The following is a 72,089-nucleotide window of genomic DNA, read 5'->3' on the forward strand; positions in this document are numbered from 1 at the left end:
TGAAATTTAAAATTTACTTGTCTAAATTACAATTAACTTATTAGAAGTTAGAAGAGTTTTAGCGAGATATAGTTCAAAGTTTTTGTCAAAATATTAAATATAATTGTGAAGTTTGATATTATTTTGCATGAGTTGGAGAAAAAACTATAAAATAACATAACTTATTCAATTTAGTAGTTAAAAAGTATTTTCATTATGATAGTAAAAAAAATATAAAGTTGACTTTTTTAGACTGAAATATTTCTTTTAAAAAATTTTTAAATAGAAGTTTAGATCGAGATGAAGAAGTATTTGTTATTTTAATTGAGAAATAAATATTGCATTTGCTACTTTTTGAAAAAATAATATTTATAAGCTCGCTTGGAAAGTAAACAAATAAATATTATATGTGGGATCGAGTGATGCTTAGATAGAATTATGATGCTTTGATATTTTATATGAAATAATTTTTTGTTTTGTCAAACTTTTTTATAATAGTTTTATATTTTATATCTATTCCTTCAATAGAATGTGTATGCATTCATATAAGCATTAAACCATGTAAGAAAATTGTAAAAAGTGACTTATGGTTAGAAGATCACTTAAGGATAAGTCAAATACATTGCCAATTTTTAATCAAATTCGTTAAATATTTATTATTATCTTTGAATTTAAAACTATCTCCTAATACAACATTTTAAATTTTACTAAATTATTTATGAAACATAAGATCATGAAACTTTATGTTCTTCTTTTTTTAACCAATTCCATTTAGATGGGTTGGTCAGGGGTATCTTCTAAATCCATTATGTGGGTCCTGGAGGTGAGTTTTTACCAAGATCTCGGGTTCGAATCTTGAGTTTCTCATCTCAAGGTATATTCCATGAGGAGGGGGTTGGAGGTCCAGCGATTTGTTGGTTAAAATTGCCTCCAGCACGTTTGAATCGAAACTAACTTAAAAAAAAGATGTTCTTTTTTTTTCTATATAGAGACTGTTGTAATTATAGTTTATATCTTAATTTTGATTATACATGCGTTAGTCTTCAATAAATTTTGTTTATTTGTCAATTAACCTATTTTAGCATGATATTATGAATTAACTTGATATATTTTTGCATCATAATGTAATTAACTTATTTTCAACATCTTTTATCTATGTATCAATTTACATTATCACGAAACAATAATATATCATAAACTATATATGTCACCCGCGTATTACGCGGGACAATAATCTAGTATCTATAATATATTTAATGAAATTATTAACCAGTTACATCCCTCAACTTTTTATATAGCTATTATTACAAATATCCGTACGATATATGGATTTTTTATATATTGTAAGATTAAGTGTTTAAATATATAAAATGAAATTTACACTTTATTACATGCATTTGTTATTCAGATGCTTTTGGTAAATATATAATATTTTTTTAATGTTAATGATATAATTAAAATAACTAAATAAAAAGAAAATTTACAAACAAGAAATACCATATTATATGGTAAGGTTCACATGAGAATTATTCATGTATGAACATAAAGTAATATTAAGTATAACTTGAACGGTTCATATTATCATTTATATATGAACATTGATGTGCAAAATCGAGCTTTAAATTTATAAACTAAAACTACCCAAAACCTCACTACTACGCACTCACGGGCAGTGGACCCGATCGTTTGTAATATAATTAAGACGCAAGTCTGAGTTCGTTCTCAGGGATTGAGAAATGATCAATTGCTTGTAAAATGGTTTGGAAAACGGGTGTTGCTTCGAAATTCCTTTTGACAAATAAAGCAAATTGGTTTGCAAAATGTTTTTGCATAAATTTAAAAGAACAGTTCAGACAATATAATTAAAAGCCATCCACCTTGACTTCCCTTGACTTCAAATGTGATTGCATTTAACGAAGAACAAATTCTCAAGAGTTTAAAAGTAGTCGTGACTAGATTAAGCTACTCACGTGGTACCACCAACCGTGAACAAATTATCGAATCACCTAACTACTAGTCGAATTACCCAAGCCGGTACCACCAAAACCAAGACAATTCTTCTAACAATTAGTTTTATTGACTATCAAATCATCAATTGAACCTATGTGACAATAACGTGGTACCACCAATCGATATCAATCACTTTGACAAAATTAATCTTTTCTTAAAACGATATTCACTATCATACCATGAACTAGTGATAATTACTTATAGACAAGTAACCGTTTTAAAATCACATACGCATTCAACTGGTACCACCAACGAAGAGTCATATGCAACCAATATCGAATTTAATTCATGAAAAGAATTAATATCATCAAGATCACAGACCAATGATAATTAAATAAACCCTTTTGAATTAAAAATATTGCAATCACATTATCCGTCTAGTTTCATCAAGGTGGATGATTAAACAGTTAGCCACTCATGATCAATTCACAATAATGAATAAAATAGAAGAGAAACATGATGTACCAATTGTTTGAAGAAAATAAAAATGCAAGACAATAAGTAGATACGATCTAGATGGGTGCCTGTGAATCTTCAACGAATCCGCCTAAGAAATAATATTGATTGGAACAAGAAGAACCCTTGTAGAATAGCTCCTAGAAAGATTTTTTGATAATGATTTTCGACCTAGGGTTTTTCTATTTATACTCCCCTCAAAATCTGATGCAGAAACAAGGCAGGTCTGATTCCCCCGTGCACCCACTGCGGCGCAGTGGGGTTAAGACTTCCCTCACTGCGGCGCAGTGGGGTATTGGTCGACCTTGACTTCGGTTGACTACGGCGCAGCGGTTCGTGTGATCACCACTGCGGCGCAGTCCTTCTGTTGCCATCCCCACTGCGGCGCAGTGGGGCAAATCCCAATAAACTCCGTGGATCTGGGCTGCGGCGCAGTGGGCTAGTGCATCCCCACTGCGGCGCAGTCAAGAGCTTGTACATAACCAACTTATTTCGGTCTCGATTACTTGCTAAGCTCTGCCGTCTCGTCCACTCAAATCAACTCTCATCAATATAACGTACTTCCTGGCCAATAATCACCCGAAAATGTACCAAATGGACGCGTAACCTGTTTAGAGCCTGTAAACACTAACAAACACCATAAACGCGCCAAATGCATACAAAAACGACTTAAAAAATATAGTAAAATGGCCAATAACGATGTGGGTAACGGGTATAAATTAGTCACATCAAACATCAAGTTGTAATTACTCCGTATATAAATATTCTCACTTATATATATATATGTATATATATTCAAATGTCCAGTGCTTACATGAACTTTTTCCCATCTATATATACATAATATATTGGGAAAAGAGAATATAAGGTTGGCCGACACCTAACTTTAAGTGTGGAACCCCTCACATACTAATATTTTATTATTTATTGTTTAATGAATAAATGTCTAGGCCCCCATGATTTTTATGGTTTAAAAAATTAATATGTGAGTGTACGACATCTAAACTTAGGTACCTATCAGCCTTATATATCCATCCCCTAATATATTCCCATATATGTATATATATATATAATATTACATACGCATACTATACCAATTAGAAAGATTATAACAACAAATATGATATAAAAAGGAAAAACTACATTAGCATGAAATTACTCCGAATATAAATAATTAGGGGATGGTAACATAAGGTTGTCGGGTACCTAAATTTAGGTTTGAAACACTAAATTTTTAATCCATAAAATTGATGGGGACATAAACATTTATTTATTAAACAAAAATTAATAAAAAAAAAATTAATGTGAGAAGTTCTAAATCTAAGTTTAGGTGTCAGACAACCTTAAACTAACTTTTCCCAAATAATAAGCTGTAAATTAATAAGAAATACATAAATAGACAACTAGTAAATTTTGGACTCGCATTGCGAGGCCCCAATTGTCTTGTTGAAATGGTTATGTTATTTTGTGTTTTTGGATTGAACCTTCAACAATTTATTAATTAAAAATCATTCTGTCATGAATATGTTTGTTTAAAAATGTGCAATAAATGAAATAGTAATTCGCAGTAGAAACAAGAATGGGATATAATATAGCAAAAACATCAATATATTAGATGAGAATTTAAGCGGATGCGATATAGCAAAATGAAAATAGTGGTACGGGGTGTGCCACAAAAAGTTCGAATGACTCGAAAGTAAAATAGTGTCGAAAAAACCCAAAAAGTAACTCGTAGTAAAAAATCTGAAAGGGATGCGATTTTGCAAAGTCTGAATAGTGGTAAATGAATAACAACTCACCACGTAGGCGAGTTATTATTCACAAAAATAGAAAAACTCAAACGGGATCCGATATTACAAATCTGAATAGTGATACGGGGTGTAAAATCAAACATTGATCCGGTAACACGTGGTAGGCATTGGTTGGTGACACGTGGCAGAAGAGTAAAGGGCATGACACTACTTCATAGCCATGCCCTTTAATATATATATATATATATATATATATATATAGTAATGCTTATAAGTAAGTGAAGAAAAAAAGTAAAGAATAAAGTTGATTGAAGAAAAAAATCAAATAATAAAAAGTTATCTAATTTATTCAAAATGTTTTATTTTAAAACTCGTACATTGTTAGACGAAAAAAATATGTATAGTCATAAAATTTCGTAATTTTTTTTAGATATGCGACTCGATAAATTTTTGACAACTTTCAGCTTTAAAAATATATAATGAAATAAAACACTTAAAATGTTAAGGTTCGAATGTATAAAATGAATAAAACAGATCGAAGATTAAAAAAAAAGCAAACAATGTAGATTTCCAAATATAATTTTTATATTAATACGGAAATAGATAAATATTAAATAATCAAACTAAAGATAAAACATTTAAATCGTCATGTTTCATTCCTAAAGATCAAAAAACCTCAAGAAAAGTCTTTTATAGAATGATAATGTTCCTGTTTAGTCCTTTGATTTATTGACCGTCATCTCAGCTCAGTTAATATCCCCACATGCTTCTCACTTGAGGGATATTTCCGTCTTTTTCATCTCTCTTTTACTCTATACCTTATTTCTTCCCTTTTTTTTCTAACACTACATAGCTCAATGGTTGAGCACCAGCTTTTCATGGTGGAGGTTTCGATTTCGAGACATGGGAAGGACATTTCACATATAAAGTCCTCCAGTGAAGCAGATTTGAGTCCTGCAAAGGGAGCAGGGTTTTACCCCAATTAAAAGTCGTGCATTTGCGCGGTTTAGTTGGGGGTTTCTGCTCCTACTAGGTATTGAGGGTGAAGAGACTCTCTAGCGCGAACCCGGTGATGTGACCAATTTAGACCCATCGCCCACATTATTATTGGCCATTTTATTGTGTATTTTAAGTCGAATTTATGTGTATTTGGCGCGTTTATGTGTTTGTTAGTGTTTTCAGGCTGTAAACAGGTTACACGTTCATTTGGTACATTTTCGAAAGATTTATTGGCCTAGAAGTTGATTTGTATTTCCGAGAGTTGTTTCAAGTGGAAGAGATGGCGAAGCTCGGCATGTACTCGATATCGAAAGGAGATTGTTCGACATAAGCCTTGACTGCGTCGCAGTGGGATATACCTTATCCACTGCGCCGCAGTCCATTCCCATGGAACGGTTGTGAACAAACCCCACTGCGAAGCAGTGGGGATGGCAAGAGAAAGACTGCGCCGCAGTCGTAAAAAGGAAAAGGAAGTCGAGGAAAAGGACTGCGCCGTAGTGTAGGTATCCATTGCCACTGCGCCGTAGTCACCCGGAAGTCAAAGTCAAAGGCCTTTCACTACGCCGCAGTGAGGGAAGGCACATCCCACTGCGCCGCAGTGGGAGCACGAGATCTGAAGTCCTGGGACGGTTTTCTGCATCAGATTTTGGCAGTATAAATAGAAAACCATGACCTAATTTCCAAATCATCAAAAATCTTTCTAGGAGCTGTTCTACAAGGGTTCTTCAATCTCCAAGCAAGTTTTTCTTAAGCGGATTTATTGAAGATTCACAAGCACCCATCTAGATCGTATCTACTTTTATTGTCTTGCAATTTCAATTTCTCAAACGATTGGTACATCATGTTTCTCTTTAATTTTAATTATTATTTTGAATTGATCATGAGAGGCTAAACGTTTAATCATCCACCTTGATGAAACTAGACGAATGATGTGATTGCTATATTTTTAATTCAAAAGAGTTTATTTAATTAACGTTGTTCCGTGATCTTGATGATTTATTTTTTTTATTAATTAATTTGATATTGGTTGCATATAAATTCTTCGTTGGTGGTACCAGTTGAATGTATGTGTGATTTTAAAACGGTTAATTGTCTATGAGTAATTATCACTAGTTCATGGTATGATAGTGAATATCATTTTAAGAAAAGAGTAATTTTGTCAACGTGATTCATAGCGGTTGGTGGTACCACATTATTGTCATATACATGCAATTGAAGGCACGGAGATAGTGATTCGATTTTCCCTGACATCCTTCGTAGTGCTTGCTATTCGATAGTCAATAAAACTAATTGTTGGAAAAGTTGTCTTAGCTTTGGTGGTACCGGCTTGGGTAATTTAACTAGCAACTTAGGTGATTCGGTAATTTGTTCACGATTGGTGGTACCACGTGAGCACCTTAATCTTGTCACGATTATCTTTAAACTCAAACGAATTTGGTCTTAATTAAATGCAATCACATTTGAAGTCAAGTGAATTCAAGGTGGATGACTTTAATCAATATTGTCTGAAGTTCTTCTTATTTTTATGCAATTTGTCTTTCAAATTCATTTTAACTTTATTGTCAAAAGGATTTTCGAAGCAACACCCGTTTTTCAAACTATTTCATGAAGCAACTAGTCAATCCAATCCCTGAGAACGAACACGGTCTTACCTTTTACCTTAGGTTAAGGGCGGAGAGGAAGAAGATAATAAGAAAGAAAGAAAAAAAAAATCAAATTTGGCCCTTTACGGATGGAATAGACTAGAATACCCTTTATGTGAAGGTGTTAAATGAGATGAGATGACGGTCAACAACTCAAAGGAGTAAACACGAACCATATCCTCTTATAAAGGACTGAACTTGATATTTTTGATTTTTAAAGATGAAACATGACTATTTGGGTAAACCACAAAGACGATTTGTGTCGATAACTCTTTATAAGTTAAAAAAGACACTTATCGCGTAAAATATATGTCAAGTGTTATTAGTTTAAACAATATTACAATTATGTTTTAGTTTATTGGTAGATATCACTCTCTTTTACATCAATCACTTTTACATTAATACCCACAACGCTACCACCATCACGCTGCCACCACCACTACATGTTGCCGCTATCGTCATACCGCCGTATCATATGGGCATGCATTTGTTTTGTATGAAAATATGAGTGGCAATACGTGACATATGTTGAGTGAATTAACTATCATCATTCGTCGCATTGGGTCACAAAATCATAGTGAATGAGACTTTCAAAATGTTCTTTAGAATATGATATCGTAGTATAATCTTTCACGATCAACTAAAGCACATTTTTTATATAACCATTGATTCTATAGTAAAACTCTATATAGACATGTTTTGGTTATTTATATGCATTTATTCTTTTTACATGTTTTATTTTTAAAGGGATAACTGCAAAAAAATAAAAAACATATTTCGACCAATTCACGAAAATAACAGTGACTTTTAAAAGTTTTAATATTTAGCAATGAACTTTCATTTATTCCCGAAAATAGTAATATTTTACACGTGTAAATGATAACGTCGACATTTATTAATTACGTGACATTTTTTAATGATATGGCATTATTTTTTATTTATTTATTACGTAAATTTATCAACCGTGTCATTTCCCCAAAAAAACTGACTTGGCTCCGTTTCAGTTTCGATTCCGGCAAGGTATTTCTTCTCGTCATTTTCTTCTGAAGCTAATTCAGCTTGATTTTATTAATTTCCGTTGAGTCTCTACCTATTTCAAACATTGAAAAGCTGAAAAGCTGTGTATGAAGATCTTAAAGGAGACATAGATCTAATTCTTCTTCGTCTATCTCGAGATTAAAAATCTCTAAAATTAGATGCAAAAACTTCGTCGTTTTAGCCGGAGGGAGATCCTGAGGATGTTCATGGTGAGACGAAAGTTTCATAGGCCGGATCTGGGCGTTTAAGAATAGTTCGTCTACAAATGACATAGATCCAGATAGCAGAGGTCTAGAGGTTAGCTTGAACTCGAACAGACCGCTGGCGATTTCTAAATTAGTTGAAGAAATCGATAAGAAACTACCTCCACCTCTACCTCCAACACCGCTGCCGTCGTGTTAGAGTAATCCGACATTAAATGCGAGTTTATTGCTAGAAAGTAAAAGTTTTAAATGTCATTGCTATTTTCTTAAATTGGTCGAAAGGTGTTTTCTACTTTATTCAGTTATAAAGTATGTTACGTCATTAAAAATGCCACGTAATCAAACAATGTTAATGTCATCATGTACGTGTGTTAAATTTTACTATTTTTTGGAATAAATGAAAGTTCATTTCTAAAAAGTGAAATTTTTAAAAGTCATTGCTATTTTCATGAATTGATCGAAAGGTCATTTCTTTTTTATGTAGTTATCCCTATTTTAAACTATATAATAGAGTGACAATAACAATATCCATTTATATATATGTTAAAGAGAATAGACAATCAAATCGATATATATTCGAAAGTAAAGATTGCCTTAAGAAAGACAGACATAAGTTTGAGGCTTAGTTTCGCAAATATCTGAAGGGGACAAAACAAGGGAAAGTGTATGTCGTTACATGTATAAAATTTGATGCTAGCAGGATTGTAGTTTATACTTCAGATTGTATTGCATGTTAAGTTCATATTTGTTAAGCCGGTCCTTATAGGAGTCCTTGAAGTGCGTCCTCTAGGTTTTGGACACCGGACACTATAGATAGCGGGAGTCTTCGGGGAGCCCGATCCTTGGCCAAGAGTCTTCACCAAGAAGCTCAAGGACGCAAGGAGGTAGGGTCGGCATGAGTTTTTTGTTTTATTTTATATACGTGTAGTGTATATATGTGTGTATTTGTGTGTGTGAGATAAGTTATAAAATAATTGATGATGTGGAAAGAAGTTCCAAGAAGCTTTTGTTTATACACATGGAAAGTCATGATGGGAGTCCTAAGTAATATATTGCTGATGTGGCAGGCAAGAAGCTGAAACCCCTTCCTTATATCACCGGCCTTATTTCCATCAAACACATTAAGTTATTTTAACGAATTAACAATAACTATGAGTAATTAAGAATGTCGTCGTTAGCGTAATTTGTTTGCTTTTCAGTTTGATCCAGGCATACAGCCGTATAACACAATGATTGAATAACAATGGCCGTACCACTTTCACATTATTTTAAATAGACATTAATGTTGCCAGTGCATAATGACTTCGATATAAATTGAACTTAACGAAAAGCAACAAGAATAAAAGCAACGAGCGTAAAAAGTTGACTAAGTCACTTAACTTTGTAAATCGGCTTTTTAACGTTTTCAAACTCGAGTTTACTAGTCTTAAACACGTTTTTGATTTAATTATAAGGATTAGAAGAAGCGAACTTTGCTTATGTGGATGACCACTAAAACCTTTTCCTTGAAGAATGAAAGATAACATTTTTTTATCACTAATAATGTTTTTTTTTTTTTTTTAACGTTCGTGTCACGGGACGGTTAGCCGTTACATCCATACAGACAGGCAGACGTTAGCGACTGATCCACGAAGTCGGAGAACTACGGGGGAGAAAAACCCTTAATTAAACCGCTACAAAAGGTATAACATTTAGTTAAAGTAAACCTTTGCCCCCTCTAGAATTCGAACCTTGATTGAATCCCTTCATGAGAGGACTTTGAAGATGTGGAAAGCACTGCGCTAGGCAGGGAACCACTATCGCTAATAATGTAAGGGGGGTGATTTATATATCATATCATTAGTTTAATTATAACAATACGAGAGAAAGGTACACGCACATTGTGGCGGTGATGAAAGTGATGGCGGGGTGGTGATGTAATGGCGGTGGCGGTGATGGGGTGATCTACTTGACGGACTCCGCCTTTAACCGTACGAGCTCCGCCCTCAGATTTAAAAATCCGTCGACAGTATATCGAATGACCTCTCTATTAAAAGAGCATGAACTTTTAAGAACACCCATATAATTTTTTATAATTTATCGATGTACGGTTTTTGAGATAAAATATTTTGAATGAATTAGAGGGATAAAATAATTTATGGAGGAAAAAGAAAAAATATGAGTCGTTGACATTTGAGGAGATAATATAGAATATATATCATCAACATGTTTTATACTCCCTCTGTCCCAATTTAAATGTCACGTTGACTAATTTTGACCGTAAATAACTTTGTTTGTACTATATAGTATTTGATGAAACTTATATGAACGAAAAGTACATTAAAAACTCAATCCATTCATATATTTTATATCAAGTGTTACATGACACAAACAAAGTTATTTACGGTCAAAGTTAGTCAACGTGACATTTAAATTGGGACGGAGGGAGTATTAATAAACCATACAACAATTTACAATATGTTTAGTGGTTAGTCTTATGGATCAGTTGAGAATCTAGATTGTGTATAGTCTTCTATTTTGACAATTGTTGTATCTCTTGGCCATTGGTATCTTATTAATGGTCACTTTTTTTTATATAAGGATTAGTTTCCTGGAATGTAAGAAACTTTGAACGAATGTCTATAGTAGGAAATAACTAAAGTTGTGTGTATTGTATGTAAACAACTCGAAAATAATGTTTATTGTATGTATGAATTTGGTTTCAACCAATTAAAATCTAACAAGTGACACATGTATATGGTTGCCACGTATGTTTTTTTACATACAATAAACATTTTTTCGAGTTGCTTACATACAATACACACAACTTTAGTTTTTTCCTATTATAGACATTTGGTCAAAGATAATTATATTTCTGGAAACTAATCCTTTTTTAGTATACATCTTTGCCGTTAAAAAAAAAAAGAAAAAGAAAAAATTGAGAAAGTATGTACGGATCATCACCAGGCCGACACCCAATGTGAACGTTACTTTCTGGATTTAATAATAAGAGGGAATAAGTATTCTGGAATGTAATAAACTTTGGACGAATGTCTATAGTAGGAAATAACTAAAGTTTTGTATATTGTATGTAAATAACTTTAAAAAATGTTTATTGTATGTAAGAAAACATACGTGGCAACCATATAGAGGTACCACTTGTCTTATTTTAATTGGTTGAATACATTTTCTTACCTACAATAAACATTATTTTTGAGTTGTTTACATACAATACACACAACTTTACTTATTTCCTACAATAGATATTCGTTCAAAGTTTATTACATTTTAAGATACTTATCCCTAATAAAAATTATCAATTCTTTTCACTGAGTACAATATATTAAAATATTATCGACTCACTTTAGAAGATATAAAGTAAGTAGTATAAAACCAATTAAGAAAAATATAAAAAACAAACTACTACGGATCACGAATGTGATACTAAACTAACAAATACGATCAATTCTTAACACTGTTTTTGGATTGCTGGTTGGAATGAAAAACTTAACTTAGCTTGATGATTGACATGTAACTTTTAAAATTTATTCACACTTTTAAATGTAACTATTCTACATGTTTTTATATGTGATTAAATTCATAAATTTTTTCACACTTTTATAACAAAGTATGAACAAATAAACTTTTTTTTGTGTGACAGATAGTCCACTTCATAATCGTATCTGTGTTTTCATTACTGGTGATATTTTTCAATCGTAGTAAAGAAAAGAACTAAATTCTTTGACGGGGCACAACAGGTCAACAGCCCTCCTACTCTCTTGAGAAGCTCCGTCCCTGCTTTAGAGGGGCTAAAGACACATCCATGGGGTGAATTTAGGATTTTAGTTGAAATGCTTACTATCTTTATAGCTAAACATAACACATTTCTCTCGAAAGTATGAAGCATGTCTTAGTAAAATGTGACTTTGACCGAAGATGTCAGCCGACTAATAACTGTGATCATGTTTTTTTTTCATAGTTGTGTATTATTTAACCTCAATATAAAAAGGATAAGTACCTGGTAATGTAATAAACTATGCACGAATGTTTATGTTATGTAATGAACTACTTATATGTGTATTGTATGTAATGAACTTTCAAATCTCGGTTATTGAATGTACCCGGGTATATGTGACAACTGTCTAAGCTACCACTTGTACGCTTTTGATTGGTCGAATACATTCAATAACCTAGATTTGAAAGTTCATTACATACAATAAACATCTATGTAGTTCATTACACAACATAAACATTTGTGCATAGTTCATTACATTCCTAGGTACTTACCCACTATAAAATGCATATATGTTAAAAAAAAAAAATGCCATAACATTATTACCATCGTTTTCTAATTAACGCATGAACGGTCATATATATTTTATATCGTTATGTTCTTATATTGAGTGTTTTATGTACTAAATTTGGTTGTCGGGTTAAGTACCTGGGTATGTAATGAAATGGGTTTAATACCTGAATATGTAAGTAACTTTTACATTTTTCCTATTGTGTGAATGTAACTTTCATTTGGTTCATTGTATGTAATCAACTCGTCAAATTGAACGATTAATGAAAAAGTGTATACGTGGCACACCATATGAGCTGCCACGTATGGGTTTTTGATTGTTCAACATTAAAATTTTTACATTAATTGTTCAAATTTAGCGGGTTAGTTGCATACAATGAACCAAATGAAAGTTACATTCACATAATAGAAAAAATGTAAAAGTTACTTATACTTCAAGATACTTAACCCTAATGAAATATCCACGAATGTTTATGTTGTGTAAAAAACTACTTGGATGTTTATTGTATTTAATGAACTTTCAAATCCTGATTATTGGATGTATCCGGGTATATGTGGCAACCATATAAGTTGTCACTTGTAAGTTTTTGATTGGTCGGGTACATTCAATAACCTGGATTTCAAAGTTCATTACATACAATAAACATCCAAGTAGTTCATTACACAACATAAACATTTATGCATAGTTCATTACATTCTCAAATCCTTATCCCTCTATAAAATAAAGATATATCGACATGGTATAGTAAACTTTTAACATGATTTTGATAGTGTTTAAATAAATATATTTGGTATGTCAAAATTGTGAGCAAATAAATCTGTCATGAAGTGGTTTTCCATTAAGCAATTGTGGATTAACTTGTGTAAACTAGTATTAAGCAATCGTGGATTCAACTTATGTAAATCATATCAATAATTGTTTATTTTTTATTTGTTATTATTACTTTTTCAGTGCTTTCATAAAAATATTTGTTTGTGTTAGATTTTTTGTTCTTTTATACAAAATTAGATTTTTTACCCGCACGATGTGCGGATTTTTTTTAAAGCTATATAATAAACTATATAATTAAACATGAAAAAAATAGTGATCTCCATACACAATGTTCTTTCGATGATAGAATTTGTAATGTGAACTCCATAACATAGAAATTAACCTAAATTCATATTGAAATTTGACATTGAAGACTTTGGCTATACTTTAGAGCATTGTTATAGTTGGTCAAATACCCGCAACATAGAATTAGGCCAACAAAATAAAACAATGAAGTGTCGACCTACATGTCAAGTTGAAAGACGTGAATTCGATGTATTGGAGCGCCAAAAAATATTATCAAGAATTAATATTTGGACTCTGGACCAACATGTTTTGCTACCTCTATTATCGTCTATTTCTTCATATAAAGTACATTATTTTCAATTCATGAAGATTGAAACTTCTGACTACATATAAATTGACGAATGGTTAACCATTTGGTAAATATCTATTATATATAATACCCTATATAAAAGGTAAAAATTAGATCTCCAGAAAAAATTAATTCATAACTAAACTATTAATTTATAATTGACCAAACCTATTTTAGCACATCTTTAGACGAAGATAATACATAAGTAAAATATTGATTTTTAAGAAGTGTCAATCAGATACCTCGCCCTCAAGTCGATCAAGTATATGCAGAACTCTCATATGGTGATTTTTCTTTGCTTCAAACTCCAATTACGGAGAAAATAGTACGTCTATTCAATTTTTCAAATTAATATCCTACAACAGATTATGAAAATTAACAATTACAAACAAATTTATATCAAAACCCAGTCTATTTTTATGAAAAAAATAATACCTAAAAAGTAAAACCGTAGTACATACAATTCTAATAAATATAAGGAATTAGTAATATATAGTGGATTTGTAATGTAATATTGTTGCCAAATTAATGTTGATCGACCCATAAATAGATTGCTTTTGGTATACGATCTAGCTTATTTTATATTTTGTATTTTAAATTTTCTATAAATAAGATTAGTATTGTAAAAAAAAAACATGAAGATGCCACATAAGATTTATCCCATGTGGCAATATCTAAGCATAGTTTTGAATTGGAGAGAATGACTTAAAATGCTAGGATTCTTACTGTTTTAATATATATATAGATATTACTCCGTATATGTGATATGCAAAATTTTGAATGTAATTGTGGTATTTACTTTAAATAAATATACATTTGATATAACAAACTTATGAGCAAATATATCTATGATGGAGTGATTATAGCTCAATAGTTGAGCACCAATTTTACATACTGGGAGTTTCGAATTCGAGATATAGAAAAACATTTAAAGGAGGTTTGAATCCTGCAGATAAGACAGGGTTTTATCCTAATTAAATGTCGTGCCTTCGGGTACAGTAGTTAAAGTCAAGCAATGCGAGTTCTATGCTACCTAGTTAACTTATATATAATAATGTACAAGTTTTATAACATATTATATTATTATATGTTTGGATAAATCTTATATATAATATTATGAAAAAGGAAAACTTTATCAACTCCTTTTCTAATAATTGGGAGTGGTTCTAGTACTCGGTTTTGTTTTTCTTTCATAGAGGCGTATATCTAAAGTCAAACAATTCACCTTCCACCTTCCACTTTTCCTTTTCTCCTTGTTTTTAGGCAAGTGTTTTGAAAGTAAGGGCATTAGGAAACATCTCGACATTAACTTTGACATTAAAAATTAAAAGAAAGTTAGTAGTATAAAGATACGCAATAACTTTATAAGGGAAACATGGCCTAGATGTTGTGTTCATACATAAGCATCCCACAGATTGACACATATATAACGCTGAGTTTATAGGTGACTAGCAATTTACATGTATTATCAAAAAAATGCCCATAATAACACCATAGTTTATGTCAACTTATTGGTGCTATTGGTGGACTACAAAAGTTAATAGAGTTAGCAATCACATAGTTGAAGTGTAATTGTCCACCTTGCGATTGATGTGTAAATGTAGCCATTGAATCATTGAATCAGAAAGAAGAAAAAAAAACTAGCATCTCATAGCGAACCATCCGATCCATTTGAAGTGCACCCTTCTCTTTCTCTTGCCATTTGAGTTTAAAGTACATGTATCACTTGTGCGTTCTTTATCCTCCTGTAAATCAATTATCAATAACCAATGATCCTCTAATTAATTGTCCTATTACGACAATTATTAGACTATACCCTTAGTGACGGATAATTATATCTCTGTTAACTCGTTATTACATATATTATCACTTCGCTAAGTCATTTGGAAAAGTTAACTTGAAAACAAACTTTTACATATTTGATATCACTTGAGAACTCAAACTGTTTAACAAATTCAACTAATTAGAGTACCTTTTTTGTTTTCCCAACTTTATTCGATATATGTACACTTCCTAAATTTAGAACTATGTATAGAAGTGCCATTAAAATCAAAATTGGGAGTTACAAATAAATTACAAATAAAACTTTACAAATTTAGGTGTTACCAATAAAAATCAGTGGGGAAAGCATGAAAGAAAAAATAGCTAACTTTATTTTAATTGGTCTACAACACTTAGACAACTCAGTTTGTAGTTTTGTGTTTGTAATTTGTTTGTATGTTTAACATTTCTCATTAAAGATATATGTGCTAACAAACATTAGATAACATATTCACATAGCTTTCAAATACTTAAATCGAAGCAACGTCTTATTGGAGTCGATTCTTAGTAGATCATTCTTTTGGTGCTATAACAGGAACAAAAGTCGTAAGATCTTATGAGACGTGTGGATTAGAAACCCTTTTCTTTTCATGTAATGATTAGTTTTATTTGCTTGGTTGAAACTTCTTTAACCTGGAATTTTTTATTTATTTCTAATATACGAGTAATAAAATATATATGCTTTAAGAAAAAAGATTATTACCTGTGAATATAACTAACTATGAAAAAATGTATATATTATGTAAAGATCTTATAAAATATTTATGTAAGATAATTAACTTTTAAATCCTCGTTATTAAATGTAACCAAGAGTTATAATGGCGGTCAGTTATAATGGCGATTCATGATAGTAGTAGGAGTTGGGCTCCTCTTCCTGTTTCCTCATCTTGTACAGGTGTGTGAAAAACAATTGTAAACACAATCGAGAAAGTGAAAGTGTCTGGTCTGAGTTTAAACCATCTAGTCAAGGGAGAAGTTGGGGATGGCACATCAATCCGATTCTGTTAAAGGAGAAATTTCCATATAGCATAAACACCAGAAATTTCCAAACTTATTCAAGCTTGAAACAAGAAAAAGATGCAGGTCAGTGAGAGGTAAAATCAAAGTTCTGGAAGTTTTTCATGTTGGAATCACGTTAATGTGACCGTCACTGATCGTTTATCATTCATGATATGATAATTGACGATAACTGAAATCTCTATGTCTAGTAACTATACGATGGACGTATTTACTCTTAAAGACATATTATAGGGTTTCCCATTAGATGATTGGAAATACGGGGACTTATATTGCACATACTAAACACCAGAGGGCTAAAGTTGTAAATGATCTCTCTATAAATAGAGAGTCATTCCCAACCATTTTAACCCTAATCTTCCATCTAATTCTTAGTTAAGCTGCCGGTTCTTTCCATAATTTTTTAAAACGGTTATTCATGAGACTTTTATTGATCTTAAATCTTTGGTTTTAAACCAAATTAATCATAAAATAAAAGTTGTGAGATCAGATAGAGGAGGTGAGTATTATGGTTGACATACTGATATTGATTAAGCTGCCGGTTCTTTCCATAATTTTTTGAAAGGAACAAAACATAAGTAACCAATACACCATATTTGGTTCTCCTCAAAATTTTATGTTGCTAAAAGGAGAAATAGAATCTTAATGGACATGGTGAAAAGTATGTTTGTCAACACTAACTTACCTACTTTCTTTTGGACTGAGGCCTTACACATAGCCATTCATATACTCAATAAGAGTTCCATTAGAATCTGTCCTTAAGACTCTTGGACAGGTAAGAAACTGAGTCTAAAATATATGAACGTATGAGGCTGTTCTGCCAAAGCATAACTCTATAACCCTAACTTAAAGAAACTGGATCCTACATCCCTTACTTGTTTCTTTATCGGTTATTAGTTTTACTGTCTTTCCTACACTACTAGCATTATTGACACGCATTATGCCACGTTTGTTGAGAACTAAGAGATCAGTGGGAGCACGAAAAATCATAACTTAAGATTTGCAGGAAGTACAAGAAGCGGGGGGAACCACTCGTCGGTTATTATTACTCCTCCGGTAACTCCTCTTGCACTCAACACTGCTCCTAATATCACTGATCCACCTTTTCCTAATCAAAATCTTCCTAATCAAGATACTACTAATGATAAAGCATCTTATTACTAATGCTAAAGCATCTTCCTTACTGAACCTGATAATCAACTCAGAAGATCATCTAGGTCATAACTTTTGATGATTTCATAACTTATTTAACTGAAGTTGAGGACATTGGAAAGCTTATTGATCCTATTCCTTATCAAGAAGCCATTAATAGCGATCAGGCCACTTAGTAGTGGAATGAAGCCATGATTTGAGAGCTTAATTCCATATAGCATAATGACGTTTGGGACTTGGTTGAATTTCTTGAAGAATCCAAATCTATAAGTTGTAAGTGGATCTTCAAAACCAAATTAGACCCGAATGGAAACGTCACACGCTATAAGGCCATAACTAGTTGCGAAGGGCTTTACTCAAAAAAAAAAGGAAGAAATCGATTATCAAGAGACCTTATTTCATGTCTCATAAAGATTACTTAAGGATCATCATGGCAAGATCACTTTCCTGAATGGAAACTTGCAATAAAACGTATACATGTGGCAACCTGAAGGATTCATTCCAAAAGGTAAAGAGCGCATGGTCTGCAAGTTGAAGAAGTCCATATACGGGTTGAAGCAAGCATCACTAAATTGGTACCTTAAGTTTGATGAAGTCATAAAAGGACAAGACTTCATAAAGAATCAAGTGGATCAATGCACCTATCTCAAGATTAGTGGGAGTAAATTTACAATCCTTGTTTTGCATGTGAATGAATTTATGCTTGCAAGTAACAACTTGGATATGTTGCATGAGTCGAAGCGTTTACTTTTCGTAGAATGTCGACATAAAAGATCTCGGTGATGCCTTTAATGTCACAGGTATCAAAATACATCGGGATAGGCGTAATGATGTTCTAGTTCTTTCTCAAAAGACTTATATTGAACACATCTTAGAACGCAATAACTTGCAACACTACACACCCACTATAGATCTATTAGTAAAAGGAAACGTATGTGATTGTTTCCGAAGTCTGAACATTGAGATTAATAAGTAGAAAATGAGGATGATACCTTACTCGTAAGTAGTTAAGAGCATTACATACGCTCTGGTCTGTACTCGTCCAGATATCGTTCATATTGCCGATATGCTTGGGAGTTAAGTTTATAATCCTGGATCAGCATATTGGATAACAGTTAAAAGGTTCTACGATATCTACTAAGGACCAAAGACTACACATTTACTTATAGAAGATGAGGTGACATCTTAGAAGTAGTGGGATGTTCTAATTCCAATAAAAAATCTATTTCTTGATATATATATATATATGATTAGCTGATAAACCTATCTTTTGACGGAGTCATAAGTAGAAACTAACTATAACATCTACCATGATGTCTAAACATTCATAATTTCATGTCATAAGATGTTGTTAACGAACCTAGTCAGTGGACTCGAAATCGTCAACTTTATTTATAGACCATTAAAGCTTCACTGTGATTAACTCAGCTATCGTAACTTGCTTGAACAATAACAATTCAACTAGCGCTGAGATGTATCTCGATACAAAGTATCTGTTGTATATGAACGGATTGAGGAAAATGTTCTTTGTATTGAGTACATAAGTACACATAATATGCTAATGGATCCAATGACCAAAGGTCTTCCTCCTAAAATCTTCGTAGGACACGTGTCGAAGATAAGGCTTATTAAAGGACCTATTATAAGAGCATGTTGTACTTATTGGTCATTATTATTAACTTAATGAAAATTTTTCCTGCTTATTCAGATTTTGTTTGTCTAATAGTTACACTTCGAACTCATAATGGTGTATAGACATTATATAACAAAATTTGTCTTAGTCAATTGATCATTGCTTATTAGTTTTAAATTTGAGTCATAGTTTGACTAATGGGGGTCCTGAGTTGATGTTCTTCTCTATGACTGTACTTATTAACTATGATTTCAGTTTAAAACAAAATGAGTATTATCCCGGCCGGACTTATTGAATACTCATAGATAAATGATCGCTTGGTCAAGTGGGAGAATGTTGGAACCACGTTAATGTGACCGTCACTGATCGTTTATCATTCTTGATATGATAATTGACAATAACTGAAATCCCTATGTCTAGTAACTATACGATGGGCGTATTTACTCTTAAAGGCATATTATAGGGGTTGTAAATGATCTCTCTATAAATAGAGAGTCATTCCCAACCATTTAAACCCTAATCTTCCATCAAATTCTTGTGTGTGTTTCTCTCCTAAATTCTCAATCCCATTTAAATATAATCATCTCGTTTTGGGAACCCAACATTAATGGCGAACATTATTGCTCTTACAAGGTCCACTGGATCAGGTATTATTATTATTATCATATTTTCATTATATTTACAATACGAATCATAATTATTTCAACATTTCGGGCATGTGGAACTGGGCAAGAAACTTCAATAGCAGTATGGAGGACAATGAATGGGCCGAGCTTTGCTCGTTGTTATGCTCGGTCTCCTGTTCAAACAGCAACGATAGGTGGAAATGGCAAGGTTGAAATAACAAACAGTTTTCTGTTAAGGAAATGAAGACCTTCATTATGAGTGACAAAGATTTTAGTAACAGGTACGTCATAAAATGGTCTAAATGGGTTCCAAAGAGATGAAATATTTTCATGTGGAGGGCAACGATGGATAGAATTCCTACTATGCTCGCTTTAAAGGACAAGAATGTTTACTTCGGAGACCGCTTGTGTGGGCTGTGCAAGGAAGAAGATGAATCTGTTGATCACCTATTCGGGGAATGCGAGATTTCAATGAAAGTATGGCAGTACATTGAAAAGTGGTGCAAGGTTAATTCTATATTCGCATTCTCATTTAACGATCTGGTCGAGTTGCACAATCATGTCGAGGTTAGTAAAAAAGCAAGAAAGATTTTCAAAGGAATAGTGGGGGTTACATGTTGGAGTCTTTGGAAGGCAAGGAACGAGTATAAATTCTCTAACGTTGTGATCAATGTTCGGAAAATAAACATGTCGATCAAAGCCACTAGTTTTAGATGGTATAATTATAGAGTAAAGAACGGCAATATTAGTTGGATGGATTGGTATAATATAGTATTGTAATTTTTTCTCGTGCAAGTTGCAGCGAAGTTGTGAATGAAGTATACCTTTCATAAAAAAAAAAAAAAAGTAACCGGGTACATGTGGCAACCATATAAGCTGTTACGTGTAACTTTTTTATTGGTTAGGTAAATCCAATAATCGAGTTTTGAAAGTTGATTACCTAACATAAACATTTAACAAGATTTTTACATAACATAGACATTTTGTCATAAATAATTACATTCACAGGTAATTTTTTTTTATAAAAAAACTTCAATCTAAATGTGAATGTGAAGCTCATAACTTCGGGGCACACAGGACACCTACGTTTAACACGTGTGGTTCTACAACCATACGTGCCAACACTTAAATAACATATTCTCATAACTTTCCCTGTTTTGATTTGCAAAAGAAAGGTTGTGTTTTTTACTTAAATGTACGAATTTATCTTAGATAATGACAAAAATTTTGGTGTTTCGATCAAGAACCGGTAAGCGAAATATCGATTATTTCGGTGGTATTTCAATAATTTTAAATATTAATAATTTATATTTTATATATAATTTTTTATATTTTATATAATATTATCTATATTTTTTTTTAGTATATAGAAGTTTAAATATAACATTTCATATTTGTGTGGGAGATATATATAAGAGATGTCATTATATTTATAAAATAAAAGTCAAATTAAAAAGATAAAGTATTAGACAGTAAAAAAAAAGCCCAAATAACCCAAATAAATGAACCCAATAATTCAAACGTTACAACTCATGCCCCTTACCTTAATCTATTCATCCCCCTCCTCCCTATTTTCTCACTCTTTCACAAACATAAACTAGGGTTTCACTTAACAGCCACTTTTTTCAAGATCTGCACATTAGTACCTACAACAATGGCGAGATTAACACCTTTTCTTCTACCTGTCGTTGCTAGCTTAAGGTTAAACATCTCATTTTCCTCTCTTCCTCTTTTTCTCCTTTGTTTTATTATGTTTGGTCAAAAAAAATTTTAAAAAAACCCGGTAAAACCACTAATTTCACTGAAATTTAGATAGTTGATTTTCGATCAAATTTTGGTGAAAACCATCGAAAATTTCGGAAACGATATCAAAACCGAAATTATGTTCCACCACCTAAAACCGGTATACCACCGAAATACCACCGAAATTTCACCGAAATTGATAACCAAGGAATTTATATAGAGTATCTCGTGATGGTTTTCAAACGTTTTTTCTAATCACCTTCATAATTTTACCTAGTAAATATAGGCAGGTTACATGGAGTATCACATGACCATTTCCATACCTTTCTTTAAGCACTTCCAATGATAAACCTAACTTTGAATATGAAAATTTTTAATTATAAATAGGGGCTAGATAATAACCATTAGCCACCTAGAAGGTAGTTCACATATGAGCGTGTGACTTGTTTTTAATGTAATAAGTGTTGTTTAGATAATCTTTCTGTATGAATAATAAACATAATATATAGATTGCGCAATATTACTTGTTGTTTTCTTCTTCTTTTTTTCAGTAAATAAAACAAATGTAAAAAAAATTATAAAAAGGCCAATGATTTATTAAGTCAAGATTTATGTAATATATAAGTTAAAACAAACAATACTATGATATAAAAGAGACTTTACCTTGGTAGCATAAGTGGTCGATGAGCTTGATCTTGATATGCTCCCATGTTCCAAGTCCATACTTAACTACAAACAAGCCAAACAACAAAAAAAATTGATCAAATCCGAATGTATGTTAACCCGTGTTCTATACCGCTCCCAATGTGTTAATGCATTTCTAAATGACAACATCATTATAAAAGTTCGTCTCGAGTCGTTTGTATATGTAATTTATTAAAGGATTTGTTTTTGCACAAAATAAGGTCAAACTTGACCAAGTCAACTATAGGGTAGACGAGGTCGTGTTCGACCATGTCCAATGCCTATATATAGAGAAGTATTATGTTTTAGGTTTCAATAGAGGTTTAGTTGCAACGTGTAACTCTCTTTAGCTTTTTGTTTTCATTTTTCTTTCTATAACAGAGCTCGTGTCTTACTTATAATCGTTATTATTGAAGTAATACAAGGCTCCGATTATTCATATATTGTTCGTTTTTATTTGTAGTGTTGATTGCTAGCTCTTAAGAGTTGCTGCAGTCAATAGTTAGTTATCTAATCTCGTAGATTCGGTGACGATAGGGACTTTCAATTGGTATCAGAGCCACTAGTGGAATTCCTTAGGTACGGGGTTAAGGTTTCAACAATTGATAATATGTTATCATTTGATTCTTCAAGGTTTTCGGTTCATAGTTTCATACTAGCTCTAACCGCTCTATACAATCTCTAGCCATACGAGCTCTAACCATCCGAGCTCGTACCATCCAAGCTCGCACCATACAAGGTCCAGTAATTCGAGTTTGACCCATTTGAGGTTGACCTATTCGAGGTTGACTCATTCAAGGTTGACCATTCGAGCTCGAATGTAAAAAATATTCGTGGTTTTGTTTTGACCATAATTTTCAAACCGTAACTCCGGTTTTGACGATTTAAGTGTCCACGAATTCGTAAAAGAGTCTACTTTTCAATGGTTATGGAAACATCATTCGAGCTCAAACCCATTCTATCTTGAGGCCATTCGAGCTCGACCCACTCTATTTCGATAACTCGAATCTGACTTTCTGCTCAGGTTTGTTTTTTGTGAATACGTATTTTGATTCTAAGTTAAGTGATTGGTTTAGAATTTGAAATCTTGATTATGTTTAGGTTCTGAAGTTGTTTGAATATTGAACTTATGAACTCTTTTGAGTTTAGGTTTGATATTTATTAATCGAGTTTTGGACTTTTAAACTTGATCAACTTTGGATTCTAATTTATCACTTTTTGAATTGTCAAGAACCTATAACTTTGATTGAGTCTTGGTCTAAGCTTGTTGAAATAATGAACTTTTAAACTCTTTGAGTTTTGGTTTGATTTCTGTAATAAAGCATTAGACTTGAAAACTTGATCAACTTTAGGTTCTAAATTTAGACAACTCGAATCAGTGACGGCTAAACATCTATCCTTTATAGAAGATTCCGAGAAATCTTAGAGGGAATTCAATACCAGGCCAAAAAGGTTGTTGTAACAAGGAGCTACTAGTTATCTTTTGAATTTATATATGAATCGTGTCATGATGTTGTTCTGGGAAGGAGCTACTGGGTTATCTCTTGATTACATATATATTTGAACAATTGTCTCATGATATTGTTTTGGCAAGGATCGATCTACTATGTTATATCTTGATTGCATATGTGAACAACCGTGGGATGAAGATGAGAATGAGAGATGTGTTGAAACAAAAAACAAACATATAGGTTGTTTTAAGAATTTTGTAAAGAAAAGGGGGGGGGGGGGGGGGGGATAAAAATTTAAAGCATCAATGTTTTCTAAGAAAAATTCTTGGATGATCGGAGCAATGAAGATCATGGAGTTTCAGTCAAGGTATTTTCTGATTTGGGAATCCGAGTGACATGTGTCTGACCTAGTTTTTGGATCAAGGCGCCTGATTGTAGATTAGATTATTCAGATTAATCAGATAAAAATTGAATACTAGGGCTAAAAGTTGATTAAACTATGGATGATCTTTGCTGCACATGTGTTTGGGATTTTGTTTTAAAGCTTTTGTGATGAGATAATCATTTGTTGCCAAGTAGTTGATGATCAAACCTTTATTTTATGCCAATGATGTAGAGATTATTAATATGGTAACTAGTGAAGGGGTTGCAGATTAAGTGGTTCTCTATGTATTTTGGAGATGCTTACCTTGACGGGGATATTTGATACAAAAGACGTCAGGTGATTGGTGGATTCATTAAGTTACAAGACAAAGTCAGACACTATTGGTTGAAGACATGGATCTTATGAGTGTTGCATGTCTGAAATTCAAGTTACATTATTTTTTTTCTTTGTGGGAGCTGATTAAATTCAATGCTGATTGTTGGAGAATGAACTTCTCTATAATTTTCCGGTTAAGGTTGAATATTAAAATGGATTGAGCGATGTTACATTGCATGATGGCTTGAATGATGATATCTGAATTACACGAGGAGGCAATGATGTCTGTATTACTTTGAAGTGCTGATCTTTGACATGATAATATTGCTTGGAGCTTAATTTGGAGGTGGTTACTGTTGGGGGGGGGGGGGGGGGGGGGGGGGGAGAATTTCAATTTGAGTATTGGATTTGTTTGCTGTCATAAGGATACCGAGATTTTGCAGTTTGAAGATTAGTGTGCAGCGCATGAAGATCAAGTCTTACCAAAAGGAGACCGGATATCATTGGTTAATGGAAGTCTGTTGATGCAAGTTTGTATAACTAATTTTAACATCCTATGTAAACTAAATGATTAATGTGAAATATGTGTTAAAGTGATTTAAAGTAATGAAATTAAAGTTGATAACGATTAATAAAGTCAATTAGTGTTCCCGATAAGATATAAGGGTCGTTAAGTGTTTCTGAATGCGTTAAATGAGCCATTAAGTGCCGAAACGAGTTAAAAGGAAGTGCGAGGGTCTAGATGTAAAGTTTTTTAAGTTGGTCCAGTATATATATGGCCTCATCCATGACCCAAAGGCTGAGAAATCAGATTAAAACCCTAGAAAAGTCTTTCACACAAAACCTAGGTCAATACCACAATTTCTAGTCAATTTCGGGTGATTTCGGAAGGGTTTTCGCTTGCTTTTCGATCCATTAATCAACCCTACAGGTATTATATTATCAATTGATTGTTGATTAAATTTTATTTTTAGGTTTTGTCCCTGTAGATTCGACTTGGGAGGGTTCTGGGTGATTTTCGAAGCCAATATGTGACGCATATTCAAAGCATGCGCCGCATAAAGTGTCTGTGAGTCCGTTTGAGGTCCGAAACAAGCGTTTAAGGGTCCTATAAGTGTACCTAAGTTAATGGATGGTTTTATAACCTTATTAGGATGGGTTTATACAAGTTTAATGACTATGAACTCGATATAGGCAATCGGGATCACAAACAAGATACCTTAACGTTCTTATTGATCGTTGTGCTCGTCATCAAGTAAGATACATGATTTTTCTCACGCTGGAGGCACAACAAAATGTAGTTTTCTATAATTAACCTCTTAATCGGACTATCTTATATGTGTGGGGTTTTCCGGGTTATGCGGGAGGTTATATGGGAATAAATGTATGTTGAAATGACTTATGCTGATATGATGATGTTTAAAGTAGAAGTATATATGTACATATGAAGTATAATTCTTATAATGACGTTACTATGATATGTTTTAGAAATGTGTTGTTGATAATGTCGTTGTTATGCCTTACTGTTGATATGTGATGATTTGTTTGTGACTCTTAAGTATGATATGTCTAGTTCACTAGGTACAAGTAAGCAATCCTATGAGTTGGCACGTTAGTGGGCTTAAACATTGAAGTAGATGTGACATTAATTAGGTAATGAAAATACCTAAAGTTAAAGTAAAGTGTGAAATGTGGGAAATCGTTCTAGCCTTAGTGTTAGTGCGTAAAAAGTAAAGTAAAGATGTTGATAAGTGATTAGTTTAGATGAAAGTGTATCCTAAGCTAATAAAGATAAGAAGTCACGAGCATAAGTTGTGTTAAGCTTAACCAGTGCTAGTTGAAAAGCTAGTGCGTACGTGGTCGCTTGAGTGGCTCCTTGTGGCATAGTTATGTTGATCTAGTATTTTCTGGGTGGAGTGACTAACCACCAATGTTAAAAGCATGACAGAATACTATAAGTGGTCGTTTAGATAGCTCCTTGTGGCATAGTTACATTGATATAGTATTTGCGGGTGCAGTGACTAACGACCGATGTTAAAAGCATAACGGGATGATTAAAGTTGATAAGATGATAAGTCGACACGTTGATAAGTTGATACGTTGATTAAAGTTGATCAAAGTCGATAAGTTGATTAAGTTGCTTATAAGTATGATTTATCGTTGATAGGCACAATCAGAAGTATGTTCTAATTAGTATGTATACGTGGGATATGTTTACAAGTGTTATGTTATGTTATGAGATATTGACTAAGTTGTAAGATATGTTGATATGTTAAGAGATGTTCATTAAGTTGTATGTACTTGTTGATGTGATATGAAATATGATGGAATGTGAGGAAAAATGAAGTATGGGTTGATCTATGATAATTGTGGATGAAGTGTAATGTGATAATGTTTTAATAAGTAAAATATGAAGAACTTTTATGAAAGTAAAATGAAGAACGTTTTATCAAATTGTGTATCTTACTTAGCTAATTTATTAGGTAACACTTGTTTTTATGAAAATGTTGTGTCCTTCAGGATTAGCAGGTTTGAGCAACAGAAAGGTTTAGCTCGTGAGATGGGTAGATGCAATAAAGAAGGCTAGCATAGATTCTTGAATGCTTAGACTTCCCATAACCTATGTTTCAGCTACATTATCGACGTTTATGATACATATAATAATGAATGCCTTTTATGTTGGTGCCATGACTTGGATTTCATTTACATTATTTTGATGATGCTATTAGTAACACCGTTTATTAAAGGTACCAACTGTTTCGGTTGGGGTAGGTTTTAAAGTGATCTATTTCCGCTACGTTTTAAACGTCGTTTGACAAAAGCTTTTGAAAATTCAGGTTTTAAAATGACGGGTGTTACATGGTGACATCTCCGAGTTTTTGTCCACACATGGAACAACGTAGGCCGACTTGCAACCTGAACTCCAGCCATTCAGCTTTTAATTACCCCAACCCTCGATTTGTGTGTGTCATCCTTGTAATCGTTTTTATTGAAGTAATACAAGACTCTGATTATTCATACATTGTTCGTGTTTATTGTATCGTTGATTGCTAGATATGGAGAGTTTCTACACTCAATAGTTTGTTATCTAATCTCGTAGATCCGGTGGCGATATGGACTTACAAAATGTCCAAAAACAGTTTTCCATTAGACTTTAAGAGAAATGTAACGATGATAGTTTAAATTTTATTCAAATAACAGTTTACTTGGGTTTTTTTTATCTATTCGTTCAAGTTGAACAAATCATCCAAAGCTATATAAATGGATTGGTTTGGCCCACTACAAAAAAATGTTGATTAGTGACGAATAATAGATGGTCACCAATTTTTCTAAAGTGACTATTTATTTGTGACTAGTAATCAAAATTTGGTCAATTTATTGCGGTTAAACCAAATTTTGTGGTCACTTTTCGTTACTTAAGCCGCGGCATTTTTGAGACCAAAATATGTTATTTTCTGGTCACTGATTTTGTTTAATGATGAAATCTCGTGACAATTTTTTTAAATGGTGACTAAATAAGGTTATTAGTAACCAAATGATAGTTGTCATTAAAAATAATAACCACTAAAGAACTTTTTTCTTTTACTAGTCTTATAAGTCTAAAATTGATCTCGATCTCGTGATTTGAGAAAAAGAAATCAAGTTGAATGGTTTAACCAAATGATAGTTGTCATTAAAAATAATATCTATTTTGTATAGATACTTTTACTCTTTATCTTTTTGATGATATGTTATTATTCATTACTTAATTCTTAATTAACTATTTAATTTTGTTTAATTTTAAACTTCCCATGCTAAATACACTAAGAAAAAAAAAAGAAGGGTTCATTATCGTCTTTCATGAGTTTTGGTCCTTAATACCTTGACAGTGTATGAGAGAAGTTAAGATATAGACATACCTTACCTCTACCTAATCATTATTAATAATATTAGTGTTTAAGTATTAGTTAAATACTAGATTAATATCGTTAGTAAAGTAGTTATTAGAATTTAGGAATAATCAAACCAATTTAAACTGAACCGGTGTTGACTGATTTGGTTGGTCTAGTTTATGGATGATTTAGATTAAACTTTTTGAAAACTGATATTACCGGTTTTTTCCCCTTTTTTTAAAGGTGATAACTGACCAAACCGTATTTATTTATTGTTTTGGATTAAGCAACATGTTTTTTTATATATACTAAGAAAACTTTTGTAGAAAAGACCTCTGTCTTCATTTATGATTCATGATTTATTATTTCTTGGGTTTTTTAATAGTAATCTATCTTAAATACTTTTTAAAATTAATAATTATTTACTAGAAATCGTTAAACTAAAGTAAATTTGAAAATGATCAAATTACCTTTAATGAACCCATTCTTTTGGAGTAAAAAATAATTTAATTTGTCCTTAATGAACTAATTTTACATATTCAATCATTATTTTACTAATTTACACCTTAAACCCTAGCTTATCTTTAATAATATCTCAACTACCAGTACTACTTTTACATCTATTACATGGAAATCAACCTACACACTCGATGACGTAACAACTACTAACAGTTGCCACCATCATCACCGGTCGGCGCCACCACAAGCCAGTCGTCTCCGCAACTATCACTGCATTGCTCGTGTAACGTGCTATTATTATGTAATATATTGATTTTATTGGTAAAACGTTATAAGGAAGTGGATGAAATATACCAAAGCTAACTAATAATTTTGTCGTGTAATATAATTAATTAATGTGGACAAGTATTTTTGGATGAAAGGAATAGATATGTATGATCAAATTAATTTAACTAGCAAGCATATATAAGTATTATTCCATTTAACTTGGGTATAGACGTATAGTAATATGATTTCCCACTTTCCCATGCTACATTGATGTTAAAACTCAATGCAATTTAATACCTGTAGCACGCGATTCTCGAGCATTCCAAGTCGATCTATAAGGGTGCCTTTGTGATGAACATCATCAAGGGCAGACAACAAGGTCCTGCAATTCATGTTGTCACGCTTCCTTTCTTTATAATCACCATCTCCGTTATAATTATGATCATCGTCGGCTTTGGTAGTAGATCCAAACCTTGCGGATTTGCTATGTTTCTCCTCCAATAGCTCTAACTGATATAATAAGTAGTTAGTTTTTCAAATTCAAAAGCTTATATTACAAAGAAAAATAAATACTACTCGTATTAAACATAAATGAGTGAATCGGATGGTTACCAGACGATCAAGACGATCAAGTCTTGGTAGAACAGGCAAAGTGGGTTCCGTATGTGTTTTCATGTGCACGAAGCCAGTAGATTCTTAGAAAAAAAGATTTGATTGAATTGAATATAAAGAGAAAATGAGGGTGACTTGGTATTATTATTGAGTATTGACTATGGCATTGACACGTTCTTCTTATTTACTGATTTTTCCCTTTGAAAACCAATTCTGACATAAATGAGAAGTGCATCCCTGATCACACCCATGCCCATCACAATCACATGGCCTCTTAAATTTTAGATATGTCCATCTTCTTACACGATAAATGCATACATATCAAAATTTTGATAAAATATTATCTTTCTTAATTATTTGTAGATTAAAATATCTAACGAATTGATAGTTTTGCAAAACAAAACTTATTTAAAAATTTGTTAGGCATTTATCGTGTGAAAAGATGGGATATATCGAAAATTTAGAGGCCCTTGCAACATAACTCCGTTTTCAAGTTTTACAGGGAGTTCCAATATAATTTATAAAACCACTTTCCATGATGTACTAATGTACATTATTGCTTAACAATATAGATCACTTACTCATATATTTTTTTTAAGGGATAAAGGCATGGGAGTGTAACTAACTATAACCAAAAGGCTATGTAATGTATCCATTTACTCGACTTGCTATCTAGTGTAACCAACTTTGTTTTTTAGATTATGTAATGTAAACTACCGGCTAAGAAACAAGTTGCAAGTTACCACTTTCAATTTTATTCCTTTTTATTAAAAAAATTGCCAGTTTCCAGATTCTCATCAACATGAACATCATAATAGGTCACACAGGTTTCCGTGTCAAACTTCTATATTACTATCTTAGGCAATCATCTTTCTTGTTTGTGATATACACATTCGGAACAGGTTCGCTCATTTCCATCACGCATGCCTCAACCAACCATGGATCTTGTTTTTCTCCGGCGACCTACCTCCTCAAAATCTACATCTAATCGGAATCGGCTTTGATTTATTAGGGTTTGGAGATATATATGTATATGTCTATGTATAGACATAGATGGTGACCGGAGATGATGGTGCGGTAATGATGGTGGCCAGAGATTGATGGTGGTGTCACTCGTGTGATAATGATACAACCTTGGAGACCGTATCATTGAAAGGTTAAACCACCCATTGACCAAATGAGCTTCTTCTGGTGCCCGCGATCGACGGGTCAAGGACTAAAATTGGTGGGTCAACCCGGTCAGAATCTGCCATTTTTTCCGGCGAATGAAACAGCTTAGATAAGTCGACCCATTAACAACCAAAAGTCATACGGATCCAAACCCAGTTATATCAAATCAGGTTTGGAAACTCAGTTCTACCAACTTAGAAAGTTTCTTCCAACAATAATAAATCCCAACAATTTTTTCGGCGAATCACTATTTTTTCCGGCGAGTGTTGGATTCGAAAACTTTTGGTCAGGATTTGTGCGGGATCAATTTTTGAGTCGATTGGTGGTAGTTTCAAGTCTTAATTCGAAGAAACAACAAAGTTAATTTTTTTGTGCGATTTTAGTGAGGATGATGATGATGATGATATAGTATGATATGTTATAGATTTAGATATATTACATAAAACTCGCTGGAAACCTTTTATAGCCGGTAGCTTACATTACATAACCCAAAAAAACAAAGTTGGTTACACTAAATAGCAAATCGAGTAAATGGGTCCATTATATAACCTTTTGGTCATTGTTAGTTATACTCTCATGTCTTTATCCCCTTTTTCTAATACTATCCAATTATCTATTAGGTTAAAAAAAAATCAAAAGTTGGAAAAAGAAGTGGCTCGGATTAAGGGTGGGCCCACTTGCTCATCAAATGTTAGCCGATTAACCGAGGAACCGATTTTATAAATCGAAGAGGTGTTGTCTATACCATCAGTTTCTAAAAGAGAATCATATACGTGATTGAATATGACGTCTGTAATAAAGAAGTTTGTTCATTTAAAACCTTAAATTTGGGTGAGATTCAAAGACCAAATCTTAGCCATTGATTTCATCACTTATCGATGGATGAGCTAATACCTCCAATAAACACCCCCTCCCCTCGCCTGAACACACACTCTTTCTCTATCCTCTCCTTCTCTCCGACAACCTTCTGTTTCTCTGGTGACCTAACCGCCGCCGCCGCCACCACCACCACCAGTAATTCTAACCACCAATGATGTGCGTTTTTATTCTTGTCTTAAAATTTATGTTATACAAGTAACTATCTAACCTAAACACACATACCGAGCAGAGAACCCAGTCAGTGTAATATAGCCTAGTGGTAAGTTACAGGATCGTTCGCAGGGACGCGTTACTTTAACTAATGTAGTAGTACGTGTAATTCTAGTTTGTTTGGGGGTTTGTCACTAACTCCTAATAAACTAACTATTTTGCAGTAAATTAAAAATCTAACTGCACGCTTTTCAGCGAGAGGCTAATCTGAAAATATTTGGAAAAAGCGAATAGCAGTAATTAAATTAAAATACTTGTTTGGCATCTCCGAGCTTATGGTACGACCAAATACTATCCTACTGGTTTGTTAGCCTGTTGGAAACTTAATCACAGTTCAGACTCTCGTTAGATTCACTTTGCCTAGTTAGTAGTGTTGTCGCTAGACTCTACTACCCTTTAAAACAAATTCTCGCTAGATTCATTGTTTTAAGCATTAATGACCTAAAGTTTGTGTTACTAATTCATCTTTTAATTATCTGGCTCTTAAGCCATGACCAGATATAATTCCCTCCGGTGACCACAGTGCTCGTTTTCAAGTCAAAGGATCGCGTCTGGTATTGTTAAGCTTCATGTTCAATTCATCCTAGTTACTATGGTTCTGGATCCCTCGGCTACAAGTGAATCACTTTTTACTTTTAGTTAAAGACCGACTAGTCGTTTTCTGTCCTAGCATATTAGTCCTAGTGTATGATCATAGACAACCATCAGAAGTAAACTAATATGTTCAGATATAAAACCAATAGCAAAATGAATTACTAATAAACATGGATCTACTATAAACAGTAAAGCACACTCCAACAGAATCTAAACAAACACAGTAAAACAATAAGCGTCTACATGATCACATCGATCCAAACAAGTATTCAGCCTACTAGCCTAGCATTATTAAAGGAATAACAAAGTCTGAAAAGATGAAAGACATTGTTTGATAATAACTAAAAGTTCACATCAAGACAGCGGTAACAGGTCGGTGGTTCCCCACGCGCAGAGCGACATAACTTGATGTATTCATATAGATTTTACTCGTTAACAGTTCTTTGAACTTATTTAATCTACTGATTGCCTTTTCTTTAGATTTACTACATTATTCATGCAATAAACATTATCAGAGATCCCAGATGACTCATAATCTTACTCCGCATGCAACTAGTTCACATTAAATAGTGTAAGATTTAAGGTAAACCATACATCTAAACTAGTTCCTACACAAGCACGTATATTAAGTCCAATTAATACACCTATGCTAATGACTAGAAAGCTCTAAATTGCTAGGTATATTAAAGTCCAGTTAAGTATGCTATGGCAAATATAATCGCATACAGTTTCAGTCTAAGCTCTAATCCAATTGGAAGCATGAACAGCCACAAATCTATAGTTAAGCTACCAATTCTAACTAACCGTTCATCCTATCAAGCTAATGTTGCTTAATTATCGTCATCTTTTGTATACTTACAAAGCTTATATTCTCAAAATAGTTTTCAGACACTTAAAAACTTATATTTGCATGAAATAAGTAGTAGAAAACTTGTTTAAAATCAAACAATTAGACCAAGGGTTTTTCCTATTCCATCCCCCCACACTTAAATTGTACAACGTTCTTGTTGTACTAGACATAGAAAACAAAGGGTTATAAGAAAAACATGTAAAAATTAAATAGAAAAAGGATTAACGAAACTTCTTGGGTCTGAAATTGCATGATTGTTGTTTGAAGATGGCATTTGCGGAGCGACTTGAACATGATGAGCTTTTGATAACTTCAATCGTCTCCATTTGATGGCGATCCATGATTGCGTCTCCATTTTCTTTTCCTTTCTTTTTTTTTATTTTCTGATATTTTTGTGTTTTTGGCGATCTGGTGCGCAGAACAGAGCTATAAGCAGAGCAGGTGGAGCGGGTAGCGGCGTTGGTTGAGGACCAGCGACGCTAGAAGTGTGCCTAGCGGCGCTTCTTGGCCATTTTTGGATGAGGAGCGGCGCTGGAGCTGCACAGGTGCAGGTCCAGCGGCGCTGGGCTGCACTGATGCAGTCCCAACGGTGCTGCTCGTGACTCCTGTACGTGTTCCGAGGTCTGATTTCTTCAGCGATTTGATGCCCGAACTCCCCCACACCTAGCTTTTGGCTAAGTGCATGGTTTCCTTCAAACTACAAAACAATATACTTATGCACACTTCAATCAATTTATCAACAATGGGAAAATACGAACTAAAACAAAAATGAAAAATATAAACATAAAGTACGATTGCAACAAGTTACTTGTTTCTTCAATCCTTGAAAGCTTGCATCTGTGATACTTAAAACATACTCATAAAATATCACAAATGATAAAATTTAAAACAATCACTTAGTTTCAATTAGTCACAATTTCCTAAAAATGAAAAATAAAAAATAAAAATAAAAATAAAAATTACTGCTTGGGTTGCCTCCCAAGAAGCGCTAAGTTTAACGAGTCTTCAACCGGACTCGGCCTAGGAACTAGGTTGATGAGTACGGGTTAGGCCTAGGGCCGGTACCCGTCGATGTTTTAATGTAAAGGTTTGATTTATCCCTAAGGTGTGATGCTATCCTCCTTTTCTTGCTTTCCCAAATGTAGCTCCTAGTTCTGTACTTAGTTCCAAATGGGTTTGATTCACTAATGTCTTCCTTGGTGATAACTACTTGGTTGTATCCTAAGGTCATGGTCATCTTCTTTGCTTTCACGTTAACTGATGATCCTATCGAAAGCAAAAATGATTGTCCTAAGATGATGTGATCACTTGTAATCGAATCATCTTCGACTATATAGAAATCGGTGGGGATATCTAATCCTGCTATACTAATGACCAGGTCTCTAATGGAGCCTTTGATTAAAACCTTTGCTCCCCCTACTAACCTAATTTCTAATTCTTCTCGTTTAACCTTATTTCCATTATTCCTTACAAGGTTCTCGTGAATTCTTATGGGTAAGATGTTGGAGGTGGACCTAAAGTCTATGTAGGTATTTTCAAAACAGATGGAGTTTATGTAGCTGGGAATTTGAAATATGCTAGGGCTCCATAAAACTTACCATTAGATTCTCTAGCCATTATTTCGTTCATTTTATCTCTTTCAAGGTCAGCTACACGTTCCTCCCACTTCATGTTCCCTAAGATTTTTCTAATCCTATTAGCTACTTCTCTCCCTTTCCTTAATTGTTCTTCTATTTTCTCCTTCTTCTCCCTTAGGTTCCTAAAGCATTCATAAGATATTTTACTCTCATGTTTTCTTTCTATGGTTTGTTCACTAGGGCTTTGACCATCATTGCTTATTTCCATACTAAGATACTCTTCTTTGATCAGTTGAACTTCTTTATCAAGGTCCGACACTTTGATCCTATTACTACCATCAGACAGTGATATTTCTCGTCTAAGAACATGGATTGTTACATCAGCAATATGCAAAAATGGTCGACCTAAAATTAAGGGTGTAACTATTTCGTCTACTGAATCAAGCACAACAAACTCAGTGCAAAAGTCTAAACCCTTAACCCTAACATGGACTCGTTCAACAATCCCCTTGGGTTGTCGGTAAATCTGATCGGCTAACCGAATGCTCATATTGGCGGGTTTTAGCAAACAGAGGGTAAGTTTCTCATAAATAGCAGTAGGCATAACATTAATACTTGACTTTAAATCAGCTAATGCACTCGAAAAATATTCATTATTAATAGTGCAAGGGATAAGAAAACTTCCTGAATCTTCAGTCGCTTGCTGTAGCTATTTCCCGTCATCCGGTGTGTCGGGATTTTGAACTTCTTCACTTCTGTCTGAATCGTCTCCATCCTTCACTTTGCATTTGGATGCGAGCTGTGTACCTAGGTCTCCTTTTGAAAACGAAGCTTTTCGCGAATTTGAACTGACGGACTCAGGAGCGGCGCTGGTTGGCAACCTGGGGGCTACCAGCTGCGCTGGTAAGGGGCCAACGGCGCTGGTTTGCACCTGGAGGATCACCAGCGGCGCTAGTAAGTACCCAGTCAGTGGCACTGGTTGTTGCCTGTAGGGCTTCCAGCGGCGCTGGAGGGTATCCCCAGTGGCGCTGGTGGGTTCTGGACAGATTCCAGAGTTGCCTTGTTGTTCGTTTCGTCTCCATTTTGCTTCTGTATGACATGTACCTGATTGGAACTTTCACAAGAATCATTAGAAACCACAGTAGAGTCATTACCTTCGGTGAACACGACGTTCACATTCTCATTTCGCCCGATTGGTGGTTGGTACTTTTGACTCGAGCTAGGGTTTAGGCTTGAGCTTCCTTGCAAGATCGGCCTTGGCGTTGGACTCTCCTTCCTAGTATTCTGCTCAATCCATCTATCTATCCTCCTTTCTAGCTCTTTGATTGCGGCTTGTTGATTCCTTGCTCCTTCGTCAACCTTTTTATTATTCATGTCCATGTACCTCTCCATCATATTGGTAAGCTTCGCAATCGGATACTCCTTGACTTCATTTTCCACCTTTTGTTGCTCGGGTTGACCATTACTCCTTTGCGACCTATTTTGAAAAGAACCAAAATTATTTCTAGAATAATTTGCATCAAAATTAGAATTACCGGGATTTCTTTGAAATAGTCCTCGTTGAAAGCCTCCTCGGTATTGGTTCTGGACAAAATTGACTTGCTCGGTAGCCTCCTCTTCACAATCTTCGGTATAGTGCATTCCTCCGCAATTGTTGCACCCGTGTGCAATTACCTTGAGGTCTTTGACCATAATGTTCAACCTATCTTCAAAAGTAGAAAAACGGTAAGGTAAAGCTTTAAGTTCATGAATTACCTCATTGTCGGAGCTGCTCTCGATGCTAGCCACGGTTCTTCTCGGCTTCCTCTCTCGATCCTTATCATCCATGTCTCGAGCTAAGCTAGCTTGCACCATATCCTCCATCATTTTGTACGCAGCATTTGTAGTCTTATATAAAAAGTTACCACCGCCGGCTAGGTCTAAATCCTTTTGGGAACTCTTTGTTAAACCATAAGCCTTTTCCATGACAATTTCTGATCACTTCCCTAAGCCTTTTCCATGCAACAACTAGTGATTCTCCTTCGTCTTGCTTGAAAGCTTTGATGTCTCGAAGCATTTTCCTAGCTAAACTCGGGGGAAAGAATCACGAAACAAACTCCTCGCGTAGTTGATTCCATGTAGTGATGGTACCTTCATCGAGCTCATCAAACCAAGCATGTGCCTCTCCGGTGAGAGACGACCGGGAATAAGCTAAGTTGTACATTGTCATCGGTGACATCTCCTCCGTATTTGAACATTTTGTACAAACTGGTGAACTTGCTTACATGCTTATGAGGGTCGGAATTGGCTCGGCTGTCGAACTAGTTATCCTGAATTAACTTAAGGTGGTGTCCTTTGACTGAAAATGAATCTCCTAAGTTGGGTAAGACTATAGCCGATCCTGGCGTCGATGCTACGGCTCTCATCCTTTCCATCATTGGTCGGTCGAAATCGTCAACTACACCTCTAGGGGAATTGGGTTGAGACATGGTTTCGGTTGTTCCTATGGGGGTTGAGTTGGATCTGTTGAGCCTTCTCCTACGTCCTAGTCTACTTAGGCTTGTCCAAACGCGTCTCAAAACTGTTCCGGATCTCAAATACATCAACTACTTAAATATCCTGCAAAACTGAAGAAAAAGATCATCGCACCAATATAAAGCTAAAATGAAAAACAAAATTAAACTACTTAAACTAGAAATGAAAATATTTTTAGATTTTTGATTTTAAAGAAAAATGAAAATGCAAACTAATTAAGCTAACCCTAATTTTAACCTAATTTTAACCTAATTTACTACTTAACCTAATTTGACCTAATTAATTTAACTAAGTATTGAAAAGTAACTACTTTGTGTCGAAACTAAACGTAGGGTCGAACTACACTACTAAACTATGAATGCGTCGCGTCCCCGGCAGCGGCACCAAAAGACCTGATGTGCGTTTTTATTCTTGTCTTTAAATTTATGTTGTACAAGTAACTATCTAACCTAAACATACGTAACGAGCAGAGAACCCGGTTAGTGTAATATAGCCTAGTGGTAAGTTACAGGATCATTCGCAGGGAAACGTTGCTTTACCTAATCTAGTAGTACGTGTAATTCTAGTTTGTTTGGGGGTTTGTCACTAACTCCTAATAAATTAATTATTTTGCAGTAAATTAAAAATCTAACCGCACGCTTTTCAGCGAGAGGCTAATCTGAAAATATTTGGAAAAAGCGAATAACAGTCATTAAATTAAATACTTGTTTGGCATCTCTGATCTCATGTTATGACCAAATACTACCCTACTGGTTTGTGAGCATGTTGGAAACTTAATCACGGTTCAGATTCTCGTTAGATTCACTTTGCCTAGTTAGTAGTACTGTCGCTAGACTCACACTACTTTTTAAAACAAATTCTCGCTAGATTCATTGTTTTAAGCATTTATGACCTAAAGTTTGTGTTACTAATTCATATTTTAATTATCTGGCTCTTAAGCCATGACCAAATATAATTCTCTCTAGTGACCACAGTGCTCGTTTCCAAGTCAAAGGATCGCTTCTGGTATTGTTAAGCTTCATGTTCAATTCATCCTAGTTACTATGGTTCTGAATCCCTCGGCTACAAGTGAATCACTTTTTACTTCTTGTTCAATGCAAAGTCGATCTACGGTTGTTGCTGGGCGGCTAGGGCTGCTGAATCGGCTCTCTCTTAGGGTTTTGAGGGTTAGTTTGACTTAAATAGGTGAAAAAATCGGTTTCTGATCTGTGCCGACCAGCGGCGCTGGTCCTGGGCCTTTCTGGGCTAGCGGCACTGGTGACATAGGGAGCGGTGCTCGTGATGGCCAGCGGCGCTGGTGGCTGCTGTTCTTCATCTTGCGTCTTCGTTTGGCTCCCGAATCACTTCCTTGTGTCTTGAAACTTCATAGGCTTCCTTCTTGAGTCAGTTGATGTCATTTACCCTCTCTCGCATCTTCCGGGAACCTACATAAACACATTATTCATTAAGTACCAATAGTTCCGGAATAATAACTCATTTAAGCATAGAATTGAAGCCTTTCATTAGGGGTTTTTTTCACAAAATGGATGCTCATCAACCACCACCATTTCTTCTCCGGCGAGACAACCACTTCCATCACGATCCTCCGACTAGAACCACTTCCATCATCTCTGACGACCCCAACAACAAACAAAAACACACTCAGTCGCCCGATCTACCTCTCTTCCTCTCTTTGATCAACGGCGCCGACGCCGGCACAACAAGTGCGAAACCCGTACCGTATCAAACCGTTACCATCTTTTGGATCGCCGCCCATCAAATTCATACCATTCTCATATGCGTCAGGTGACAACCCCTTTAGAATGGATGAGGGCAACGCTCATACCATATCCACCTGAAAACGATGCCGGAGTAATTCACCGGAGTTTTGTGATGGTGGTGGTGATTACCAATTAAATTTGATTGGATACTGGTTTGCCGGAATTGTCAGACGGCGGTGGTTCCCTGAATAATTCACTGGAATGCCGCCGGAGATGAAGAGATCGCTGGAGATGACCGCCGGAGATAAAGTTTTTATCTGTAAGTTTATTTTTAATCCTATTCATTGATGATTGTTGATCTAATGGTTGAGATTAGATCCTTGGATCTCACCAATTTTGGTGGTTTCTTGTGAATACAACTATTGTAATAAATTACTTCACTTTTATACATGATCCTCTTGCACTTCATACTTGTACATAGTTGAAAACTTGTGATAGAATCTGTGTCCACATCATCAGGGAAATAGAAAAAATATGAACAACATCCAGGATACTTTAAAAGACGTTAAACACTTTCAAATGAAAATTATTTAACGATTCACATCAAATTAATTAATCGGATACAACTCAAAGAATTAGTTGAACAAAATTATGTATAGTTTGAGAGAAGATATGAACCAGAGACAATGACCAAATGCAGAGATTTAATGTATTGTTGGTAAAGGCCAATATGGAAGTTTTTGAGTTTAAATAATTGCCAAATTCTCCATTTGTAATTTATGAAATTAAATTTTCAAGAGTGAAATTTTTCTAAAGATTAACCCGGTCAGGGGTTGCCGCTCCTTGAAACTCGCAATCAGGGGCACTTCCCCCAAACCCACGTTACTTAGCAGCTCGCCTCTAAGGTCATAATAAACTTAGATTAGTATGAACTCTGTACCACCAAACCTATATAATATTTTATTAGGTCATCAAGTTTATTCAATTAAACTGGAATATCCAACACACATTGCTATTTTGTATTTGCTTGAAAAAAAATAAGAGGATCTCATTTTTTGTATCTGTATATGCATAGTCGTTCGGAACCAGTCTTTCTATCCTCAGGTTGATATATGTTGTCTAACACTCACCTTTCTATACCTCCTTTGACGCCTTGATGGGATTGGGTATTAATGTTGTATATGTGTAGCCCTGCCAATAGGGCCGAATATGTGACGATTTTATGATATTAGCCTACAAGGATTCGGTGAATTATTTAGGAAATTTCGCTGATGAATTGTTATTTAGGTTAATTGTTATTTAGGTTCAATACTCACTTGAAACTATGCCTCAGTTTCAGTTTGGGGGTTTTTACTTGGATTATTGTATTGTGTGTATGGTATCATACAAGGGAGGTTTGTTCATTTGAAACCATAATCTTTTGCGATATCCAAAGACCAAATCACAGCCCTTCGTTTTATATTCATCAATGGATGAGATCAATCCGCTTCTTTTAATTATAATACCCTTCCATATAAACTTCCCACACACACAACCTTTCTCTCTCATCTCTCTCTCCGGCGGTGACTGTTTCTCTCCCCCCTCTCTCTCTAGCGGTGACTGTTTCATTCTCCGGCGACTTAACCGCCGTCACCACCATCACCATTATCTCTAACCACCACCACCACCAACACACACACACACACTCACTTTCCTACCCTCTCTTCTTCCTTCTTCAGCGAGACAACCGTCGCAACTACCATCTTCTTTAACCAGAACTACCGCCATCATCTCCGACCACCCAACAACAAACAAAAACGCACACAGCCGCTCGATCTATCTCCTTGTCCTGTCTCTCTCCTAGCCACAACGCCGGCGCCAACAACGACTAGGATAGGAGGTCGTACCGTATCAAAACGTCACCATCTCTTGGATCACCGCCCATCAAACAGTGGCGGAACCAGGAATCCGAGTGAACCGTAGCACAAAATTTTTAACACTAGCCTCACATTGATGCAAAGTAACGCTAATTACTAGATTGTTGCGATTTTTAAGCATTTTTAACGATTCTTCGCTATTTTTAGCATTTTATAAGAGTTTTAGTACTTTTGTTAGTTTTATTTCCAATTTAGTTACTGAAATACATCTCTATAAGTTTGTTGCTATAAAATTATTTCAAAAGCTTAAAGTCATCCACGTTGACTGATATCCCAAATTTCGTTGACCCGTAGCACTAATCAAATAAACTTAATTCGGAAAAATTTCCACTACATGAGTTGAGCGGGTCCGTAGCCCAGGTTACCCTTCGGTTTAGTGTAGTTCTGCCCCTGCCATCAAATTCATACTATCCCCGTATGCGTTAGGTGACAATCCCTATAGAATGGATGAGGGCAACGCCTGTACCGTTCCACCGGAAAACGAAAAATGATTATCACCGGAGTTGTTTGACGGCGGCGGAAAACGAAAAATGATTATCACCGGAGGGCAACGTTGACCGGAGTTGTTTGATTGGAAAGTGATTTGCCGGAGTTGTTAGACGGCGGTGGTGACCGGGGTAATCAACTACAGTGATGCTCCTGATCGGAGATGACGACGGTGAAGATCAACCTTCCACGTGTGAGTTTACTTTTAATCTAAACCATTGATGATTGTTGATCTAATGGTTGAGATTAGCTCCTTGGATCTCACAAATTTTGGTAGTTTCCTATAAATGCAACTCTCCAAAAAGGTCCAAATCTTTGATTTTTATGGAAGTGGTCAATAATTCGCAAACCAGGGTAGACATGATGACTACACGTAAATCATTTGTGTAAATGAGTAAAAAAGAGGAATTACCACATCACAGCAGATCATTGATTTAAGAGATAAGTATCTTGTAATGTAACAAACTTTGAATGAATGTCTATAGTATGAAATAACTAAAGTTGTGTGTATTGTATATATACAACTCGAAAATAATGTTTATTGTATGTAAGAAAATGTATCCAACCAATTAAAATCAGACAAGTGGCACCTCTATATGGTTGCCACGTATTTTTTCTTACATACAATAAACATTTTTTAAAGTAGTTTACATACAATACACAAAACTTTGGTTATTTCCTACTATAGACATTCGCCCAAAGTTTGTTACATTCCAGTATACTTATCCCTTGATTTAATGCAGGCATGACTATCTACATCCGGCCCACCTACCCAGTCCTTTCCCGTTAGCCATCTTCACAACTTACCAGCTTACCCCTTATAGCTTTGCGTACTAAGGTTCTTGTCTAATGTCTATAACTAACTACTGATAGAGAGTGTTTCGTTAGTTCATACATTGACATATGTTTACCAATATTTGGGTTCGCATCCGATGCTTTGTGCTAAAGAGTCTTAAAATTGATAACTTAATGGCTGGAAGCTTGAGATCATCTTTGCAGACCGATGCTCAATTCTCTCAAGCTACAAGTCTACGACTTTGGGCTCGGCCCTCATACAAGTAGTTTACATGGTTCCTAGAGGAAGGACTTCGCATACATGGTCACCTTTTTAAAATGAACATACATTCTTATGAACAAAATGGACCATGTGCGGACCTGCAATTATGGATTTTGTAGTTTAGACATAAACAAATACAGTTTTTAGTTCCTTTTATATTGATCTTGAGATCGGATAGTAGGAGTAACTAACAATTTGTTACTGCAGTACTTAAAAGTTCAATTGTACATCCAATTCAAACTGCTTGAACTTATTTACACTTACAAAATCATTCATTTCCACCCATTTTCTTATCTGTAATACTATCCAATGGCTTTAATAAACCATAAGTAACAGCCATGGAAATCCACCCTCCCACCAGGACCCGAACAGCAGATGCCCTCACGCAAGACCCACCCACAACTGCCCCCAGCCCGCCAAACAAAGCTAGTGCAAAAGATGTTACCAGAACCACTGCCACAATTCTAGCATTATAATCGCTAACTGACATAGCCGCTGCCAATGGGAACAAAGAACCACAAAGAAAAGCCAATGCAGAAGCAGCTCCGGCCTTAAAAGGATTGGATAACGGTTCTTTCCTCTCTTCTATAATCTTTTCAAGTGTATCTGTTAGTATCACCTTCACCACAGGAGATTTCGGTTTATATTCATCATTGGGTTGATCAGCTTTCGGGATTTCAAGTTTGATTTCTTGCAAAGTTGAGCCTTCTTTTGATAGGCGTTGTTGATTAACAGCAAGCTCAATATCTCTTTGTGTTGAAACCGAAACAAATTCACCAACTGCCATGCTGCATGCACCAGCAATGGCCCCAGCTACACCTGAAAGAATCATGAACCATTGCCCTTCTTGGGCTGCACCAACACCCATCATTAGAGATGTTGTGGATAGTAACCCGTCATTAGCTCCTAAAATGGCAGCCCGAAGCCACTGGGCTCTTTGCAGCAGTTGCACTCGGGTCAGTTTATTTATAACGGGAAGTGTGTGGTCACCACTAGTCTCAAGTGCTCCAGGGGAATCATGAACCATGTTTGATCTTGTACGATAGAGTATGTATAACACTTGTGAGAGTGTGGCTTTTGTGTTTATGACACACTCCCATTCTTGGCATACTAATATATAAATCTCCTACATATGATCGAAAAGGACTTGAATCTTAGGCGGTATCGTGCAAGATTCTAAACCTAAGTTGTCGGAAGGGAAACTATAAACAAATGTAATTTGATATAATCTTGGAGCAAAGAAATTGTCTTCATTTTCAAATGTTAGTGATTGTATAATTCCATACAAACATTGGAGAACATAGCCAAAATACATGAAACTCCAAAAATCATACTACTTCCATCCTAACTTTTATGTCGGTGTACTTTTTTAAAAAAAAATTTCCACCACTTTGACGTTAAATATTTTTATTCGTGTTATATAATGCAAAATCTATGTATGTATATATATATATTGAATTTTAAATGTATTTTTATTTGTATAACTTTGATTAAGTATTATATAAACCATAAAATATTTAAAGTTAAATATCAGAAAAGAAAGACTTCGAAATATCAAACATGACACTAGCTCAAGTTTTAGCAAAATAGGCCGATTTTTTTTTTTTTTTGATAGTGCATACCTTTGGGCAGAATTTACCTTAAAACAACAAAAGAATGTTTTACCATAATTTACATGCAGGCCAGGTTATTCATATTACACCGTTATATATAATACTAGCTTTTTTATGCGGTTAATTAAAATATCATTAATGGATATAATATAAGAAAAATAATCTAGATATAGACATTAATAATTATTATAAGTGTTTTATGTTAATCTATACAATCATATTATTTGTTGGCCCTTGTATTATCATTTTATGGTTAACAAAATCGGTCAACAAAAATATTAAACAATATTTATTAAATCTGGACTCGACTATCGTTCATCAACTTTCATAAATGATCGTCAATCAACAAAAAATGACAACCAATGGCATATATCACAGAAATCTAAAACAACCCAATACTTATAAAAATCTAAAACAACCAATACTTAATTTAATAAATTAAAAGATAACGTAAATGAAATTTCTAATTTTCTAATTCTAATATAAACCGTAATATACGTAAGTCCATGTTCCAATAGTCAAGTAGTTATCCATAAAAGGTGCAATTAGTTACACGTGATCTTCGATTCTAATTAGACTAAAAACAAATTTATAGCTAAAATAAATAGATTTTAATACATATATAGCATTTAGAAATTAGGTAAGTCATAATATTTTTAATATTTGAAATAAATTTAGTTTAAGGATACAAAAATATTATCAAAAAAATGTGAAGATGCCACATAGGATTTATCCTACGTGGCAATTTGTAAAGATTTTAAATTTAGTTGGATGGCTTAAAAAAGATAGGATTATTACTACTCTTTTATTAGAAGTATAGATATATATATATATATATTAGTTTAGAATATATCACAAGTTCGAGGTAACCAAATGAAATAAATTCAAGGTAGTCAAATATAATTTGTATTCTATATATTGATATCAATAAGAAAGGAAAACCCTAACACTGTATTGTTTAGTTTATTTGAAGGTGTAAAGGAAAAGTGATGAGAGAAAAAATATATAAGATGCATTTTTAAGTTTTTTTTAAGTATGAGAGGGAATGAGTGGAAAGGATTAGAAGGGGAAGTTTAGTTTTTTTTTGCCTCAAAAGGTTTCCCCTAATTTTTGAAGTGATTCGAAAGGAAAACTTTTCTTCTCTCTTTTTTCCTTTTCATCCTTAAACTAGCTAAACAATACAGTGTAAGGGATTTCATTATCATCTTACAAAATGCTCATATATATTAAGATACTAAGCAACCAAATATACGTGGTTTTGTGAAAGCAACAAGATTGAATTCCTTAAACTAAATTGAATTCCTTAAACTACATGACAAATGAACAAAAATCCAAGATTTTTTCTTAGATTTCACCTTGCTTAAAACCGTATCTTTTGAGGTTTGGCAGATTACATGTAACACCAAAGTACAGTAACACAATGACCTATGAATCCTGTACAATCCAAGAGGGAAGTGCCGTTATGTAACCTTAGAATGTCCGCTGTAAAGAATGCCTGTTAGTGTATATATTATGTTCATATATTCACTAAGAATCCCAACATCAAGGATGAACACAAAAAACTGCATAATCTCCGGGATTCTACCTCAAAGTAGCCATTGTTACTAATACAATGTCAAGAATCAATTATTGCTAATAGACCAAATACTTTTACACCTCAAAATGATCAGTTTTTCAACGATAGAGAGAGAATCATACATAAGTAAGCAGGTCACTCATTCTCACATACAATGATTTGTTAATATATACTTCAAATATGGCAAAAAAATATATATATATATGAATAAAATGAAACTAACATGAACAATTGGTTAAGCAAACTTTTGTATGATGAAAACAGATTTTACATGAAACAATATGTAACAAATGACTTAACGATAACCATCTCGCCTGTCTTGTTCCTCTGCCTCCTTATTTGCAACTTGAACAGATTTGAACCAAAGAAATGCCTGTTTTTTTATATCTTGTGTCAGTTGATGAAATTTGACAAGTGGATGTTTATTCTAAATGCTAAAGGGTGGAATTATAAGGCTTAATTAGTTGATAACAACATATTAAATTGCAAGTTTTTGTACATTCGACCCTAAGAGGATCAAAGAACTGGCTAAAATAACCAAAAGTCAAAGTCAACCCAACAAACTAACAAAATCAAACATGTTATGCATATCGAGAGTGACTATTGAAACTTGAAAAACAGCTTAATATATGATAAAGATATGTGTCGAATTTGTGTGGAATGAATTTGACTTGGTAAAACAAAATAGCTAAATGACACAGATTATATATATTTATCTCAATAATCAGTTCTGTACATCCACTTCTAACCTGCTTGTTCAAATAAATTTTGTTTTACTTTAAATAATCAGAATGTCTTCCAACAATAAACATCCAAACATCCCTGGAAACATTCTTGAATTCACATGTGCATTAAGGAATCCATTAAATCAAGTACCAAGAGGAACAAACTTACAGCAGTTGGTAGACCAGTAATAGCAAAGAATCCAAGAACTGGTGTATAAAATATGCTATCCGAATTCAACACTCCAAAGACCGGCTTTTGGTTTACATACTCGAACACTGATCCAATCTATAGCCAACAAAAAAACCCGATCCAATTCTCAATAAATCAGCTTAGAATAGCTTGCTATTTTTATAAGCCTCTTTACCATGTATTGTAAATTTATCAACTAGTTGCAGTTTGGTTACCGATTATTCTAAGAAGCTCACTTCAGTCAGTCAAAGCACATTAAACAAAAGAATAAAAAAAATAGGCACAATGCAGCATTGGCTTAATCTATGAGCGGAAACCGGAAGCTTCTTTGTAGTTAGACTGATATAAAGTATAACATAATGAAATCTTAGCTATGGATATTCAGATGTACTCTGTAAAAACCCTAACAACTATTGGGTCAGGTTCTATACAAGATTCTTTAAATGGTCTTCTTTTGGTTAAGGGTTACCCGGGGAGATTTTTTATTGTAGCGGTCGAGATTTGTCTATGTTCGGTTGCAGTCATGTCCATGGTCACCCTCAAGGTATGTCTAGGGCAGTATTATATCCTTTTCCACTAGACTCTCTTGGTGATGGTTTCAAGTTCTATACAAAAGAGATCCCAAATCACAAGTATGACGGGTAACAAATGCACGTATGCGACTAGCAAAGATAAATTGTTTACTATCCCCAAATCCACTTGCTTTCGGCAAGGTATGAACCTCTAACTTGCAGTCTTCATCTGTGGGCCCATGGTGGCGGTTGCAGTTCATGTATGAACAACACATTGATCCGTCAAAATCGAAAAAATCACGTTTTTTGTTAGATACATCATTTTGATGAATATGCATCCAATATGGATGCACAAAACAAAAAACATGATATTTTCGATTTTGACGAATCAATGAGTTGTTAAACACTTAAATTAGCTATGCACTATGTTAGTTTTATGGACTTTTAATGCATAAAAATTATGTTTTTAAGTGTTCTCACCGTTCCTATATAATATATATATATATATTATATATACATATTAAAACAGTAGGAATTCGAACGATTCTAGAGCCTCTAAAAACTCAAACCTATCTTATAACATTGCCACGTAGGATGATGGCTTATGTGGTATCCTCATACAGTATTTACAATATTTTAGCTATAGAATATATATAAACTAGTGTTCAAGCCCGTCCATTGGACGTATAGTCTCAAGCTATATAAATCTTATACTAATTGTAAAACAAAAAGTGTATGGCCAATATCACAACTTAATAAATACGAAAGCTAAAGAATAAATATATGAAAATTAACTCCATATAAATATTGATTCCAATTTACCTTTTTTTTTCAACTTTAGTTAAATAAAACGAGAAACAAAAAGTGTATGACCAACATCACAACTTAATCAATACGAAAGCTAAAGAAGAAACATATAAAAATTAACTTCATATAAATATTGATTCCATTTTATCTTTTTTTTTCAACTTTAGTTAAAGGAGAAACAAAAAGTGTATAATTAATATCACAACTTAATCAATACGAAAGCTAAAGAAGAAACATATGAAAATTAACTCCATATAAATATTGATTTCAGTTTACCCTTTTTTTTCAACTTTAGTCAAATAAAAAAAGAAACAAAAACCTTTTTGGTAGTCGATCATAGCTTCTTATTTTTGCCGTAGGTTTTTTTAATAATAAAGAATTTTTTTATAAGATTTTTTTATTAAAGATCGGCCATGTTTTATTAAATATATATTAAAAAATAGAGAATTAATAAGGATGGAGTATTAGGACAAAAGAGGGAGATTAGAGGTGCCAAGTGTACCCCCAACCTCCTCTTTTAGTTATATTATAGATATAATAGAATAAAAAGAAAATATGATTATATAAAATAAAGATAAAAGAATAGAAAACACAGAAAAGGTGAAACAAATCGTAGGAAAACCACGAGGCACATAATAGACGGGAGATTCAACTGAATTTTTAGGAAAACGGATTTTTAGTGTACAGCTGATTTTTAATTTTATATGATGATTGGATAGTACGTTATTGGTAGATAATTAACTAGATATATAGAATAAGTTAGGTTGAATAGCATGTTACCGGTAGATAATTGATGCAGGATTGGGATTGTTTAATATACTGCTTTGTAAACTATGTAAATATATGGTCTGATTCATATACTGTATTCTTTTTTCACTAAAAAAATAATTATTTTTAGGAAAGCCATATTGATGGGTTTACTTAGAAGGTTTTTTTGATTGTCGTTTACTTTTGCAAACCATTTTGCATATATTAAAAGTTGTTTTAAAAGCTGTTTTTGATTGTCGTTTACTTTTGCAAACCATTTTGCATATATTAAAAGTTGTTTTAAAAGCTGTTAAAAAAAAAGTTGTTTTAAAAGGTTAATATTACAAGCTTTGAAAAATCAATTCAATATCTGCGTATCGCGCGGGTAAAAGACCTAGTGTGTATATATATATATATACAAGGTTTTTTACCCGCACGATGTGCGGTATTAATTTAAATTTTATTAAAGTTTTAATATTATCAATTAAGTTTTGTATAGTTAGCATACTATTATATGGAGTAATATTTATGTTTATTTTTCTAAAAGTACATGAATACAAAGTAAAATACTTATTGCATAATTAACATATAATGATACGAAATTTTAGTGAGAATATGTTAGGTTACAAAATTCTTAAAATTCAGTTAAACAACCCAATTTATAAAACCCAATTTATAAAGATCAACTATTAGTTCACGATAAACATATAAATTGACATGGTAGTTTCGATCAATATTTGTTTGGCACGGTCAAAAACCAAAATAAACGTATATACCAACATGGTTGTTTTTTATCACTTTGCCTTTTGATTGACATAGTGAAAAGCCAAAGACATGTCGAGCTAAAATGAAGAGATGACAATGAAGCATTATTTAGTCTTTGATTTTAGATGACAATGATTAAATAGTTAGTTAATTATATTCGAGATTTGATTTTAAATTTTATTTTATTTTATTTATGAATATCATACTTATTATTTTTTTTTTATCTAATTATATATCCAATAGATTAAACCTTTCAAATAACAAATGATATGAAAGATTTAAATATTATATCTTATGCACTATTGATAGATATAAAATTAGTTAAGGTGTAATGAAAGTTAAGACTATAACATCCCATTGTTTTTGTAAATCAATATGTATCACCGCACTCATTCAAATAAAATATATATTAGTAAAAAATACATCATTTGACAACAAAATTTATGAAACAAAATCACTTTTCAAAAACTTTTAAAAGCAACAATCACCTACGAAGGCACTTATATAACTATGGTAACACTATTAGAAGATAATAATATATGAAACAAAATTTGTAGAGTAACATTTAAGAAGTAAGCAAAATCACTTTTCAAAAACTTTTAAAAGCAACAATCACCTACGAAGGCACTTATATAACTATGGTAACAATATTAGAAGATAATAATATATTGAAAACAATAGCAAATAAAATATTATTATTATTATTATTATTTATAAACATATTATGGGAAACAAATATGGGATGCCATGTAGGAAAAATCCTATTATTATTATTATTATTATTATTATTATTATTGTTATTATTATTATTTATAAACATATTGTGGGAAACAAATATGGGGATGTCATGTAAGATAATCCTACGTGTCAATGTTTAAAAATAGGTTTAAGTTGAGGTGGATGCCTTTAAAATATCAGGATAACTATTGTTTTATAATGTTTATATATATATATATATAACACAAATTGAATAGTAAAATATAATTTTAGTCTACAGAATACTGTAAATTATTTATTTTTCTTAACCAACTACCGGCATTGAGTAGTTTAGATTGGTCATCCTAGGGGAACGTTCGTAGTCACAAGGGAATATATTTTTTGCTTCTAGGAATCGGGTTGGTACCTCCATAAATTAACAATAATAATGGGTTGGTGCCCATTGATAAGGTTGTTGATGTTTGGGAAATTCCTCTAGGTTCGGGTTTCACTCCCCACAGTTGTAGGGGTGGATTATTGGGTTGCGGGTTGTCTAATTTAATACTCGTAATAAAAGTAGGATAATATGCCTTTAAAAAATAAACATAAAGTGTACAATCTTTAGAATGTATCATAGACGAGTTCAATTTTGTTATATTTAACTAGTAAAGAAGATGAATTATCTAGTTATTCTTAGCAATTAACCTTAATCAAAACACAAAAAAATAAACAATATCTTACAGCAGCAATTGCAGTGATGGCAGAAGCAAGCAAGTAAACAAAAAAAGGAAGTTCAACACTAGCTGAATCACTTTTCTGGGCTTCGTTTCGAGCCCATGGAGGTGGTTCATCGGATCCGGGTTTGGCCCATGAAGGGGTTGACTGTTCTTCTTCTCCTTTGACAGCAAACACACATAGCTTTCTATAATTATAGCTGGTTCTTTTTGATGTTTTGTGATGGGTTTTGAAGGTGAAAATTGTGGTATTTTTGGTGAGTCTAGATATGGTGATAAGAGGTGGTGGGTGTAGATTGTTAAGAGATAGTGTTTGCGTAGGCATGTTTGGTCCTGTTTAAGTAGAAATTGAATATGTAAGCAGAGTTCCTTAGTTACTAAAAGTTTGATTTGCTAATTTCATGTGTGTTTTTGGGGAGATTGTGTTTGTTGAAGATGTCAATTCGAAACCGTTGGTCCAGAAAATTTCCTATACTAAATCGCTCTGTTTTTGTTTTTTCCTTTTTCGTGTTTTTCATTTTTTTCTTTAGTAAATTACACTTTTCGTCTCTGAAGTTAGCACGTTTTTCACTTTTCGTCCCTTAAGTGAAAAAATTACAATTTTGACCTTAAAGTTGGCAGATTTTTTCAATCATCGTTCCTCGCCAAACGTCGTTAACTTTCGGCCGTTAAGTCGGACACGTACAACACACGTGAGGGACTGAAACTGCAAAAAATGACAAGTTCAGGGACGAAAACTGAAATTTACTTTTCTGTTGTCATTATCTTCATCTCTCTGGCTGACTTTCGTCAGAAATTTCACCAGAAAACTTAAAATACCGATATCTCACTCGTTTCTTCGAATTAGACCACGAAACCGCTACCAAACTTCTCAAAATTAATTTTCGCACGAATGTTATTGGATTTAATTAATTTTGAGATTGAAGGTTGTGATTGTTCAATAGAGGTTAGGTCAGTACTATTTTAGTATATACGAGAAAAAGTATTCGTGTGTTGCGACGGTGAGATGGTGGGGTTAGATTGTTGGTATGCGATCACGTTATAATAAACGCATGTCCGGAAATAATTTAAGCTTGTCGGGTCACACGAAATGACACGGTAACTCTATATTATTAATTGGTATATTATGTAATATATTAATTAAAATATAATCATGAATTAATTAATTATGGATTTAATTAATTAAAGAGGAGGTGTTGGATTGAAATAAGAAATTAGTGTTGTTTCCTAATTCCAATCCATAAGGGCCGAAAATTTCAAGGCATGGAAAACTTTGGGATTACTTGTCCACCAAGTTTAAAACCCTTAGAATTAAGTCTAGATGTAGTTCTAACTGTCCTGAACAAGGTAGTATTAAATGACTATTTTTTCAGAAATGTTGAGAAACGACATGGCGAGACACTTGTAGTCAATACAGGATTTGTTCCTTCAATTTGCAACTGAAGTATGATACCATTTGGCGCCCTCATTAATTAATTAAGATGTTTGTATGACCATACCCAAATGACTTTGATCCATATTCATAAATTAACAAGGGTATATGAAACAAAGGGATATTAAAAACTAAATCATTTCAAATGATAATTTAAGAAACTATCCTTAAATATTTCCTTGAGTATTGACGTGTTGCTAGACGTTAACAATGTTACTGCCTTTATAATAACATGCTCAAGTGGAAGCTGTTGGTATGTGATCACATTATAATAAACGCATGCCCGGAAATAATTTAAGACTACAGGGTCACACGAAATAACACGGTAAATCTATATTATTAATTGGTATATTATGTAATATCTTATCTTATCTTACATCTTAGGCTTCATTCTTGAGTTTTATTTCGAGGAGATAAGAAAAGAAAGGATAAGAAACTTTTAGTTACTGTATTCTTGAGCTTTTGTTTCAAAAGAAAAGGAAGGGAAAGAAAGGAAAAAGAGGGTGTTTTGATCCCAAAACTTTCCTACCACTTTTGGCAAGATTTGGAAAGAAAAGTGGTGAAATTATTATTATACCCCTCAAACTTATATAAAGGTTTTAATTACTACAAGGCTATAAATGTAAAATTGTATCTTTTTATTCTTTCTTTTTCTTCCCTTCTAACTCAAGAATACATCAACTCTCAACTTTCTTTTCTTTTCTTTCAACTCGAGAATGCCTCTTCCTCTATCCAATCTTCTCATTTTTTTCTTTTAATAAAAACTCTAGAATACAGTGTTATCTTATCTTATATACTAGCTAATCAACCCGTGTTCAACCCGGGCCGTACAATTAAAAGGATAAAACAAAAAATATATAGATTTATGTATGTAATCTAGGAGAGTTCTATATATGTCTGGTTCAACCCTATTTGATTCTTTGGCTTGTTGTGAGGGGATTTAAGGGAGTTCTTACACATATCGCTCGTAATTGTTGGATCCCTACTTGGTTGTATGCACATGGACATGTTTATTACATTTGTAAGTTGATGTTTAATAGGTTTAAATGCCCTTTTTACTATGTATTGTTCATTTTACGCTAAAGTGTGTTATGCAGTATCTGCTATTTTTTCTTTAATTGTAATATAGTCGGACGACACAACCGACATGAATGGTTATTAAACTTTTTACCCTCTCAATTTTTTGCCTCTTTTTGGGCCGGATATCTTTCTGGAAGCAGTCTCTCTACCTTCGTGTAGGTGTAAGGCTGTCTGACATTCCTAACTTCCCCAAACATGGCTTTTGTCGGATTAGGTACACGACTTTTGCCGGATTGGGTACTGTTGTTGTTATTGTTGTTGATCTATGTAATTTGTTGTCGATACATTATAATTTTTTATATGGAGATAACAATATATTTGTAAAGATAAACATTAATATATAAAATCGATTATGTGATAAAAAAAAAGTAAAACTAACTACCACAAATCAATGGTAGATATAGAATTAAAAATAAAGAGCTAGAATACGATCGCTCATTTTTTCATATTAATAAGGTTACAAAATTAATATGTAACAAAAGAGATAACATAGGACCTAATATGAAAAATAGTTTTTTGAAAAGAAAGAAAAAGTAATTATAACATCATAAATTTGTAAAAAATAGCTTAAAAGAAAATATTAGCATGCCACATGGGAAAAAAAGTTTTAAAAATAATTTTCTTTTATTTATATAAGAGATATATCTAAAGTTGTAAGATTGAAATCAATGTTAGAAGATTAAGAATTGATTAGGGTTTTAATTAGTTTACTGGAAATTTATGATTTTACTGTGAATTGTGTGGTAATTCAGACTGATAAAGATGGATGGATGTTTCAGTCTTAACTGGAGTTATATAGTTTTCATCATTAATTCGTGTAATTCAACCTTCAATCGCCATGGAATTATTGAGGTATTTCTGAGTGACTGTTCTTATTTCTTTGGTATATGATGGTAGGAAATTACTTGGTGATCAAGAGCCCCGTTTTAAGGTGAATTTAGTGTTCCAAAAGTCATTTTTTAGGTGAATTTAGTGTTCCATTAATTAACAAATTATGAAAAGGCATATGAGAAGGCACGTATCTCTGCCTATTGAAAATTGAAAAGACAGATACCAACTCTGTTTTAACAATGAGCATTAGATTAGATAATAACCACCAATCATCCAAAACCTCTCCCTCCCAAACCTTTTGTAACTTAGAGGTTTGTGTTTTATTTTAATTTAGTTTATCTTATTTTTTTCTATTATTTCTCTTTTCTGGTTATGCGTGTCAGCATTATATATTATCATATTTCGGTGAGATCCTTCTCTATGTATGTTTCATCTAACATTTTATGATTTGCGTATCAAAAATTGTGAATTTTTCCAGTTTTTTTTCCCCTTTTTCTATGAATCTTTTTAGTGATATTGTTCTGCGATTTTTTAAACTTGCACAATAGGTATTCGATGTAATGGTTGAATGGGTAGTGTTTGAATTTTAATATCCATTGTACTAATTGTATCAATCACAGGCCATTAATTAGGTGATTGTTGGGTGGAGGAGTGCATTGCTTATCGGAGATAGAGAGACAAGTTTATGGCTTAAATTGAGTAAAAGTTGCTACAAAATTACTACACAAGCTTCATAGCTATAATCAAAACTAATAATTTATAGCTATGATCAAAACTAACAAAGTAAAAGTATATATTACCCTGTACTTATTTTGGTTGAATTTAGAAATATGAATTGTTACAAGTAGAGTTTTGGTTCACTAATAAATTTGATCTTCATTTGCTAAACCTTCGATCCACATGAACTATGAGTAAGTTCAAATTTATCTTTATTAAATATAAGATATGGTATTGTACTATTGTTTCAAACAGATTTAAGCTTTTATTAAATTTAGAATTTGCTTTGGGAGTTTTATCATAATTGTTGGAAAATCACCATGTTTGTTGAATATTTTTCTGTATCTAATAAATTATTTTTCTGACGAAAGCCCAAGCGTCTCGAGTAGAGGTGGAAGAGATGAGGATGCTAAGGTGGTCTTGCGGGAAGACCCTATCTGACAGGATCCCCACGGGAGTTTTTAGAGCCGAACTTGAAGTAGGGACCATCATTAACAAGCTAAGAGAAGGGCGCTTGAGATGGTTTGGCCATGTTAGGAGAAGGGATCGAACAACACCACTAAGGAGAGCGGAGTCTATCCACGTCGAAGGCATACGAAGAAGGGGAAGGCCAAAGATGAGGTGGGAGGACCGACTAGCGAAGGACCTAATAGAGCTTGGTTTGTCGGAGGACATGACGTCGGATAACAGCCTGGAGAACTAGGATTAGGTTAGGGTTTGTCTTTTGCGGGACTTCGATTGACATCCTTTTTCCCATTGTGCCTTGCCTAAGGTGGTTTGTGTTGGTTAGGCCGGGAGAGGTAGGCCTAACATAGGTGACTCAAGGCAATAGAAGGCTTTTACATGACAGGAGAAGAGGTAGGCCGACGGAGGTGGAAAGACTGAATATCGAAGGATATGGAGGAGTTTTCTGGTGGAGGGGGTTGGACAGTGAGTGTAAGGCATATGGGAATAGGTTTTTGTAGACTTTGTTTTCTTAGACTTTGGTTCTCAGTAACCTCCATAGAGGTTTTGGTCGGAGTAGAGGGAGACCAAAATCGAGGGGGGGGGGTTACTCTTGGCTGCCCCAAATTGCTTTGCCTGTTCGAGGACATGACCGATGAGAGTTTATTAGAGGACTATGACTAGTTTAGGGGTTTGGGTGCTTGGGAGAGGACTAGGTTTAGTCTAAGTTAATATCCAGCTAGGCAGCTAAGTTAGCATGTAAAGGACTAGGTGTATAGGTTACCTTTGTTGTGTTGGAGCGTTTTTACGAATAGACTAGGATTAGTTTGGCCTAGTGGCCTAAGGTACTTTGCTATGTAGGTTGTTTAGAAATAGCTTAATCCCATTAGTCTTTAGTCAATTCTTGCGTATAGGTTTGGTTGTCATGGCGGTTTACATCCCTCTTGTTTGAGCACTTTGTTGAAGACTTTGTTTATTATGTTCCTACATTTTATGCTGTTATTTGCGTATTATGGTTGCTAGATCTTATGTACTATGCTAAGGTTTTTTAGGCCGTACGTTTGCTACTCTTCCCTACTCGTCAGGTAGCCACATCCAGCGGACACAACTGACAGGTATATCGTCTTAGCCTTTTCTCGACAGACAGGTATAAACACTTTACCCTTGTACGGCTTTTACATATTCTTGGTTGGAGGTCCATATGGAAGCAGTCTCTCTACCTCTGGGTAGAAGTAAGATTGTCTACAGCTCACCTCCCCCATACCCCGCTCAGAGATTGGGTACAGTTGTTGTTGTTGATGATGATCTTTTTATAAAGAAATTTGCTTTTCATGATTTGATAATTTTGACAAATTTTAAGCTATTGTCTTTGAAGAACTGCTCGATTTGAAAGATTATTTACTTCAACTATATCAAGATTTTTATTTGTCGTTATTGTTGTCCTCTCGATTTACCATTCTTTAAGATGGGATAGTGAATTTATCTTTAGGGTTAAGTCACTGGATGATCATCGTACTTTCCTTCTTGTATATGGTTGCCCATCAAACCAGAAAACTAAGTTGTATGACCAACATACTTTTCAAATTTGTACACGGTTGACCAAAAGTTTACCTTTTTACCGGTTACATTATTTTTTGATGACGTGACAATGACGTCGCAATTTAAAAAGTCACTGGATGACGATCGTACTTTCCTTCTTGTACAGGGTTGCCCATCAAACCAAAAAAAACATACTTTTCAAATTTGTACACGGTTGACCAAAACTTGACCGGTTGACCAAAATTTGTACATGTATTTAAATTTAGTTTGGATTTGGGGGTTTTGAAAACCCTATTTTGGAATTAGGAAATAAATTTCCAGATCTGTTGCACGTATAACAGATTTATTTGTATTGAATTTAGTTTGAAATTGGGGGTTTTGAAAACCCTAGATTTATTTGACAATTAGTGAAATGAATTCGTTTTCCATATATGAGCATGTATGAATTCGTTTTCAGTATATGAGAATTTATGTTTGGTTAACTTTTTTAGAGTCTGTTGCTTCTGTTCGGAATCTGCTGGTTTTAATTCAATATATTATTATTATTATTATTATACAAGAGCTTTGTTCATTTACATCCTTAACTTTTCATGGATCTCAAGGGCTTAATCTTAGCCCTTGGATCATTCCCATCAATGGTGGAGATTAACATTTACCCCTAATTAAAAATAAAACACGGAGGGGTATATTCGTAATTTACACTAAAAAAAATAAGACTCTATCTTTCATTTATCTTCTTTTCTTTTTCTCCTGATCAAAAAACACATACACACACACAAACACACACTCTCTCTCTTCTACTCCTTGGACAGTAACCACCACCACCACCAACATATCCGACCGCCGTCGCCGCCACCACCACCACCACCACCACTAAAATCTGGATCTTCATCTCAAACCACTAGCAACAACAACAAATAAAAGATGATGTTTTAGATATTATTAGATTGATATTTTATGTAGTTTATGTTTTTAATATAAAAAATGGACAAACAAACCATTTTTATCCATGATTTGTAGTCTTTTTCTCTTATTTTTGTTTTTTTAGATGATAAGAAGTTGTATTATTGGTTGTTGTTGATTAAAATTTTTATAATGAGTTTTGCCCACAAAGTGTTTGATGAAATGTCTAAGACAAAGTGTATGTACTAAATCAAATTTCGAATATGAAAGTGTATGCTAAAAATCATTTTTGATTTTATATATGATTTGTTTAAGGAAGCCATTTGCTTTAACTAAAATAAAATCATATATGATTTTATATATGTTTTCCCCAATGCATACATATAATCATTCTTATGGATAATTCAAAAATGATTTTGTATAAGTATGAATAAAATCAAAAATGATTTTGTATGGATAATTCACACTATGTTTAAAATCATATATGATTTCAAACGGTTATATTTTTATGCAACTTATTTGGTTTTGACTCGATGTAATATACAAAATCATAAATGAGCTTCTAAAGTTTTCCTCTAATGTATGTGTAAAATCATTTTTGATTTTGCATAGGTTTTCTAAATGATGCATAAAATCATTTTTGATTTCATATTGTTTTTTTATGAATGAGATGGAAGTTACCTAAATGTCCTACACAAAATCATATATGATTTGGTATACTTGGTTGACTAATTACGACTAAAATCATATATGATTTTGAATAGGATTAATGATATCGAACTCATTTTTTTTTCTATATTTATAAATAAAATCATATATGATTTTGTATATGTTTTCCCCAATGCATACGTATAATCATTCTTATGAATAATTCAAAAATGATTTTGTATAAGTATGAATAAAATCAAAAATGATTTTGTATGGATAATTCACACTATGTTTAAAATCATATATGATTTCAAACGGTTATATTTTTATGCAACTTATTTTGGTTTTGATTCGATGTAATATACAAAATCATAAATGAGTTTCTAAAGTTTTCCTCTAATGTATGTGTAAAATCATTTTTGATTTTGCATATGTTTCCTAAATGATGCATAAAATCATTTTTGATTTCGTATTGTTTTTTTATGAATGAGATGGAAGTTACCTAAATGTCCTACACAAAATCATATATGATTTGGTATACTTGGTTGACTAATTATGACTAAAATCATATATGATTTTGAATAGGATTAATGATAGCGAACTCATTTTTTTTGTCTATATTTATAAATAAAATCATATATGATTTTGTATATGTTTTCCACAATGCATACGTAAAATTATTTTTGATTTTGAATATCACAGTTCATGCTTTAAATCATTTTTTATTTTATATGAGTTTCTTTGTATGTAACTCATTTTAAATCTATGTTTTACTTTTTGTTTTTTTTTTTGTTTTTTTTTATTTTTACAGTCTCTTAAAATTAAAGTGCGGTGGTAGTGTTGAGTATATATCCTCAACAGTTGACCTAATTAAGAAAATACATAATGGTTGTGCTAAAACCCCAAAATAAATAAGCCCAATCTTTTATTAAGAAAATATATACAAAATCATTTTTGATTTAAATACTAAACTAAATAAGCCGTTAGGCTAACCCTACTACTTCAAACCATAAACCCTTAAGCGTACCGTATGCACCCGTCCCCCTCCTATAGGCTTTAGCATTTTAGGGTTGAGCATTTAGGGTTTTATAATGTAACTTTCCCCTCGGGTTTTACTTTGTAGCTTAGGGTTTAGGGTTTGAAGTCGTACCTACGACTTCAAACCATAAACCCTTAAGCGTACTGTACGCATCCGTCCCACTCCTGTAGGCTTTAACATTTTAGGGTTTAGCATTTAGGGTTATATTTTATAGGGTTTTCATATTGTAGCTTAGGGCTTAGGGTTTGAAGTTGTAGGGTTAACCGGGCTAACCCTACCACTTCAAACCATAACCCTTAAGCGTACCGTATACATCCGTACCCCTCCTGTAGGCTTTAGCATTTAGGTTTTAGATTATGTTAGAAATCCAGAAATAGTGATACATTGTAATTTAAGTTATGGACTTACTTGTTGTTAAGTCATGAGTTGATAATTTCTAAGGTTGAGGGGTTAATAGTGTTAATTAGCATAGTTAGATAGTTTGGACTATAAATAGCTCTCAATTCCTTATAAATTATAAAAAAAATAACTTTGGCATATTAACAACACATTCTTCATACCATTAAAAAAAACTTGAACATCACACTCTTGATCCCACTTCTCTCTCAAAATACACACAAACACCAAGAACACACACACTAACCAAACGTCATTGTTGATGTGAATTCGGTTGAGAAAATCGTGTTGATTACATTTGGTATCAGAGAGAAGATCATTTTGATCTCGATCCATTACTGAATTCAATTACATTTCATCAAAAATCACATTTAATTCTGTTTTATTTCTGTTTCTGTTCGTCATTTTTTTTTCACTGAAAATCCAGAAATTAACCTATTAAATCACATAAAATCACAAAAGTTTGTTCACCGTTCGATTCCTCATAGTTAATAACATAATCCTGTCAAGTTTCATGTTCTAATTCAATCTGGATCAAAAGTTCAGATTTTGAGTTTTTGGCGGTAAATTTTGGGATTTGATTCTGTTGTGTTAGAAGCTAAGTGTTGTTAATCGGATCATTGCTGAGGTGAAAACAAACTGTTTGCAAGTGGTTTCATGTACCAATTCTCAGAAAATCAAAAGATATTGAAGTTTTAAATTTCGTCAATGGAAGTTGTTCATGTTCAGAGGTTGAAGACGACGGTTAAAACGATCTTAATTTAGATCGTCTCAGTTTTCTTTCCTTCATATTTTCATATCAATGTTGTGGATTGTCAAACGATTCAAATTTTGATCGTTTTGACAAGTGTTGTGAATAACTGATTGTGGCTAACTGATCCTTTGGATTGGTTTTGGTCAATTCAGTTATTGAAAATTATACAAGTTATTGAGAAATTCTGAAGAGGAACCAAAACGATCTATTTTAGATCGTTTCAGTTCTCTTAGAAACAAGAACGATCTCTTTTAGATCGTTTCAAGTTTCTCTTGAATTTTTTCTGGTTTGAGTAATTTCTGCAGAGTTGTGATTGGAAATCATACTACATTTGGGTAACTGATCTTTGTGATTGGTTTTATTCAATTCATTTCATACCAAAACTCTGCTCAAATCATTTCAGAACACTTAGAATTTTCATTCCTCAGAAAATCGTTCAGATCGTTTTAATTCTTACTTCAAAATAGATCGTTTCACTTTTATCCCAGTTTAGATCGTTTCATTTTAATTCCAGATTAGATCGTTTCTTTCATACTTCAAAACAAATCGTTTCATTCTTCATTATTAGATCGTTTCATTTTCATTCAAAATCAGATCGTTTCAATCTAAATCCAAATCTAATCGCTTCAATGTTCATTACAAATCAGATCGTTTCATTCTGTTTTCAAATTCAGATCGTTTTAATTTCATTTCAAATTAGATCGTTTCATAGTTTCTAAATTTCTTCAAAAACAATTCAATTCTCAATTCAAATCAATTTCAAATGACTACTCGTGAAGCACTGTCTCTGGGTACTGATACAAGCCACCAGTTCTTTATCGTGGTAATTATGGACTTTAGAAGAAAAGGTTCATGGATTACATTGAACGTCAAACAAATGGTCACATGCTTAAGGACTCAATCACGGATGGACTTGCTATGCATCGTCATCCGACTACCCGTACCATTTTGACTCCTGATCTTTTAAACGCTGTACAAAGAGATCGTACTGCTGCTGACAACAGAGCTAGGTCATGCTTGTACCAAGCACTTCCTGATGAGATCTATGGCTCAGTTTATTCTTACGACACAGCAAAGGAGATTTGGGATGAAGTTGCTAGACAAATGGAAGGTTCTGATGTAACTTCAACAATTCGACTGACTAATGTCTTAACCGAATTTGACAATTTTCAGAAATCTCCAAATGAATCTCTTGAGTCTGTCTACTACCGATTTTGCAATGTGATCAATGAACTGAGAAAGAACAAGGTCAAGAAAGATGAGATTGAGTTGAACATCAAGTTTATCAAAGCACTTGGTTCCGAATGGGAAGAATATGGAACCCAAATCAAGCAACATCAAGATCTGACCAAATTCACCATTCATACTCTTTATGAATCTTTCAAGTTGAATGAGAGCAAAGTTCTAAGCAAAATTCATTCAACAAAGTGCCAGAAGTTGTATCTACTGATCCTTTGGCATTGGTTGTTGAACGAAAGGTTTCTGAGGCTCTTAAAAGACAAATGACTATTGTTTCTTCATCTGATGAGGAAGGAGAAGATTACTTGGCTCCAAGAGATGGTGTTCCTGATGAATTCTACCAAGCTCTTGCCGCTGTTACCAAGCATTTCAAGAAGAAATATTTCAAAGCGAGGCCAACTAACAACAATCTTCGAACTTCATCAACAAGTGCATTTCCAAAGAAGGAACAATATCATCACAAGAGTTTTGAACAAGGTGAAACAACTGTCTCCAAGCAAAGAGACAAGAAAGCAGAAAATGAGAAACAAATCATGGAAAAAGAGAAGACATCTGACAAAAAGTGTTACAACTGTGGATTTCCTGGTCATTTTGCTATGGATTGCAAACTGCCTCGCAAAAAGGATTATGCATACTACAAGCAGAAGATGCTTCTGGCAAAGCAAGTTGAAGCCGGTCAAGCCTTGATTGCTGAAAATGACAAGTGGCTCTTACTTACTGATGATGAAGATGAAGATCTGTCTGCCAATGTATGTTTCATGGCAAGGTTGAGCAAAGAAAAGATGCTGGAGGCAGACAACACTGACGAGGAATATCCTGATGATGAGGTAAATCTCGACTCTACTTTTTCAACAATTAAAGATAAAGAGTCTTGTAGAATTGGCTTATCAAATCTGACAAATCATTACACTTCTTTAGCCAACACAAACAAGAAATTGAAAAATAGCATTGTCTTTTCAAAAAGGGAATACACAAAACTTCTTGAAGAAAATTCTAAACTTCTTTTTGATTATGATGCTATGAAACAAGAATTTCAAAACTATAAAGAAGAAATGTTGGTCAAAGAATATGAAATGAATGCGTCCCCTGACTCTAAGTTATTGAAAAAGTGTCATAATTTAGAAAAGACCATACTTGATCTTGAAAAGGACAATCAAGATCTTGAAGTTCAAAAGACCAATGAATGGCTTCGTGCAAATGCAAGACAAATGGATATTGATATTCTGAATAAAAAGCTTCAAGAAGCTACACCAAAAACAATTGAACTTGAAAGAAAAGTTTCTGATTTAAATCATAACTGTTTTTTAAAAGGCATTGAGATTGAAAATCTTGGAAGCCAAATTGAGGAACATAAAAAGAATACACTTTTCTATCAAGAAAAGTTGTACAAAGTTGAACAAAACCCTCTTTTGGATTTCACTGCCTATTTCAATAAGTCAAAGATTGATAGATTAGAACTTCTTCTTGGGTTGGGATTTGAGAATATCACTCCAGGTGGAAGCAGCAAGAACAATGCTTGCTTATTCCAAGTTACCATCAAACATGTGGGCTGAAGCTGTTGACACTGCATGTCATACTCAAAATCGGTCCATCATTAATCAGCGTCATGGGAAGACTCCTTATGAGGTTATTAACAAACGCAAACCCAACATCAATTACTTCCATATTTTTGGATGTGTCTGTTATACCTTGAATGATAGGGAAAATGTTGGAAAGTTTGAAAGGAAAGGTGACGAAGGTTACTTTGTTGGTTACTCAAAGACATCGATTGCATATCGCATCTTTAATCGTCGAACAAACACGATTCAAGAAACCATGAATGTTTGGTTTGACGAGATGTCAGGTATGATATTTGAACAAGAAAGTTTGCTACCAACAATCAGTGATCCAAGTACTTCAAGTGCTTCCTCAAGGACGTCTACCTTAGCTTCAAAATTCAAGAAATATCCAACTCCAACAAGTGAAGAGCTAGATATTCTTTTTGAAGAATTCTACAATTCAAAACCGATTCAAGAAAAGGAACCTCAAGTCAGCATTGAACCAATTCCGAACAATGACCCCATTCAAACAAATGAATCAGTTCCAGACAACAATCATGAATCATCTTCAAATTCTACAGAGCAAGAAGAATCATCTTCAAGTGATATTTATTCTCAAAAGAATGACCAAGAACAACCTTCTCAAATCACCCAAACAACAAATCCATCAAATACTCCAAATGTGTATGTACCACTGGATTTTGATCATCCAAATTTTGAGGAAAGAGTTCTTCCAAGCTATGATTCCATTGCTCAACAGAACTCTGGATTTAATGATGATAATGTTGACCTTCATCAACAAATCCTCTTCCTCATGACAACAAGTGGTCACGTATGCGCAAGGATCATCCTGCAGAACAAATCATCGGAGATCCACAAGCTGGTGTTTCTACTCGTACTACAGTCAATGAGTGTCTTGTTGCACTTTCACTGAGTAACATTGAACCCAAAACCGTCTCTGAAGCTCTTTGTGATCCAAAGTGGGTTAAAGCAATGCAAGATGAATTAGGTCAGTTTGAAAGACTGAAAGTATGGAGATTGGTTCCAAATCCAAGAACAGAAGAACCAATTCGCACCAAGTGGATTTTCAAGAACAAGAAGGATGAAAATGGAACTGTAGTAAGGAACAAAGCTAGATTGGTTGCAAAGGGTTACTGCCAACAACCTGGTGTGGATTTCGATGAAACTTTCGCTCCTGTTGCAAGAATGGAGGCCATTCGTATATTCTTAGCCTATGCCGCATTCAGAAACTTCACAGTGTTTCAAATGGATGTGAAAACAGCATTCTTGAATGGAGAACTCAAAGAAGAAGTTTACGTGGAGCAACCTGAAGGTTTTGTTGATCCTAAGAAGCCAAACCATGTCTACAGGTTAGACAAGGCTCTCTATGGTTTGAAGCAGGTACCCCGAGCATGGTATGATTCCTTTTCTACTTTTTTACTCAAAGGAGGCTTTACCAAAGGTACTATTGACCCTACCCTATTTTTTCGTAAGCAAGGTAAACATGTTTTACTTGTCCAAATATATGTTGATGACATTATTTTTGGGTCAACCAGTCAAACTTTTTGCCGAAATTTTTCATCTCTAATGGTCAATCATTTTGAAATGAGCATGATTGGGGAAATGAATTACTTTTTGGGTCTACAAATCAAACAACTACCAACTGGTATTTTTATATCACAAGGTAAGTACATAAAAGATATGCTGAAAAGTTTGAAATGACTAATTGTTCTTCAATTTCAACCCCAATGGCTGCTCGTACAAACATAAATGCTGATAAAAATGGGAAACCATTTGACCAAAAGAGGTATAGAAGCATGATTGGTTCGTTGTTGTATCTTACAGCATCTCGCCCAGATATAATGTTTGCAACATGTATGTGTGCTAGGTATCAAGCCGCTCCTACTAATTTACATTACCAAGCTGTGAAACGAATTTTCGTTATCTGAAGGGTACACCCAATCTTGGTCTCTGGTATCCAAGGGATACTGGATTCAATTTAACTGCCTATTCAGATGCAGATCATGCAGGTTGTAAGCTTGATCGCAAAAGCACATCTGGTACTTTACAATTCTTAGGGGATAAGATTGTAAGTTGGTCATCCAAGAAGCAAAATTGCGTATCACTGTCAACAGCAAAAGCTGAATATGTAGCTGCTGCTAGTTGTTGTGCTCAAGTGTTATGGATGAAAACACAACTTACTGACTATGGTCTGAAATATGATCGTGTCCCTATCTATTGTGATTCTCAAAGTGCCATTGCAATTGCCGTCAACTCAGTCAACCACTCACGTTCAAAACACATTGATGTGAGATATCATTTTCTCAAAGATCATGTTGAGAAAGGTGACATCGAACTCTATTTTGTGGGAACTGACCACCAACTCGCTGATTTCTTCACAAAACCACTGGACGAAAAGAGGTTTAATTTCTTAATCTCTAAACTTGGTATGCTAAATCTTGATCCTTGATTCACTTTACCATGGAAGGAATTCTTGATTCATTTTTTTTAAAATATTAAAAATTGAAAAACCAAAAATCAAATACAACAATAAAAATTTTGAAAAAATAACAAAAAGATTTTCTTAATTTTCTTTTATTTCAAGGTGGCTTGCGTATATTCAGTATGCAACCCGTTCTTCATTGAACTATTTATTTCAAAATGGCTTATGCACACTCAGTGTATAACCCGTGCTTATTTGTGTTATTTATTTTACAATGGCTTGCATATACTCTGTATGCAACCCGGTCTTAAAAAGAAAAATTATTTATGTTTCAAAGATGGAATTAATTCATGTTGTTATACATATAAATTGATATAAGATAACGCGGAATTGAACGCCTTTGTGTACTTCCAAGTAGTCTTATATGAATGTATATGTGTAATACAAGATGTTAATTGCAATTTTGTTACACCTATTTCAAAAACTCTCAATTGTTGATATGAGAAACAAAGGATTGAACGCCTTTGTGTACTCCTGAGTTATCTCATCTTGAACAATTGATTGAGTTCATTTTTCATAAAACCTGATTTGATTTCACACAAATTATTTTTGCTCCACCTTTTCTATGAAAATCTTTTCGATCTATCTTTGCATAGATTAAGGGGGAGTTTGTGATTTCAAATCTCTTTCAAACTTCAAATGTGTTGTTTAAACATATTTTTTCATTTGATGATTTTTTCACAATATTTTCTTCAAAGGAAGTTCGGTGTTTAGTTTGCACATGAGCGACTAGGTTTTTCTCAAAATTCTACTCCATGAATTTCATCATCGCCGATGAGTTCTAACCCCGGAGTTTTCACTTCTTTCATTAGATAGTGAGGGTATTCTTGAGTGATGATGAATTCATGCAACTAAGTTGGAGGGTGTACAGTAGAAAAGTGAGAGATTATGGTGATATGTTGTGAGAAAAGGGTTAAAAGAAATGATACCCTTCCCTAAAACTCTCAAATCGCCGGGTACAACACATTTCTATCAAATGTCATTTGTTGATATCTTGGTAAAGACTTCATGGACCCAATGAAGCGATGCACATCTTTACCTACCCACTCAAGTGTTTCTTAACAAATGCTTGTTTTACTTCTCACGGAGATTTTCTCATCTCTATTAACTCTTCATTTGGAACACGTTGATATTGAAAAAGGGTGACACTTTGCTCCAGTACCCGACTTCATTTGATCACTTTGTGTCTAGAGCTCTTATCATTGATCATTAATTTGATCATTATTCATTCTTTAGGACACATTTGCGTCATATCTTCGTGATATACATGCTTATCTTTGTGATATAGCCGGAACATTTGTAGTGATATCTTAGATGATATTTCACGATGATCAAATGGAAATCCTACCATTGCTAACATCATTTCCAGCTTTGAACGTAGGTCTCATAATTGCATTTTTGTAATTATTGAGGTAACAAGAAGTCTATTGTGACCTTGGATTTTTCCTAAAAGTCTTTAAGGATAGTAGAACATGGTTATCGAACGCCTAGGTGACACTGACCATGGTTTACATTCTTTAAAGCATTCTTGAGGTTGGAAAGCCAAAAGACCAAACTATGTTAGAGGTTTGCTTTGTGCATGTCTCAATGATACATAGGAAATCCGATAAATGATAATACATTTCCTTCGGTCATTTCATTAATCCTTTCGATTTTTGAATGCAAACGGATCATTCTTATCCGGTTTCTTTTCTCATCACCCAAACATAGAAAACACCAACACCATGATACAACGGTTATCCAAACAACTTCAATCTTACATTTTAGTCATCCATAGGAACAATTGGGTTGGATTATGTGATTAGATTGATGTTTTGTTCATTGATAAATCTTCATGTGTCTAATGTCTAAATTTTAGTCATGATTATTTCTTCTAAATATTTAAATCAATCAATGTTTGCATAATGACATTGGTTTTCAACCTTGTCATTATGAGGGGGAGAAAATAATATGATTGAATGATTGATAAGGATAAGGAGAAAAATGATTGATAAGGACAAGGAGAAAAGTTTGTGTTTGGTTGTTTTAATTGCTTTTAGAAATACTATCATTCAGCTTCAAAAATCAAAGAGACTGTGATTACTCATGGATTAATGAGGAGAATGATTACTTCATAAGAGACTTTCCAAAACATTTTTGAAATATTTACTCTCAAAAGTATTCAAGACGATGTGACAAAGATCAAAGATTCAAAGGACAAAAGATTGAAGATTCGAGACAAAGAAGAAAAGATTCAAAAAGAGTCTTTGTCAAATTAAAGATCTTCACGTCATACAACAAACACTTTATCTAAAGCTACATTGCACACATCAAGGGGGAGAGTACATATTTCTGAAACTTCATTCCAAGATTTCAAAGAAATGACTTCAAGATTCGAAGATTGAAGAATTCAAGACAAGTTCATACCTTCCGCACCTCAAAAGACAACTCTGATTCATGATTCAACAATCCTCGAAGATTTAATACACACACTCATCATTCTCTGTTCTCAAAGAACATTGAGAAACAACAGATGATTTAACTTCAAGAAGTCCAAAGACCAAAATTGAATCAAGTTCTCTAAAGACAATGAGAAAGCTTTGAAGACTTGTTTTTCACACACCAATTGTCTACATCACCGGGCTCATCAAATTCATTCCTACAAGACAAATCAACACGTACTTCAGACCTTACAATATATCACTAAGGGGGAGAATGTTAGAAATCCAAAAATAGTGATACATTGTAATTTAAGTTATGGACTTACTTGTTGTTAAGTCATGAGTTGATAATTTCTAAGGTTGAGGGGCTAATAGTGTTAATTAGCATAGTTAGATAGTTTGGACTATAAATAGCTCTCAATTCCTTAGAAATTATAAAAAAAATAACTTTGGCATATTAACAACACATTCTTCATACCATTAAAAAAAACTTGAAAATCACACTCTTGATCCCAATTCTCTCTCAAAACACACACAAACACCAAGAACACACACACTAACCAAACGTCATTGTTGATGTGAATTCGGTTGAGAAAATCGTGTTGATTACAGATTATTCCGAGGTTTTTATATTGTAGCTTAGGGTTTAGGGTTTGAAGTTTTAGGGTTAGCCCACTTCAAACCATAAACCCCTAAGCCTACCATATACATTTGTCCCCCTCATGTAGGTTTTAACATTTTTGTTTTTTATATGATAAGAAGCTGTATATTTAGTTGTTGTTGTTTAGAATTTTTATATGAGTTTTGCCCACAAAGTATTTGATGAAATGTCTAAACCAAAATGTATGTACTAAATCAAGTTTAATTATATATGTATTTACTGATTGTACAGTCAATCATATACTTGATTGTACATATATCTATTCTAAAATATGAATTTGTTAAATTTGTGTTTTGTAACTTTGTTTGTACAATCAAATTTGATTATGTATTGAGTTTGTAGTTACTTGTGTGTTTGTGACTATATGTCTATAATCAAATTTGATTATGTGTTGATATTTTAGTGATTTCAATTTTTGCAACTTTATGTCTAGAATCAAATTTGATTATATGTAAAGATTTTAGAGATTCTGATTTTGTAACTTTATTTGGACAATCAAATTTGATTTTGTATTGAGTTTATAGTTAATTTGATTTTGTGACTATATGTCTAGAATTAAATTTGATTATATGTATTGATATTTTGATTTTGTAACTTTGATTTTGTGACTATATGCCTACAATCAAATTTGATCATGTGTTGATATTTTTTGGGATTTCAGTTTTTACAACTTTATGTATAGAATCAAAGTTGATTATGTATAGAGAATTTAGACAAAACAAATGACCTCCATATCAAGAAACCTATTCAATATCAAATTTAATTTTATGCATATGGTGTCAAAGTTATACAAAATCAAATTTGATTTTATGCATACATTTAAACAAAACAAATTTAGCGCATACCAAACAACCTACACAAAATCAAAATTGATTTTACGCATACGGTTTCAAAAACCTATACAAAATCAAATTTGATTTTGAATAGGTTTAATGATACCGAACTCATTTCTTTTGTCTAGATGTATGAATAAAATCAAATATGATTTCGTATGGGTATTTCACACTATATGCTTAAAATCATTTTTGATTTTTAAATGGGTTTCTTGGTATGTAACTCATTTTGTTTTGTCTACATGTGCTATACAAAATCATATACAAAATCATATATGATTTTGTATAGCTTTTCCCCAATGTATGCGTAAAATCATTTTTGATTTTGAATAGTTGATTTTGAATAGGTTTTCAGACTTTATGAGTAAAATCAAAAATGATTTTGAATAAATTTCTTTTTAAGGAAGCCATTTGGTTGACTCAATATGCTACACAAAATCATATATGATTTTGTATACGAGTATTTTCTTGACAATGTACGCGTAAAATCATATATGATATTGTATACGCTTTTCACACTATATGCATAAAATCAAAATTGATTTTAAATAGGTTTATTTGTATAGAACTCATTTACCTTGTCTCAAAATACGTAAAATCATATATGATTTTCGATAAATTTTTCATAGTGTATGCTTAAAATCAACTTTGATTTTGAATAAGTTTATTTGTACAGAAGCATATATAAAATCATATATGATTTTGAATATGTTTAATGATACCGAACTCACTTTTTTTTTATCTAGATGAATGAATAAAATCATAAATGATTTTGTATAGGGTTTTGACACTCTATGCGTAAAATCATTTTTGATTTTAAATGGTTTTCTTTGTGTGAAACTCATTTGGTTTTGTCTCAATGTGTTATAAAAAATCATATATGATTTTGTATAGGTTTTCTCCAATGTATGCGTAAAATCATTTTTGATTTTGAATAAGTTTTGTCACAATGTATGCATAAAATCATTTTTGATTTTGAATAATTCATTATATATAGGATTTTCACACTGTAAGAGTAAAATCAAATATGATTCTAGGCATAAGAACACAAGTAACTAAAACGTCAATACAAAATCAAATTTGATTGTACAAAACAAAGTTACAAAACACAAATCTATAGAATCTATATATAAAATCAAATATGATTTTACACATACAGTTACAAAAACAGAAATTTCTATAATCTCTATTCATAATAAACTATGATTATGAACATAAAAGTAAACAATAACAGATAACAAATCGAATTTGATGTTACTCATACATTTCCACAAAACAAATGGAGTTTATATCCACAAACCTATACACCAATTTAATACAGAATCATAAAGTTGATTAAATCATATTATCAAATATTGATTTAGACATTTCATCAAACACCTTGTGCAATACTCAATCAAATGTAATTTGATATTAAATCATATATAAGAAACCTTGGTTCAGACATTTCATCAAACACCTTGTATGCAATATTGTACCAAACAACAAAGTCAATTGAATAATTAATAAAATTTAACAAGTTCAAATGTTAGAATAAATCTAATCACATATTATCAAATTACATTTGATTATCACCTGAGAAAATTCGAATTTACATAACAAAAAGTCGTAATGTTCGTATTCAATATATCCTTCAATGATATTAAATTTTCAGGATCCATTGATGATGACTGATGAAGACGATGATGACGACGGAAATGATGGCTGTGCCATTTCGATTGGAACGCGACGGTGACCTAAACACGATGAGGGTGGTGGTGGTGGTGATTTCCCAAGAGGGGGAGTGAGAGAGAAAAAGAGATCTCTGTGTGTGTGTTTGGAACTAGAAAGGAAAAAAGTGGGATAATGTGTCAAATGACGAAAATACCCTTTTGTGTTTTTTTTTAAAAATTTTAATGAGTCGTAGATCTGTTTTGATCCAAGGGCTGAAATTTAGCCTTTGGGTTTCACAAAAATTTGTGTTTTCACATGAATACAACTCTATTATACA

The 72,089-nt window shown here is 33.4% G+C and overlaps 3 protein-coding genes across 3 annotated transcripts; all 3 read right to left on the minus strand.

Annotated features, from left to right (window-relative positions):
* Window positions 1-15,139: 15,139 nt before the first annotated feature.
* On the minus strand, window positions 15,140-29,970 carry LOC122580389. The gene is made up of 4 exons (XM_043752659.1): window positions 29,805-29,970; window positions 29,490-29,702; window positions 22,423-22,488; window positions 15,140-15,512 (listed from the first exon to the last, which is right to left on the minus strand). Exons 1-4 carry the CDS (start codon window positions 29,865-29,867, stop codon window positions 15,408-15,410), a joined length of 447 nt encoding a protein of 148 aa, XP_043608594.1. The 5' UTR covers window positions 29,868-29,970; the 3' UTR covers window positions 15,140-15,407.
* A 13,055-nt stretch (window positions 29,971-43,025) lies between these two features.
* Window positions 43,026-43,784, minus strand: LOC122578575 (vacuolar iron transporter homolog 1-like). Its single transcript, XM_043750559.1, has one exon. It carries the CDS (start codon window positions 43,782-43,784, stop codon window positions 43,026-43,028), a length of 759 nt encoding a protein of 252 aa, XP_043606494.1.
* A 2,343-nt stretch (window positions 43,785-46,127) lies between these two features.
* Window positions 46,128-51,580, minus strand: LOC122578576. The gene is made up of 3 exons (XM_043750560.1): window positions 51,130-51,580; window positions 46,841-46,957; window positions 46,128-46,319 (listed from the first exon to the last, which is right to left on the minus strand). Exons 1-3 carry the CDS (start codon window positions 51,445-51,447, stop codon window positions 46,242-46,244), a joined length of 513 nt encoding a protein of 170 aa, XP_043606495.1. The 5' UTR covers window positions 51,448-51,580; the 3' UTR covers window positions 46,128-46,241.
* Window positions 51,581-72,089: the final 20,509 nt, after the last annotated feature.

Source organism: Erigeron canadensis, chromosome 8 (assembly GCF_010389155.1).
Source record: "Erigeron canadensis isolate Cc75 chromosome 8, C_canadensis_v1, whole genome shotgun sequence".
Classification (NCBI taxonomy): domain Eukaryota; kingdom Viridiplantae; phylum Streptophyta; class Magnoliopsida; order Asterales; family Asteraceae; genus Erigeron; species Erigeron canadensis.

Excerpts from the sequence above, each read along its gene's own strand:
- LOC122580389 (XM_043752659.1), bottom strand. The coding sequence starts at position 29,867 with ATGAAAACACATACGGAACCCACTTTGCCTGTTCTACCAAGACTTGAT. Across the intron at positions 29,703-29,804 it reads TTGATCGTCTTGATCGTCTG|TTAGAGCTATTGGAGGAGAA; the intron begins GTAACCATCCGA and ends TTATTATATCAG. Across the intron at positions 15,513-22,422 it reads CGACCACTTATGCTACCAAG|GAGGATAAAGAACGCACAAG; the intron begins GTAAAGTCTCTT and ends ATTGATTTACAG.
- LOC122578575 (XM_043750559.1), bottom strand. The coding sequence starts at position 43,784 with ATGGTTCATGATTCCCCTGGAGCACTTGAGACTAGTGGTGACCACACA.
- LOC122578576 (XM_043750560.1), bottom strand. The coding sequence starts at position 51,447 with ATGCCTACGCAAACACTATCTCTTAACAATCTACACCCACCACCTCTT. Across the intron at positions 46,958-51,129 it reads CCATCACTGCAATTGCTGCT|ATTGGATCAGTGTTCGAGTA; the intron begins GTAAGATATTGT and ends TGTTGGCTATAG. Across the intron at positions 46,320-46,840 it reads TTACTGGTCTACCAACTGCT|GCATTTCTTTGGTTCAAATC; the intron begins GTAAGTTTGTTC and ends ATAAAAAAACAG.